The 71,859-nt window shown below is 45.0% G+C and overlaps 2 protein-coding genes across 3 annotated transcripts; one reads left to right on the top strand and one right to left on the bottom strand.

Moving 5' to 3' along the window:
• Window positions 1-6,798: 6,798 nt before the first annotated feature.
• On the bottom strand, window positions 6,799-16,743 carry ATP5F1A (ATP synthase F1 subunit alpha; the record flags this gene model as incomplete). Of its 2 annotated transcripts, none has more annotated exons than XM_080714448.1 (12): window positions 6,799-6,880; window positions 7,013-7,163; window positions 8,021-8,165; window positions 8,286-8,393; window positions 8,782-9,006; window positions 9,113-9,264; window positions 9,932-10,080; window positions 10,281-10,447; window positions 10,676-10,849; window positions 13,245-13,414; window positions 13,512-13,590; window positions 16,684-16,743. In XM_080714448.1, the coding sequence occupies 12 exons, from the start codon at window positions 16,741-16,743 to the stop codon at window positions 6,799-6,801; spliced, it is 1,662 nt and encodes a 553-aa protein (XP_080570574.1). The 2 variants fall into 2 exon arrangements, with proteins under 2 accessions (XP_080570574.1, XP_080570575.1); XM_080714449.1 differs by having other exon boundaries at window positions 10,742-10,849.
• A 3,748-nt stretch (window positions 16,744-20,491) lies between these two features.
• Window positions 20,492-35,127, top strand: HAUS1 (HAUS augmin like complex subunit 1; the record flags this gene model as incomplete). Its single annotated transcript, XM_080714275.1, has 9 exons — window positions 20,492-20,521; window positions 21,209-21,383; window positions 24,777-24,912; window positions 26,778-26,912; window positions 28,286-28,409; window positions 29,011-29,076; window positions 31,720-31,791; window positions 32,070-32,117; window positions 35,077-35,127. The coding sequence occupies 9 exons, from the start codon at window positions 20,492-20,494 to the stop codon at window positions 35,125-35,127; spliced, it is 837 nt and encodes a 278-aa protein (XP_080570401.1).
• Between the last annotated feature and the right edge of the window lie 36,732 nt (window positions 35,128-71,859).

Below are 71,859 nucleotides of genomic sequence, written 5' to 3'. Positions count from 1 at the left end.
ACAGAGCCTAATTCCCTACTCCTTAAGTGGGCTTTGAATAATGACTTCCTTCCAAAGAATCCAGAATGGAGGGGAGTAGGGAAAAGGTAAATTCACTGTGGAAAAGGTGGAGAAATACTACCTCAGATCGGTGGTGAGGGTTAACATCAAAGGGAAATCCATGTACAGAGTATGTGCACTTAACATCCTGTGGTGACCCCAGCACATTACCTCTGTGGTCTTCCGCCCCAAAACCCACAACCCCTGTTCAACCATGAGGACAATATCAAGTGAAATGGAAAGATATTCTATAGAACATCTAACCAGTACTTCTCGAAACTCTCTAGCACATCACAAATAAGGAAAGTTTGAGAAACTGCCACGGCCCAGAGGAGCCCAAACAGACATGATGGCTAAAGATTTCACAGTATCCTGGACCACCCTCTGGATGACCAGGCCATCCTCCGGTTTTGAGAAGGGATGGAGACGTCCTTCTGGATCTCTTAACCCCTGTTTCTGAACGATCGATCAGGAAAATGGGGACGCCTGTTTCCTGTTCTTCTTTTTCACCCGCAAACCAATTATGGGAAGTTGAACCTCTAAACTAGCAGAGGACTTATGCCCTGAGCACCTGTCTGGCCTTGATACAAGTTGGGTAATGGGTTGCGGTGGCCCAAGAACAGTTAAGAACTTTTATAAACGGTCTGGTAAATGGTCGGAAGTCTTTATGTCCAGGTTTTTTATCCCCCTGCATTTCCATCCCTCCAAATGCTCTCCCTCATCAGCTGTCATTTTGTGATGGCGCGTAGTCGCTGCCTGGTGATGTCACAGACGCCATCTTGGTCGCCATCTTATGACATTACACAGTTGCAACCATGTGACGTTATGCAGTTATCATCTTGGCCTGCGCCAGCCTGCACTTTTGCTGAGTCACAGGCACAGTCCACATTTTGTAGCAATATGTGGGTGCCAGAGTCTGACCAGGCTGGCTTGTAGGCGCTGCTTTCTGTGGACACTGATTTACAGGTTCTCTCCTCACTGCTCCGGTCACCATCCTATCCCAGGACAGCCTCCCACTCTAACCCACTCTGTTCCCCCTGCCTTCCTCCCTTAAGGAATCAACTCAGGAGGCTTTTCGAAAAAGTTAGAAAGGCTGAGGATGGTCCTCAAACCATCCTGAGATTTGGTTAACATGGCATTTAAAGTTTTAATTCCAGAGAGGAACAGACACTCCAACTTTGCCAAAAGGCAAAGTTCCTGGTAGCTGCCCTGGCGATGATGGCTCAGCCCTCTGGAGTGCCACCTAGGGGTGGAAGACAGCAATGATGACTACCTCCAGGAGCCTGCCTCAAGTGCGGCAAGGCCAAGCCCACCAATCAGACTGTGCCTGGTGTGTAGCCAGGAGGGCCACTGGAACAGTGCCCATGGAAAAGCGGTGAGCCCCAGGTGCCTCAACACAGGGGGAGCACCTTTCCAGACCAGGCCCTGCCGTTGGCCCTACTTGGCCTGACTGAAGACTGACAGCTCCTGACCCCTCAACCTCCACCCTCCTTGCCAGCCCAGGGTAACTCTCCAGGAAGCCAGTCTTCCTTTTGGTTGCCTGCTCAGTCCTTGCATCCTTTCAGGTCTTAGTTTTTCTTTTCCGATCTCGGTACAGGGGATTGATGGCAAACTCTCCTGCTCACGCACTACACGCCTTCTTTTACAGGACAAAATTGCTCTGCCTGAAGCTTAGGCAGAGTCTACAAAGGGCTCTGCTACAACAGCCTCATGACAAATTGTCTTGCACAGTTTTGGGGCCCACTAAGCTTCGTTTTTCTTGGCATAATTCTAATGTTTTTATTTTAGCAGATCCACTTGTTACATAGTATGATGCTCTCCCTCTCCAAATGCCAAAAAGCCATAAGTATTGAACTACCTAAAATCCGTTACTGATGCTCCTGACCCAATAGCATGCTTTCATTTGACCAAACTGACCCAAACCCACTCACTGCTCTCACAATAGCTCCTCAGCAGATAAAGTCTCCCGGAACACACATCACCAAGCTGTCCAGGGTAACCTCTGACTCACGCTGCAGCCATCCTCTCACCTGCCCACTTCCGGAGGACCCAACCTCTCCTGACCAAGGGCCCCCTGACAGCAGGAAGTAGCTTAAGACTTGGTCTCCGCCCATTATCACCAAAAGGCCAGGATGATAAGTTGGGTCCCTCCTCCACATGATCTCACAGCAGAACAGGAAGCAGAAGCCAGAAGCAGAGATATTGCGAGACTCCAGGTGCCTCGAGAATCCAAACATCGTGATGCTAGAGATGTCACGAGAGAATTGGCATGCCTATAAAACAGCGGTGCCTCCGATCTGCCACGTGACTCAGCCGGCCGATCAGGACTATGTACAACTCTCCAGACGTGTGTCCTGTTGGCCCCCCACCACCACGCCGGCTGACTCTCCGGAGGGTGCCGGGTCCGAATAAAACAACGGTCTCTGATAACTATGTTGGTGTTTTTGCCTTCCTCCTAAACCCCCTAACTCTATTTTCAACTATTCAGTTTGAACCCAGGAATATTCTACCACTGAGCTACACCCCTAGCCCTATTTTTATTCTTTTTATTTTTTTATTTTTGGTGGTACTGGGGTTCTTGGAAGCCCTTTTACCTCCGGGCTACACTCCCAGACCTATTTTATATTTTTATTTGGAAACAGGGTCTCTTAAGCCAGCGAGGCTGGCTCCGAACCAGCGGGATCCTCCTGTCTCCGCCTCCCAAGTGTGGGGATTACAAGCATGCGCCACCACGCCCGGCTTATTTTTATTCTTTATTTTGAAATAGGATCTCACTAAGTTATGGAGTGCCTCACTAAATACTTGAGGCTGGCTGAAAACCTGCAATCCTTCTGTCCCAAGTATTTGAGATTATAAGTGTGTGCCACCATGCCTGGATTAAAATGGTGGTTAAAGCCCTCTATAAACCGGGCATGGTGGCCCACGCTTGTGATCTCAACCTTAGAAGCATTGTAGGTTCCAGGACAGCTCAGCAAGTGGTAAAAACTCTCATCAGCCTAGTGAGGAGACCCTGTTTGAATATAAAAATTCAAAGATAGGGCTGGGGATATAGCTCAGAGGTAGAATGATTCTGGCCTCAATCTCCAGTACCAAAGACAACTTCAATAAACCCCCTAGCCGGGCGTGGTGGCGCACGCTTGTAATCCCCTTGGGAGGCTGAGACAGGAGCATCGTGCAGGTTCGAAGCCAGCTGAGGCTGGTTTAAGAGACCCTCTTTCCAAATAAAATATAAAATAGGCCTGGGAGTGTGGCCGGGAGGTAGAAGGCCCCTGGGTTCCATCTCAAAAAAAAACAAAAAACAACAACAAAAAAAAACCCTCTATAAGGCCCCAACATACCTGGCATTCAGAATGCATGGTACATGCATGGTACATGCAAGTGAAGTCACTATTTTATAAACTACTTTCCTATTTTCATTCCTTTGTGTATGTAGCCAGATTGTCCCCTGTTCCCCTTAACCTTTATTCTCTGCTTGTTAAAGCATAACCAAGTCATCCCAGTACCTGGGAGGCTCAGCTAGTAGGATCACAGTCAAGGCCAACCTCAGCAATTTAGAGACCATTCAAAATTTAAAAAAGCCTTGGGGTCATGCCCTAGAGGCTGACTGCCATTGTGTTCAATCCTCAGCACCAGAGGGGGGGAAAATTGACAGAAATATCTAAATAAAGATGACTTCTTTACTCCAGAAAAGGAACATCAGAATTTTACAAGTCATTGCCAGACAATGGTGACACACACTTGTAACCACATTATTTGGAAAGCCGAGATGGAGAATCAGGTTCGTTATCTAGGTATCAGCAGAGCGAAGGTCAGAAATGACTGTCTGCTATCTAGTGTAATCCACTGAAATTTGGGGGTCTTCCCCAGTACTGGGGATGGAACTGAGGGGCACTTAACATGGAGCTACGCCCCAGACCTTGTTTCTTGAGGCCTACATTGCCCGAGCTGGATCCTTCTATCCCAGCCTCCTGAGTAGTGGGGTTAGAGGTATATGCCACTGCACCAAACTGAAATTTGGTACTTAGTGACTGACGTTAGTACATTAAGGCCTCACTCCTTCCTGCCAAAGGTATTGGAGGGCATTTATGTACAATATATTATAACTTTCTGAAAGAGAGACCGGTGGTGTACCTTAAAGGCAGAGTGATCCTAAGTACAAAGAAAAAAAAGTTACTTTAGGACTGTGCTTTATAAACTTCCTAAATAAGACAAAAATACCATGAATACTGAACAATTTGATATTTAAAAACTACTGTTCATGAAAGGTTAAAGCGTAAGATATTAGCCAGGTGTGGGAAACCCAGCATTTGGGAGGCTGAGACAGGAAGATTGAGGTTCCTCGATAGCCTAGGTAACTTAGGGAGGCCTTTTGCAACTCAGTGAGACCGTTTCAAAATAAAGAATAAAAATAGTGCTGGGGGTGTAGCTCAGAGGTAGAATGCCCCTGCGATCCATCCCCAGTACTGAAAAAAAAAGTGTCTTCTTTTGTGGGGCACTAGAAATTGAACCTAGGGATGTTCTACCACTAAACTACATTCCCAGCCCTTGAGACAGGGTCTCATCAAGTTGCCCAAAGTGGCCTCAAACTTATGTTCCTCCTGTCTCAGCCTCCAGAGTAGCTGACCACAACCAGCTCTTTTCCTATTTGTAGTCACTGGTATCTTTCGTGTGTGATCATTTTTTATACTGCACCGAGCACTTTCTATTTCCTTGAGCATTTCAGTTGTCTTGTCCTGCCTACAGGACATTTTTTATGCAGACACATCTTTTCAGTCAAGGTCAATCAGGCTCTTCTCCATCAACTTGACATATACATTCAATTGTCTACTTATTTCTATTTAATCAACCATAACAGGGTTTTTCTGGTACTGGGGTTTACATCAGGGAATACTACCTGAGATACAATGCCTCGCCTTCTTAGTTTAGCTTAGTTTTTTTTTTTTTGGTGGTAATGGAGATAGAACAGGGGCCTTCTACCTCTGGACTACACTCCCGGACTATTTTATATTTTATTTGGAAACTAGGTCTGGCTAAGTTGCTGAGAGCTTAAGTAGCTGAGGCTGGCTTTCAACCTATGCAATCCTCCTGTCTCAGCCTCCCAAGTGCAGGGATTACAAGTGTGTGCCACCACGCCTGGCCACTTTTTTAGTTTTTGTGTGGTGATATTGGGGGTCATTCTAGCTCAGTTACATGCTCAGCCCTATTTTATTATCGTAAACAGGGTCCCACCCAGATACAGGGGACCTCACTAAATTGCTGAGGTTGACTGTGAACCTGTAATCCTGTTTCAGCTTCCCAAATACTAAGCATCCCATCCGCACACCTGGCTTACCCTCGCAGTTCAAAGCAATGTCTCACTAAATTGCTGAAGCTGGCCTCAAACCTGTAATCATCTGTCTCTTATAAGATTTGTGATTACAGGCATGTGTCACCATGCCCAACTGCAAAGCATTTTAGAATAAGAGTTGAGCCTTAAAAATCTAGCCCTGGTTATATCAATACTCAAGTAAAATGGGTAAAGCAGCATGTTTACACTGGAGATGGTGACACACACCAATAATTCTAGCTAATCAGGAGGCAGAAGGATTCCAAATTGGGAAACCAAGAGCCAGGCTTGGTGGAGCAGATTTGTAATCCCTGTACCTGGGAGGCTGAGACGGGAAAATTGCAGGTTCAAAGCTAGCCTTGACAATTTATAGAGAGGCCTTCTGCAACTTAGTGAGACTGTTTCCAAATAAGAAATAAAATCAGGCTGAGAGTTGAGTTCAGAGGTAGAATGCCTCTGGGTTTAATCACATGCAAAATTAATAAAAAATAAAAATACCCAGGCGTGGTGGTGCATGCTTGTAATCCCCGCGCTTAGGAGGCAGAGACAGGAGGATCGCGCAGGTTCGAAGCCAGCCTTGCTAGCTTAAGAGGCCCTGTTTCCAAACAAAAAAATATAAAATAGGTCTGGGAGTATAGCCTGGAGGTAAAAGGGTTTCCAGGAACCCCAGTACCACCAAAAAATAAATAAATAAAAACAAATAAATAAATAAAATAAGTAAGCTGAGAGCCGGGCATGGTGACACACACTTGTAATCCCAGTATCCGGGAGGCGAAGACAGGAGGATCTGTTTGCGGACAGCCTCAGCTACTTAGTGAGGTGCTTTGCAACTCAGGGAGACCCCGTTACAAAATAAAGAACTTTAAAAAAAAATACATCGGGCTTGGGGGGGGGGGCATAGCTCGGAGGTAGAATGCCCCTGGGTTTCATCCCCAGTACCACAAACAAGCCAGGTGTGGTGGCGCATATTTTTAATTCCCCTACTTGGGAGGTTGAGATAGGAGGACCACGCAGGTTCGAAGACAGCCTCAGTTACTTAGTGAGGCTCTCAGCAACTTAGACCCTGTTTCCAAATAAAATATAAAAATGGGTCTGGGAATGTGCCCCTGAGGTAGAAGACCCCTGGGTTCCATCCCCAGTACCACCAAAAAGACAAAAAATAAATAAGTAAATAAAAATTAATTAAGAAAGGCTAGGAACATGGCTCAGTGGTGGAACACTCCTGGGATTCAATCCCAGCATGAAGCAAAACCCAAAAAGGGACACATTTAAATAACACAACCCACAGAAAATGATCACACAGTATGAGACTTTTATTTTTGACGTGATTTCTGTACATCAGGAGTATGAGAGTAATCCTTTTACAAATGGAACCAATTTTACTAGAAGAAATGATGACAAAACCTAACCAGTATTTGATGTGAGCCCACAGTTTATGCTTCAAATCCAGCCAAGAAGTTTGTTACAATCTCTTTCAGCTTGGCATCTGACTGTTCTGAGATCTTTCCATCAGTCCTGTTTGGAAATAATAGCAAATCATCAGTTCCGACCTGGACCAAAAAAACAAATCTGACTACAGAATTGAAAAAAATGTCTTGACATCTTAATTTAACTGTTCACAAAAGAGGCCATCAATTGCATTCATACCTGATACTGCCCAAAAGGGCTTGGTGCTGGCTGATAACATGAGACAAGAAAGCACTCTCAAACTTTGTGATCTTGCTGGGCTCCAGCTTATCAAGATACCCCCTTACACCAGCATAGATAACAGCCACTTGTTCCTCAATAGCCATGGGGGCTGAAAATAAACAGAAGATCAAGTCAATGGCACCTTCCAATTATTACCACAACCCAGGCGTCACTTATTCTCACATTCCCAGTGACCTCTAACTACACTGAGCATTCCCCCCACCATCCTCTCCCCAGGAAATGGGAGCAGAATGCTTGAATAGAACCCATAAGCACTAGATATAATCTGGCAGTGTTTATACTTTTTTGGGTATAATTTGCTGAGATTTATGGCAGGGTAAAAACATACTAACATTCTTTTCTCTTGCAGTGGTGGGGGTAGAACCTAGGATTTCACACGTTAGGCGAGCATTCTACCACTGAACCACAGCCAGCTGGTAACACTATTTTTTTTTATTTTTTTGGTGGTTCTGGGGATGGAACCCAGGAGCCTTCTACCTCCAGGCTATACTCCCAGACCTATTTTATATTTTATTTGGAAACAGGGTCTCTTAAGCCAGCTAAGGCTGGCTTCGAACCTGTGCGATCCTCCTGTCTCAGCCTCCCAAGCGCAGGGATTACAAGCGTGCGCCACCACGCCCGGCCTGGTAACACTTTTAAATCAGCCAAATTCCATACTCATGTAAGTAAAGGGAGTAGGGAAATCTATTAAGTCCAAATTCCTGAAGGGAAGGTTATTTAATATTATATATACTTACTAAATAAGTCTTCCTGGTTATTAAACTCACAGCATTTACATTCAAATAGCAACAATGACTACAATTTAGTTAAGCAAAACAAGCATTAACTAAACTCAAAAGGGAGTATCTCTGCTAAAATATCCTATAATACGTGATGGTTCTGTAGGCCTGGAAGACCCTAATAGGCAATAGGAACGTGACCTAACAGGGGAGAAGAAAACCTCACCATACTGTCCTTGCTTCAGCAGCTCGGTCAGCCGCACACCACGACTCAGGAGCTGTTGAGTGGCGGCATCGAGATCAGAACCAAACTGGGCAAAAGCAGCAACCTCACGATACTGAGCCAACTCCAGCTTCATGGTACCTGCCACCTGAAATACACAAATCATTGGCACCAGAACTCAATGACATAGAGCACCATACAAAGAGTTGATATACTTTTAAGATTTTAAAAATCTCCCTCTTCCCCTGACAAAGTAACACAAAATTACCTGCTTCATAGCCCTGGTTTGGGCAGCAGATCCGACACGGGACACAGACAAACCAACATTAATGGCAGGGCGGATACCTTTATAGAACAATTCTGTTTCCAAGAAGATCTATAAAGCAAAAATATAATACATGCTTAAGGTCTAAAGTAAGAAGTCACCATTTCCTATTTTAATTCATGGTAACACCAAGAAACTAAAACCCACAACTGAGGAAGAATGCTAAAATAGTGGAGTTCCTCCTATTTTTGACAACTCAAATTGGCTTCCATGCCCTACTGCTGAATTAGGAGAAGCAAGTAGCAAGACTTTTACCAACCTAGTGAGACCCTGTTTCAAAATTAAAACAGGGCTGGGGGTGTAGCTTGGAGGTAGAATGGCCCTGGGTTCAATCTCCAGTAAGTAATAAAAAGGCACTTAACAAGTCAGTTCACCACTAGTCTCAACCAATGCCTTGAAATTACTCAAACCTATTTATACTTAATAACTCCAATAATACCTGTCCGTCGGTGATGGAAATAACATTCGTTGGAATGTAAGCAGACACATCACCAGCCTGTGTTTCAATGACTGGTAAAGCAGTCAAGGAGCCACCACCAAAAGAATCATTCATTTTGGCAGCTCTCTCCAGGAGGCGGGAGTGTAGGTAGAACACATCACCAGGATAGGCCTCACGACCAGGGGGCCGGCGGAGCAACAGAGACATCTGACGGTAAGCAACAGCCTGTGAGACAGAGGAGGGCTATGAGATTCACCTACTAAACAGAAACTATCTGTTACCTTCCACTATAATACAAATATAGAAGGGTTAAAAAAATATTTCCTTTGACCTGTTTGGATAAGTCGTCATAGATGATCAAAGCATGTTTGCCATTATCTCTAAAATACTCTCCCATAGAACAGCCAGAGTAAGGAGCCAGGTACTGAAGTGGGGCAGCATCAGAAGCAGTAGCTGATACCACAATGGTATACTTCATGGCATCTGAGGAGAAAAACGTTTACATTTTACAGGATTATCAAGTGACTTTATCAATCCACCTACTTTTATAGTAATAGGGATTGAACCCAGGGTCTTGTGCATATAGAGCATTGAGCTACAAACCCAGCCCAGTTGTGATTTTAAATTAGAACCTACTACAATAAAAATTACCCAAGTGGCAAAAAGATTTACTACTAAAAATCAATGGAAAGGGCAGGCATGGTGGCACATCCCTATAATCCCAATACTCACAAGGCTGAAATAGGAGGATCGCAGGCTTGAGGCAAGCCCAGTAACTTGCCTCAGTTAATTAAGGCCCTCTCCAAGTTAGTGAGACCTTATTTTAAAATACAGAATAAAAAATAGGACTGGGTGTGTAGCTCAGAGGTAGAATGCACCTGGATTCCACCCCCAGAACTGCAAAGGGTGCAGGGGTGGGGGAGCTCGGAAGGTAGAATGCCCCCAGGTTCAATACCTAGTATCAAAAAATAAGTATAAAAATAAAATAGGGCTGGGGATGTTGTTAGTTCCATAAATAAATAAATAAATAAATAAATAAATAAAGAAAGAAAGAAAGAAAGAAAGAGAGAGAGAGAGAAAGAAAGAAAGGTAGAGGCTGTTCTAAAATTAGAAGCAGTAACACTTAAGAGCAATAGGATTTCTTTAGTACCTGCATCTGTAAGTCTCTTCACCAACTGGGCAACAGTGGATCGCTTTTGACCAATAGCAACATAGATACAGTATAGTTTCTTCTTTTCATCAGTTCCATCATTGAAACGCTTCTGGTTAATGATTGTGTCAATAGCAATTGACGTTTTCCTTTAAAAAGAGGATTAGTAAGCATGTTACTTCACTTCAAAGGATTTCCCAACTAAAATTTTACTACGACTACTAATCTTCATATCACATTCTACTATCCTTACTACAGCCAAGGCTTTTACCATTCCAAAATGAAAACATAATCTTTGCTTAAGGCAAATTTTAGTTGGAACTTTCAAAATGCTTGAGTCTTTATTTACCCAGTCTGTCTGTCACCAATAATCAGTTCACGTTGACCGCGACCAATTGGCACCAAGCTATCCACAGCCTTAATGCCAGTCTGCATTGGTTCCCGCACAGAGATTCGAGGAATAATCCCGGGGGCTTTCAGACCCACTCGCCTACGGATCTTGGAACCAATTGGACCCTATAAAACACAATAAGCCATTAGTCCTAGTTACTCAGGAAGATAAGGTAGAAAGACTGTTTGAACCCAGGAGTTGGATATCAGTCTAGGTAACAGATAACAAGACCCCATCTCAAAGATCAAGAACAAAAAACATTACATAATTTTTTAAATTAAAAGGATCCCTCAGGAGAGGCAGTTTTTTGTTTGTGAGAAGATGCACCCACATCTAAAAAACATTAAACTCACCTTTCCATCAATGGCATTACCAAGGGCATCTACTACACGACCCAACAGCTCTTCGCCAACTGGAACATCCACAATGGCTCCTGTCCTCTTCACAACATCTCCTTCCTTAATTAGTTTATCATTCCCAAACACGACAACACCAACATTGTCTGGTTCCAAGTTCAGAGACATACCCTACACAAAAGACACAACCGAATGCCAATGAAGTTAGGGGGCTCTCCTCCCAATACCCCAATACCAGATGATATGCAAATAGCCAGGGAAGGGGAAATTCTTTTCATTTGTTTTCCTCAAGTATTTTTCCAACAACCAACTTTCTTTTCTTTCTTTGTGGTACTGGGGATCAAACCCAGCAACATTCTACCTGTGAGCTACACCCCTAGCGCTATTTTTTATTCTTTATTTTGAAACAGGGTCTCAGTAAATTGCAGAGGGCCTCACAGGTTGCTGAGGCTGGCCGCAAACCTGCCATCTTCCTGTCTCGGCCTCCCAAGTACTGGGGTTACAAGTGTGCTCCACCATATCCAGCTAACCAACTTTCTTCAGTTGACTTTAAAAATAGCAACATGTTCCTCTGAGTAACCTTAAATAACACTTTGATAAGCCTAACATGCTTGTCTTGAAAGAAATGAAAAAAGCAAAGAAACTGAACAGGTTAGGTTTTTTTCCAATTCATTTCCTTTGGCAATGGCACTTTTATTTTTGTAGAACCGGGGATGGAACCCAGGGGCATTCTACCTTCGCTATACTCCCTGCCCTATTTTTTATTATTTATTCTGTCTTTTTGTGTGTGTGTGTGTGTGTGTGTGTGGTACTGGGGGTGGAACCCAGGGTCTTTTCTATCTCTGGACTATACTCCCAGATCTATTTTATATTTTATTTGGAAATAGGGTCTCACTAAGTTGCTGAGAGCCTCACTAAATAGCTGAGGCTGGCTTCAAACCTGTGCGATCCTCCTGTCTCATGCTCCCAAGCACTGGGATTACAAGTGTGCGCCACCACACCCAGCTTTATTCTTTATTTTTTTGAAACAAGGTCTCACTGAGTTGCAGAGGGCTTCACTAAGTAGCTGAGGCTGGCTGCAAACCTCCTGTCTCAGCCTCCCAAATGCTGGGATTACAAGCATGTGCCACAATGTCCAGCTAGCAATGGATTTTGAGGCAGGTGATCAATATGAAACATTGAAAAGTGACCACAGTCGAATGGAAATATTAAGACATTTGATTAAGACATAAATCAGTCTTTTTAAAAAAATCTGTGAGGTCTATAAATGAACACCATAGAATACTATTTCAACAAAAACTCTGATGTTCAATATAGCCACATGGGGCTATTTAAATTAAATGAATATTTAAAAATCAAAATTCAGCTCCTTCATCACACTAGCCACATTTTACATGATGCTCAATAAATAAATAGTGACAGAAATAGAATATTTCCACCAGTGCAGAGAAGTTCTACTGAACAGTACTATACTCAACACTGCATCTTGTGGTACTAGGGGTTGAACCTAGGGACATTCAACCTCTGATCTATTTTCCCAACCCTATTTTATTTTGCTTTGAAAAAGAATCTCACAAGGTTGCTGAAAAGTTTTGCTACTTGCTGAAGCTGTCCTTGATTCTACCACAGCCTCCCTGGGATTACAGACATGTGTCCTCACACCTGCTTCCAACACTGGGTCTCAAAATGCTAAAAGCAGTCTGGGGATGCATTTCAGTAGTAGTACACTTGACTAGTGGGCACAGGCCCTGGATGTGATCCCCAACACTGCAAAACAAAAGCCAAAATCCAATTTCACCTTTCGAAGGCATATATACTAAAGAGAAGTGTTAATAACTTTACACAAGATCATCTCTTCTCTTATTTGTGCGCTTCGTAGATAGTCCTACTGCTCCAGTACACTCAATTATCCCTGCTTTCCCCACAGCCTAAAACTCCTACAATTTGTATTTCTCATTCTACTAGCCATCTAGGCTCCATTTAATACAAAGCAGACTTGGACCATCAGAGCCTGACAGCTACATCGCTAACTCACCTTTCAATACAAAGTCACCGATCAACTTTCCATCAGAAATTAATTCAGGTAAAATTATCAAATGCTTTTGCAAAAGATGGCCTTGAGCTGGGTGTGGTTGGCGCATGCTTGTAATCCCAGTATTTGGGAGGCTGAGACAGGAGGATGGCGGTTCACAGACAGCCTTAGCTACTCAGTGAGACCCTGTTTCAAAATAAAGAATAAAAAAATAGCGCTGGGGGTGTAGCTCACTGGTATAATGCCCCTGGGTTTAATTCCCAACACCACCAAAAAGTAAATGTGATCTTAACTAGAAAAGAACAAGCTTGAACCTCTTATGATTCACATTAAAGTTTACAAATTTTTTTACTTTGAGGCCAGTAGCTACAACTTAGTTTTCTAAGTTATTCTCTTTGCAATCTATAATTACAGTGAGAAATAAACCAGAGGCAAACTGAGCCTTACAAGTTTTCATATCTGACACAATCGTGTAACAAATGAATAACTGAAGACACCAATCCTAGAACCTGAATATCTCATTTTAAAATTTACCTTCAAGCCTGAAGAAAATTCTACCATTTCTTCTGCTTGAACATTCCTCAGTCCATGCACTCTGGCAATACCATCACCAATACTTAAGACACGCCCAGTCTCTTCAAGGTCAACAGAGGTGTCAGCTCCAAGAATTCGCTCTTCAAGAATCGAAGACATCTCAGCAGTGCCTGAGAGAATGCATTGTTATAGTAGTTTGATAGTAGTTATTTAGTCATGTAATCTTTGTAACTTTTAATCTTCATTTTATGTAAAATAATGACTTACCAATCTTCTGAAGATGGGTGTTAGAGGAATGGAGGTTCCTTGCAGCAATGAAGGATGATCCCAAAGCATTTTTGGAGACCTAAAGCAAGAAGACTGTTAAAAGCTTGATTAAAAAAAAAAGTCTTTGTAGCCGGGCGTGGCAGCGCACACTTGTAATCCCCACGCTTGGGAGGCGAAGACAGGAGGATCATGCAGTTTGAAGCCAGCCTCACTGGCTTAAGAGACCCCGCCCCCCCCAATATATATATATATATACACACATAATAAATAGGTCTGGGAGTGTAGCCCGGAGGTAGAAGGGTTCCATCCCCCCAAAAAAAGTCTTTGTAAAATGACAAGCTTAAACAAATACAGGCTTATCTGGATCAAATTACTGGTGAAGCCAGGCATGGTGGCATGCTTGTAATCCCAGCATTTGGAAGGCTGAGACAGGAGAACCTGGGTTCACAGACAGCCTCAGCTACTTAGTGAGGTCCTCCACAACTTAGTGAGACCCTGTTTTAAAATAAAGAATAAAAACAGGGCTGAAATGTAGCTCAGAGGTAGAATGACCCTGGCTTCAATCCCTATTACCACAGGAGGGAAAAGGGGGGGGGGGGGGAGGCAATCTAGGAGCAGGGCACAAGTCTATAACCGCAGCACACTTGGGAAGCTGGACTAGGAGGCCTGAAGGTTCCTAGACAGCTTCAGCTAAACTTAGTACTGGCCCCTGCAACTTAGTGACACCCTGTTTCAAAATAAAAAATAAAACAGGGCTGGAGGTGTAGCTCAGAGGCAGAATGGCTCTGGGTTCAATCCCAGTACCACCAAAAAAAAAAAAAAAAAAAAGAAAGAAAAAAAAAGGCAGTCTATGCCAATATAGTAGTAGGAAGAAAGTAATTGTGGGGGAGTGGAGGAAAAGTATGGGAACATATATGTATGTGAATGAACCATTATGAAGCTCATATATAATTACAGTGTACAATTATAATGCACCAATAGAAAATTTACAAAAGTAAAAGTCGAATGAGCTAAAATTTAAAAAAAAAAAGCCAGTCTATTTTAAAAACTTTAGTACACCTATAATCCCAATACTTGGGATGCTGAGACAATTTATTGCAGGTTCAAGGCAGCCTCAGCAATTTAAGTGAGGCTCTCAACAACTTGGTGAGACATTGTTTCCAAATTAAAAAATAAAATAGGGATGAGAGTGTAGCTAGCAGGTAAAATGTCCCAGTTCAACCCCTAGCACATACCCCCCCCAAAGTATGTGTATCTTTTCTTTTAAAGGCATCTAAAGGCCAGACACAGTGGTGCACACCTGTAATGCCAGTACTTGGGAGGCTGAGACAGGAGGATAGCAGGTTCGCAGCCAGCCTCAATAACTTAATGAGACTCTGCAATTTAGGGAGCCTGTTTTCAAATAAAAATTTTTTAAAAATAGGGCTGGAGGTGTAGCTTTCAGAGGTAGTATGCTTCTGGGTTCAGCCCCCAGTACCACCATCACCCCCCCCAAAATTTAAATAAAGGCATCTAAGAGCTGGGTGTAGTGGCACAGGCTTATAATCCTAGTAGTTGGGAGGCTGAGACTGTAGGATCACAGATCCAAGGTCAGTCTCAGCAATTTAGTGAGGTTTGAAGCAAGCTACCGAGACCCTGTTTCCAAGTAAGAAATAATTCGGTCTGGGGGTGTAGCTCAGAGGTAAAAAGCATCTGGGTCCAATTCTAGTATGCCAAAAAATAAATAAATAAATAAAAAGGCATCTAAGTATCATTATTTTAAACTTCTATTTCAATTGAGTTATGGAAAGTCTCAAAATGCTTTGTATCTGGAAACAGTGTTGCAGCCTGTAATCTCAGCTACCTGAAAGGCTGTGGCAGGACATATGTCAAGTTGGAGGCCAGCCTCAGTAATTCAGCAACACTACCTCCAAAATGAAAGAGCTGGGGAGGTAACTGCAGTAAAGAGCCCCTGGGTTCCCAGCACCCAAGGGGTTAAAAAAAAATCTTGCATCCTAAGGGATAAATCTGAATATATTTCCATTCTAAAAGAAAAAAAGGCAAATAAAACTGAATTAGCAAATAAATGCTAAAGTTAGGTTAGAAACTAAGAGGTTTTTAACTGGACTTTTTGACTGGAACAACTCAAAATCCCACAGCAACCTGGAACCAAGATCCCTCTATCTCCTTTACAGTTTGTACTGTGATGATTAATCATTTAGTATTCTGAAGCTATTACCTTCTATGGGAGCCAGATGAAAATATTTTAAAAATACTTTTTTGCTAACAGAAAACCAAGATGCTACCAGCAGTTGTGTTAGGGCAGCATAATGGCCAGTATACTTATCTTTCAAACTCAGATTATTTTAAAGACAACAGTAAAAGGAAATGTAAATGTGTTCACATATACTCTTAGGCTTTAAGGGAGATAGGTAAAGAATGGCAATCAATGACCTTTTCCAACCTTACATTCTACTTTATTCAAAATCTCAGTCGCTGTCTTAACAATTTCTCAAGACATCAAGTGGACAACCTAAGGATGAAATCTTTAAACATGTCAAAGAGCCACAAAGCAAAATTTGTCAGATCCAGACAATCTAGAAACTAGTTTCACTGCTGTGATAGTATCGGCCACACAAAATGCTTCTTTGCACCTGTCCTGGGTGGGCACCATCGTCTTCAGTAAGCAACACTAATAAGTGACCTAAGAAAATATTCAAAACACCACCTTTCCTTTGCTCAGAATTAACCTCCGAGCAGAGGCAAAATGCGGTGTCGCTGACCTTCATACAATGTCGGGCAGGGAACTGTCTGCAGTCCCCTGACCTTCGGTTGTGCGAGATCCGGACTATAAAACCGAAACGAGCCTCAAAGCAGGCCTCGAAGAACTAGCGCCCCAAGCCCTGACCTTCACCCAAGGCCCCTCCTCCGACGGCTCTCAGCCCAAGTCGGGAATCCTTGAGGCCCCGTTCCGGACACCAAGGTCACTGCCTCCCCTGCACCATTCTGCACTATTCCGCTCGGATGACGAGCAAAAGGGCCCCTCTGCAGCCCACGGGCCCGGCCGAGCAGCCACGGGTGCAAGATGGCGGAGCGTGCGACAGCCCCTCACCCTCCCTGCAGCGCTCCGAGCCGGTGCACCGCCATCCGCAGCAGCCCCGCGAGCGTCCTCCCTCCCGCCCGCGGCGCTCACCAGCCCGGCCCGCCGAGGGAGGGCGCGGGCCACGGCCGCGGCGACGCGCACGGACAGCATCTTGGCAGCTTCTCTCCAGGAGCCTCCTGTGCAGCCGCAGCCTCGGGACTGACTGGGACAAAATGGCCGAGCGGCGAGGAAGGTCAAGGCAGCCAGCCCGCCTGACCCGGAAGTCCCGCCCCCGCCCCACCGGATGCGAATCCACCTTGGCGCGGAGGGGGGGAGTGGTTTAATATTTAAGTATCTTTTTAAAGTTCGAACCTTAAAGTGCATGGTTAACCGTGTGTCGGAGTCGGCCCCGGCATTCGTGATACATTTATGATGGTCTTAACAGTCGACCTTGTGGTTGCCCCGGGAGACCACGTGAGTGGCGGGACCGGCCCGGAAGTGAATGGTGTGGGCGTCGCCCGGACGCGGCCGGCTGGACCGTGGAGGGCACCTGCGGTGTCTCTGGTGTCCAGCCGCGAAGGTGCAGCGACCGTGACCGACAGTCAGACCCCCGAGCGGCCACCTGCCCGGCGTCTCCCACCTAGCCGGCGAATCCGCAGGTGTCCATCCTCACCCAGACGCTGAGGCGGGGGCAGAGTTTTTAGCAAACCTGGACCATTCTACGGTATTTGATGTGCACTCAGGTTACGATTCCATCGAAAAGAATCCTTTTGAATTAGAAAAATATATATATTTAAAAATCCTAACAGTTAAGTCGGGCGTAGTGGCGCACGCTTGTAATCCCAGCATTCGGGAGGCTGAGACCGGAGGATTGCGGTTCGTGGACAGCCTCAGCTACTTAGTGAGGTCCTGTTTCAAAATAAAGAATAAAAAGTAGTGCAGGGAGGCCGGGCGTGGTGGCGCAGGCTTGTAATCCCTGCCTGGGATGCTGAGGCAGGAGGATCACGCAAGTTCGAAGCCAGCCGCAGCTGGTTTAAGAGACCCTGTTTCCAAATAAAATATAAAATAGATCTGGGAGGGTAGCCCGGAGGTAGAAGGCCCTGGGTTCCATCCCCAGTACCACCAAAAAAAAAAAAAAAAAAGTGCAGGGAGTGTAGCTCGGAGGTCGAATGCCCCTGAGTTCCATCCCCAGACACCCCCCCCCCCCCGCAAATAAAATCCTAACAGTTACACTGGGCGTAGTGGTGATTGCTTGTAATCTCAGTACTTGGGAGGCTGAGACAGGAGGATTGCAGGTTTCATGGCCAGCCTCAGCGACTTTGTGTGGACCTCTGCAATTCAGTGACAACCTGTTTCAAAATAAATAAAACAATAAATATAGGCTGGGGGGGGGGGGCTCAGAATGCCCCTGTGTTCAATCTCTAGTAACACACACACACACACACACACACACACACACACACACACACATAAAAAAAAATTAAAAGGGCTGTGGGTATAGTTCAAAGGTAAAATGTTCTTGAATATAATCCTCAGGATACCAAAGAGTAGTAATACTAATAATTTATGATAATAATAAATTAAAATTGAAAAATTAACCATTACAGGGAGTTTGAGTGGTTGGCAGTCCTACTGACAGTGGTCCAGACACATAAATCTCATTTCTAGACCTGATTAGGGCTCCAGTTCTTCTTCTGCCAGCAACTGGTTTTATGACATTGGGAATTTCACTTCTTTTGCAGTAAAATAGAAATGATTAAACACATACACTTTATACAGCTAACCTATAAAACTGAGGAGAGACTTCCCTTCCTCTGTAGAATTTTTTACAATACTGAAATTTTTGTGATAGATCCAGAACGTTTTTGTGATGCTGTGTATTATGTGATAGCAGAGACAAAGATTGTCTTCGCTTCTAACTGTTCTTAGAGGCGTAATTCAGCTCCATCCACCAAATCCTGGCTTACACCCAAGGTGTTAATTTGGATAAGACTATAAATAACCTGGGCTAAAAAGGTCGTCCCCTGAAATAAGGATTGCAAAAGCATGGCCAGCAATCCCTTTCTCTAATACTCTACTTTCTTTTTAAGGTGAGCCATAGGTAAATATGGCAGTCCTCCTCCTTGCAATCAGACAGGTAGGGATAGACTAATAATAAGAAAAAATATATATGGCTTGTAAAAACAACACAAATTCAGGGATATTTTTCTAAAATTCATAGAAAAGTGGAGAAAGGGTATAAAGAATTGTTTTTCAATAGCCACTGGCTGCACCAACTTATCTGAAATTTAGTTACTGATCAGAGATGTATCAAAAAGAACAAGGGAGCTGGGTTTGGTGGCTCATGCTTGTAATCCTAGCATTTGGGAGACTGAGACAGGAGGATCACAGCTCAAGGACAGCCTCAGTTACTTAGGCCCTCCACAACTTAGCCCTCCACTATTTCAAAATAAAGAATAAAAAATAGGGCAGGGTGTGTACCTCAGAGGTCGAATGCCGCTGGGTTCCAAAACCAGACCAGTCCCCCCCCAAAAAAAAATAGAGTAAGAGATGGTATTGGGTAGGTAGTAAAAATCCTTTGAAAAAAAAAGATTTAGTCACTTTAGCCGGGCGTGGTGGTGCACGCTTGTAATCCCAGCATTTGGGAGGCTGAGACTGGAGGATCGCAGTTCACGGACAGCCTCAGCTACTTAGTGAGGTCCTCTGCAGCTCAGTGAGAATAAAGAATAAAAAATAGGGCAGGGAGTGAAGCTCTGTGGCCGAATGCCCCTAGGTTCCATCCCCAGACCCGCAAAAAAAAAAAAAAAAAAAAAAAAAAAAATATATATATATATATATATATATATATATATGTATATAACTTAGGAGAAAGATATTTGGTAATAAGCCTGATCCACAATTTCATATTAAATTACATATCACAGAAGGCTGAGAATTTGGTCCTTTATCTGCTCTTCCTAGTAACAGAATACTATGGCAGATTGCTAGAAGCAGCACGGAAGCTGAATCTCTCAATTGCATCCAGAACACAATCAGGTTCTAGCTCCAGTACGTAATCTTGGTTATCATTTAACCCATAAGCGTGGTTGTCTTCCTTTCTTCTTTCCTTCCTTCCTTCCTTCCTTCCTTCCTTCCTCCTCCTCCTCCTCTTCTTTCTTTCTTTCTTTCTTTCTTTCTTTCTTTCTTTCTTTTTTTGGTACTGGGGATTGAACCTAAGTGAACTCCCAGCCCTTTTTATTTGTATTTATTTATTTTCCTTTTGAAACAGGATCTTGCTAAGTTGCTGAACCTGGCCTCAAAGCTGCAATCCTCCTCTCTCATCTTCTCAAATACTGGGATTACAAGTGTGCACCACCATGCCCAGCATGAGTGTTTTATTTATTTATTTATTTATTTATTTATTTATTTATTTATTTATTGTACTGGGGATGGAACCCAGGGGCATTCTACATCCAAGCTACACCCCCAGCCTTATTTTTTATTCTTTATTTTGAAACCGGGTCTCACTGAGTTGCAAAGGACCTCACTAAGTAGTTGAGGCTGTCCTTGATCCGCGATCCTACAGTCTCAGCCTCCCAAGTACCGGGATTACAAGCGTGCGCCACGCCCGGCCTCATGTTATTTTTTTTTTTTTAGACAAGTTAATTCAAGCAAGAAATAAAAAATATAAAAAAGAAAAATAGCCTTTTCTCAGCTCTCCCTCTCGTTCTAGAGATTATACCACAGAAAGCCGAGAGGTGGCAAGGACGGAGCCTTGATAAACCTTGCCCAAGATCTCTGCACCTGGAATCGAAATTAAAAACACAACTCCCAGAAACCCCGGCGGCGGGGCGGGGCCAACGGCGTGTGGGCGTGGCCTCGGAGGGAGCGGGGCGTTTCTCCCGCGTGGAGTTGGCGGGAAGTGACAGGATCCTCGGCGATGGAGGCGCAAGAGGAGAAAGAAGCGCAGGTGATGGGGCGGGAGCGCGGCTTTGGGTTTCCTGGAGCCACATCTTTGACACCTTGGTGTCACCGACGGGTCTTCTGCGCGCACGGCGTCCACTTTTTCTCCAGGAGTCCTCCCGATCTGCGAGCACTCCTCTGCTAAGGCCCGGTGGAGAGGGCGTTTCCTTTCCTTCCCTGGTTTCCCCCTCGGAGCAGACCTGAGTGGGATTTGTGAATCCAAACTGATCTTACAGCTAAGCCTGTTCATTGCTGTTTCCAACTAGAATTTTCATACCTGCGCTGCAGCCTGACTCTGGAAACCTGTCGCTGTAAGGGTTATGATGTGTTTGGGACAACTCTTTTTTTAAACTGGACTATGCTTTTGCATCCGTGTATTAAGGTTTAAGATTTTCCAAGTTTGGCAATTTTAAAAATTTTCTTGCCCATAACCCTTTTGCAACATTGGGAGAGTGGATCCTTCTCTGATAGTTTTGACTTTTGTACTATTGTTCGTTGTGCTTGCTCTTTTTAAAATTTCCTGTCATCTAGTTATCTTCCTGAAGTGTCTCCCTGAAGACAAGTTAGGATGGGAAGTAGGATTTCTGAATAGTCTTAGAAAGCATTTAGTTGCTTCTGCGCGCTTCTTTGTCCTATTCTCAATGTGCTATAACAACAAACAAGACATAATATTTGTCTTCCTTTTTATGTTTAGGTTGCTGCGTGGTTGAAAAAAATATTTGGAGATCATCCCATTCCACAGTATGAGGTGAACTCACGAACCACAGAGATTTTATATCACCTTTTAGAACGCAACAGGGTCCGGGACAGGGACGTCTGCCTGGTAATAGAGGACTTGAAACAGAAAGCGAGAGAGTATGAATCAGAAGGTGAGCTTAAACCTGGAGTTTTGAATGAGATAATAGGGGTAACCAAACTGTATAACATTAAAGTATGTATGATTAGTGTAAACTACTTATTTTCCAGATTTGTCTTATACTTTCTTATCATAATAACTTTCCAAATCATAAACTTCATTATAGTAAATATTATTTGCCAGGCATGGTGGCATATGCCTGTAATCTAAGTATTTGAGTTACTGAGACAGGAATGGTGAATTCCAGGTAAGTTGCTGCAAGCCTCAGCAACTTAGCCAAACCTTCTTTCAGAATAAAAAGGGCTGGGGGTGTAGCTCAGAGGTAGAATGCCCCTGGGTTCAATTTCCAGTACCAAGGGAAAAGAAAATATATTGACACTCTCATAGTAAAACAGTATGCCCTAAAAGAAACAAAGAAAAGGAGCCGGGCGTGGTGGCGCACGCTTGTAATCCCCGCACTTGGGAGGCAGAGACAGGAGGATCGCGCAGGTTTGAAGCCAGCCGCGCGCGCTGGCTTAGGAGACCCTGTTTCCAAATAAAAATATAAAAATAGGTCTGGGAGTGTAGCCCAGAGGTAGAAGGGCTTCCAGGAACCCCAGTACCAAAAAAAAAAAAAAAAAAGAAAAGAAAAAGGAAAAGACAGGCCACAGAATGGGAGAAAATATTTGCTAATCACATATATAATAAGGGATTAATATCTATATAACATATAAGGAACTTTTATGACTCAGAAAGACAAGTGCATACTTGTTGGGGTATAAGTTGCCATTAGCAAGATTCTCAGCAACCTAGTGAGACTCTGTTTCCAAGCCAAAAAAAGTACAGGGGTGTAGTTCAGAGGTTGGGAGTGTGTTCACCTCTGGGTTCAATCCTCAGTACAACACACACATATACACACACTGACATACGCATACACAAGACATAATAACATTTGAGAAGATGTGAAGAGATTGGAACCCTTGTTTAATTCTGGTGAAATGTAAAATCATAGAGTCATTTTGGAAAGCATTCTGACAGTTCCTCCTATGGTTAAAAATAAAATTACCTTCTGGCCAGCCATTCCACTTCAAAGGTGTATAACAAGACATATAAAAATGTCTGTTCATGCTGGGCGTGGTGGCGCACGCTTGTAATCCCCACGCTTGGGAGGCTCAGACAGGAGGATCACACAGGTTTGAAGCCAGCCTCAGGTACTTAGACCCTGTTTCCAAATAAAATATAAAAAATAGGTCTGGGAGTTTAGCCCGGAGGTAGAAAGCCTCTGGGTTCCACCCTTAGTACCACCACCAAAATAAATAAATAAATAAATAAATAAATAAATAAATAAAAATGTTCATATCAGCAAGTCAACATGAATGTTTATAGCACCAGTTTTCACAATAGCCAAAAGATGAAAACAAATGTCTATTGATGGATGAATGGATGAATAAAATGTGATATATCCATACAACAGAATAAGGGATCTACACAATAAAATACTATTTATTCACAAAAAGGAATGAAGCACTGACACAGACTACAGCATGGATGAACCTTGAAACCATTCTGCTAGTGAAAAGGCAGTCACAAGGAACCGCGTATTGTACGATTCCATTTGTATGAAATGTCCTAGGCAAATGAATGGGAACATAAAGTGGTTGCTAGGGCTTCGCGGGTTGGGAGATTTAGAGTGATGACTAGTGAGATGGAGTGTGATTATTTCTGGGGGTATAACAATATTCTAAACTAAGCTGGGTGTGGTGGTGGCACACATCTGGAATCCTAGTACTTGGGAGGCTGAAACAGGAGGATCACAGGCTCAAGGCCAGCTTCAGCAAATTAGTGAAACCCTGTTTCAAAATAAAAAGGGCAGAGTGTATCTCAGAGGTAAAATACACCTGGGTTCAATCCCTAGCACCAAAAAAAAAGTTCTAAAATAGATTTTTTTATAGATATAAAAATCAGTATATGACAAGCCATTGAATTGTATACTTTAGATAAGTTGATTGTTTGATATAAGTTATTTTAATAATAAAGATAGTAGGCCGGGCATGGCGGCGCCCTCTTGTAATCCCACTACTTGGGAAGCTGAAGCTGAGACGGAGGATCGAAGGTTCGTGGCCAGCCTTGGCTACTTAGTGAGGCCCTCTGCAACTTAGTGAGACTCTATTTTTTTTTTTTTTTTTTTTTGATGGTACTGGGTTTGTGGAAACCCTTCTACCTCTGGGCTACACTCCCAGACCTATTTTATATTTTATTTGGAAACAGGGTCTCTCTCTCTTTTTTTTTTTTTTTTTTTTTTTGGTGATACTGGGGGTGGAACCCAGAGGCTTTCTACCTCCGGGCTATACTCCCAGACCCATATTATATTTTATTTGGAAACAGGGTCTCACTAAGTTGCTGAGAGCCTCACTAAGTAGCAGAGGCTGGCTTTGAACCTGTGTGATCCTCCTGTCTCAGCCTCCCAAGCGCGGGGATTACAAGCGTGCACCACCACACCTGGCGGAAACAGGGTCTCTTAAACCAGCAAGGCTGGCTTTGAACCTGCGCAATCCTCCTGTCTCCACCTCCCAAGCATGGGGATTACAAGCGTGCGCCACCACGCCCGGCGATGAGACTCTGTTTTAAAATAAAGAATATTTGAGCTGGGTGTGGTGGTGCACGCTTGTAATCCCCACACTTGGGAGGATGAGACAGGAGGATCACGCAGGTTCGAAGCCAGCCTCAGCTACTTAGTGAGGCTCTCAGCAACTTAGTGAGACCCTGTTTCCAAATTAAAAAAAAAAAAAGGGTCTGGGAGTATAGCCCAGAGGTAGAAAGCCTCTGGGTTCCACCTCTAGTACCTCCAAATAAATAAATTAAATAAAAATAAAATAAAATAAAATAAAGAATATTTGGGAGGCTGAGTCAGGAGGATTGTGGTTTGCAGACAGTCTCAGCTACTACTTGCTGAGGCATTTTGCAACTCAGTGAGACCCTGTTTCAAAATAAAGAATAAAAAATAGGGCTGAGGGTGTAGCTCGGAGGTAGAATGCCTCTGGGTTCCATTCCCAGTACTGTTAAAAAAAAAAAAAAAAAAGAAAAAGAAAATAAAGAATAAATAGGGTTGGGGGAGGTGAAGCTCAGAGGTAGAATGCCTCTGGTTTAATCCCCAGCACTGCCGAAAGAAAGAAAAAGAAAGAAAGGAAGAAAAAAAGAAAGAAAGGAAGGAAGGAAGGATAAAAAATAAGGCTGGGGGTGTAGCTTGGTAGCTTGGAGGTAGATGTCTCTGGGTTCCATCCCCAGGGCTGGGGGTGTAGCTCAGAGGTACAATGTCCCTGGGTTCAATCCCCAGTACTGCATAAATAAATAAATACATTACAAGTTTAAAAACAAAGAAACAAAAGGTAAATCTCTCAGTCACCAAGATGTTATTTTCTCTTTTCAGCCAAGCATCTTCAAGACCTTCTCATGGAGAGCGTGAATTTCTCCCCTGCCAGTCTGTCTAGCACTGGTTCCCGGTATCTCAGTGCTTTGGTTGACAGTGCTGTGGCCCTCGAAACAAAGGACACCTCACTAGCAAGGTGATCCTTGTAAGAGTTTTGGTATCCGTCGTCATATATACTATAAGGTTTTGATCTAAGGACTTTCTGTTTCTGGTTCTTGGGATAGTTCTATATAGAAAATTAATAAGTACAAAAGCTGTGGATTTTAATTAACCTCTTAATTCAAATGAACTTGGTTTTGGTTAATTTTCTCCCAGGATTAGGATGTGAAGGTTAGGTCTCTTGTACATTTGGGAAAAGATTAGGTATCACTTCATTGTTCAGTAAGAAAAGCAGTAGGCCAAACGATCTCATCGGGCTTTTGATCATGCCCCTACCCTATGAGTAGAGTAGGTTAGGGACCTCTATTCTTTTTTTTTTTTTTTTTTGTGTGGTACTGGGGTTCCTGGAAACCCTTCTCCGGGCTACACTCCCAGACCTATTTTATAATTTTTATTTGGAAGCAGGGTCTCTTAAGCCAGCGCGGCTGGCTTCGAACCTGCGCGATCCTCCTGTCTCCGCCTCCCAAGCGCGGGGATTACAAGTGTGCGCCACCACGCCCGGCGTGACCTCTATTCTTTGTGACCAATATTACCTCTATAATGACAGTAGCCCTAGAAGGAAACTGAGGCTCAGGAGGAATGGGTTAAATGACACCTTCAAACCTGTCAATGACAGAGTTGAGATTCTAGCCCAATCTGGCTCCTGTGTCTATATTGCTGTCACTAATGGTCCTGTCTCAGGACTACCACTGCAACTTGTCATGATCAGAGAACTGGACAGCTCTTCTGCTTAATTGCCAACATGAGGGCTTGGGATTTATATATATATGCTCAAAGAATAGTGTTTTTTTGTTTTTTTGGTTCTGGGAGTTGAATCCAGGAGCATTCTATCGCCAAGCTACACTCCAGCCCTATTTTATTATTATTGTTTTTATTTTGAAACAGGGTCTCACAAGTTGCAGAGGGCTTTGCCAAGTTGCTGTGGCTGGCCTCACACCTGTCATCCTCCTATCTCAGCCTCCCAAGAACGGGGATTACAGGCATATGCCACCATGCATGGCTCAAAGAGTAGCATTTGTAGGTTGTATGGCAGTAGCAATGTAGAATTAAGTCAATTTAGCATACAACAAATGCCAAATGTAGGCTAGGTGAATAAACACTGGAAAAGCAGAGACGAATAGGAATAGTAACAGCCTTCAAAGACAGTCTCTGCCCACAGTCATATGAGAAAGGCAGGCCAGGTGTAGTGGTAGTTACTTGTAAACTCAACAGCTCCTTGGCAGGCTGAGGTAGGGAATTGAAAGTTCAAGGCTTTGGTGTTTATTTATAGTACTAGAGATTTAGCCAAGGGGCATTCTGCCTCTAATCTACACCTCCAGCCCTACTTTAATTTTGTTAATTTTGAAACAAGGTTTTGCTAAATTGCAAAGGTCCTTGCTAAGTTGCTGAGGCTGGCTGCAAACCTGAGATCCTCCTGTCTCAGCGCCCCCAAGGATTATAGATGTGTGCTACTACTCCTGGCTTAAAATAAAAAAATTAAAAAATTGTTTAAAAAGCCAGGAATGTAGCTCAGTGGTAGAGTTCTATGCATAAACTCCTGGGTTTAATATCCAGTGTAACAGCTGCATCTTACAAGAATGTACACACTGTGGCTAGGGAGAACAGATGAAGAGAGAGTGAATTCAGAATGGAAGTAAATATCTGAATTTTGAAGGATAACTGGAACTTTAATTGCTAAAGGAGGACATTCTAGGTGATAGAAACAGCATGTAAAAATACATAAAGGTATAAGAGAGTATGTTCATATAAGAATTTGTGTAGAGATAAGATCATTTTTTAGGAATGACAAATAATTATAAGTAATGTCCTTCATTCATGTACATAACCAGATTCTTCTTTTAGTTTTATCCCTGCAGTGAATGATTTGACCTCTGATCTTTTTCGGACCAAATCCAAGAATGAAGAGATGAAACTTGAATTGGAAAAACTTGAAAAAAATCTAACTGCAACTTTAGTATTAGAAAAATGTCTACGATTGTAAGTAATTCAGTTGAAAGTAGGGATTACAAAGGTGGTAACAGGACATTTTATCAGACTCGTTTTGGCAGTAGGTATGATTATAAAAAATACATTAGAAAATAGGGTCCATACTAGGCTGTTCCTTTGTTTTCTAAAAATGTGCAAGAGCATGTATGTAGTATGTATGTATGTATGTATGTATGTATTTTGTGGTACTGGGAATTGAACCAGGGGCATTCTGCCTTTGAGCTGCACTCCCAGTTCTATTTTATTTTTTATTTATTTCTCTGTGTGTGTGTGTGTGTGTGTGTGTGTGTGTGTGTGTTTACTAGAGGTTGAGCCCAGCAGCATTCTACCTCTGAGCTCCACCCCCAGCCCTATATTATTTTTTATTTGGAAACAGGGTCTCACTAAGTTGCAGAGGGCCTCACTAACTTTTTGAAGCTGGCTTCAAACCTGTAATCCTCCTGTCTCAGCCTCCCAAGTACTGGGATTACAGGTATTTGCCACCACGCCCAGCTTTATTTTTTAATTTGAAATGGGGTCTCATTAAGTTGCTAGGGTTCTTGCTAAGTTGCTGAGGCTAGCCTTGAAGCTACGATCTTGTTGTCTCAGCCTCCCAAGAACTGGGATTACATATGTGCACCATCGCACCCAGTTGGCATAGATTAATCTTACAACTATTTTGTATTCCTTGAGAAAATTCCAGATGGCAAAATGGAGGGGAAGATGACCTGGAAGAATGTATGGTAGTGTAGGACATAAAATCTATGATAGCACTAAGCATGGTGGTACACACTTGTAATCTCAGCATTTGGGAGACTGAGACAGGAGGATCATGGTTTGTGGACAGCCTCATTTGCTTAGTCAGGCCCTTTGCAACTCAGTGACACCCTGTTTCAAAATAAAGGATGAAAAATAGGGCTGGGGGTGTAGCTCGAAGGTAGAATGCCCCTGGATTCCATCCCCAGTACCGCTAAATAAATAAATAAATAAATATCAAAATTTATTGTAGAGAATCCAACAAGTAGGTTCTCTACTCTTGCCTAGGACCATGTTGAATACCAAAAGTAGTGGAGTTTCTTTTTTATAATCATTTCACTGAGGAAGAGAAGAAGAATTTTGGGTGTGTATGTGATACTCTGGATTGAACCCAGGGGCATCTACCTTCGAGCTACACCCCCAGCCCTTTTTATATTTATTTATTTATTTATTTATTTATTTATTTATTTATTTATTGAAACAGGTTCTGGCTAGATTACCAGGAGTCTCACTATATGGCTGAGTCTGGCTTTGAACCTGTGATCCTTCGATCTCAGCTTCCCAAGTACTGGGAATACAGGCATGCCCCACCACACCTGGCTGACAAAATGCTTTTAATTTCACTAAAGAGATCTCAAGAAGGCAGAGCTGCATCTGTCTACAGAAAGGGCCAAAGTTGACAATCGTCTTCAGAACATGGACTTCCTAAAAGCAAAGTCAGAGGAGTTCAGATGTGGAATCAGAGCTGCAGAGGTGAGTATGGAGGACTGACTGCAGCCAGCTCCTTTGGACCTTCCTCCTCACAGCCAGGCAGTATTGTTAGTCCCTTGTATGGATGAGGGACTACAGGAAGACAGACAACTTGCCAGGCTTACATAACTGCTTCGCAGCAGATCCAGATCCAAGGTCAGGCGTTCAGGCTCTGAAGTTCAGGCCCTGAAGCTGTGTGAACAGGTTACCACAAGGATGAGTGTAGAGAGATTCAAGTATAGCCCAGTGTGGTGGCGTATGCCTGTAATCCCAAGTACTTGGGAGACTGAGACAGGAGGATCACCAGTTGGTAGTCAGCCTCAGCAACTTACAGCGAGGCCCTCTGCAACTTAGTGGCACCCTGTTTTCAATTTAAAAAAATATAAAATAGGGCTGAGGGTATAGCTCAGTGGTAAAATGCCCCGGGTTCAATCCCCAGTACCACAAAAAAGATTCATATATAATGTAAAAGAACTTAGATACAGGTATAATTTTGCACGGCTATGATTTGTAGCACCTCTTTGCTGTATTATATGTTGAACCTATTTCATGGAGGTCACTTTGAAAATAATGTTCTAACCAAAGCCCTTCCTTGTAATTGTAGGAGCAACTGTCCGCTAGAGGCATGGATGCTTCTCTGTCTCATCAGTCACTAATCGCACTGTCAGAGGTGAGCTTCGTGGTCTCAGCCCATTTCCTGTGCTATAACAGACACTCCAGACGGGGTATTTAAACAAAGTTTATTTGATTCATGCCTCCCAAGGATCAGGAGTGCAGGATCTGGGGCCACATCTGGTAAGGGCCTTCTGCTCTGTCATAAGATGGCAGAGGGCTTAATTTTTTAACTCAAAATTCCAGTATTCTAAAGAATTAATCCAACTCATACAGAAATGAATTCTCAAAATTGAATGCACAATGAGTCACATAATCTTTTGTAATCTGCACAGCACCATCCTGTATATTGGTTTCTTTTATGCTGCTAAAATCAGGTATATTGTGAACTGTAGATTTGTTCAGTAACAAAGATATGCTGGGATTACAGGTGTGTGCCACCACGCATGGCTGGCTTTTTTTTTTTTTTTTTTCTTAGTACTGGGGATGGAACCCAGGGGCATTCTACCTCCAAACTACAACCCCATACTTCTTTTTTATTCTTTATTTTGAAACAGGGTCTCACTGAGTTGTAAAGGGCCTCACTAAGTAGCTGAGGCTGTCCGCAAAACACAATCCTCTTGTCTCAGCCTCTCAAATGCTGGGATTACAAGTATGCGCCATCATGCCCAGCTTTTTTTTTTGCGGGTCTGGGGCTAGAACCCCCAGGGACATTTGACCTCCGAGCTACACCCCCTGCCCCCCCTTTTTTTTTATTCTTTATTTTGAAACCAGTTCTCACTGAGTTGCAGAAAGCCTCACTAAGTAGCTGAGGCTATCAGTGAACGGCAATCCTCCAGTCTCAGCCTCCGGAATGCTGGGATTACAAGCATGCGGCACCACGCCTGACTTTTTTTTTTTTTTTTTAAGACACTATTGCTCTGTTGCCCAGGCTGCTTTTGAACTTCTGGGTTCAAGTGATTCCCCTGCCTCAGAGTCCTGAGTAACTGTAATTATAGATGTGTGGCACCAAACCTAGATCATAGCACTGTTTATTTATTTATTTTGCAGTTCTGGGGGTTAACCCCAGGTGCTTATGCCAGTATGTCTGGTTCTATGGAATCTAAAGTTCACAATTTATAAATGTGTATTTGAGGCTCTAGTTGTTTCTCTGCATTCCTCTCCCCCGCCCCCCCCGAGGGGAGTACTGGGAATTGAATCCAGTGTCATTCTACCTCGAAACTACAACCCCAGACTTTTTTTATTTTTTATTTTGAAACAGGGTCTCTCTAAATTACTGAGGCTGGCCTCAAACCTGTGATTGTCCTGTCTCGGCCTCCCACATATAGGGATTACAGGCATGTGCCACCATGGCTTTTTTTTTTTTTTTTTTTTTTTGGCTGTACTGGGGATGAAACCCAGAGGCATTCTGCCTCCAAGCTATGCCCCCAGCCCGATTTTTTATTTTTTATTTTGAAACAGGGTCTCATGAAGTTGCAGAGGGCCTCACTAAGTAGCTGAGGCTGGCTTCAAGCCTGCTCAGTCCTCCTGTCTCAGCCTCCCAAGTGCTGGGATTACAAGGGTGCATCACCACAGCCAGCTGTACATTCCTTGGCTTTTACATTCCTCTTAATCACATACTTTTGTGTTTCTAGACAGCAAACTTTAGTCCTATTCTAATAAATGGAAACAGAACTCCTACTTTAAGCTTTTTTCTGTGTGTATGGTACTGGAGGTGGAACCCAGGGGCATTCTAACTCTGAGCATCTTATAAGCATTGGTTACACTGGAAGTAAGTTTATCTATTTGAAGCTCTCTGATAACTTATTTTAAATATTTTTGAGCTGAGTGTGGTAACACACACTTGTAATCCTAGTATTTGGAAGACTGAGACAGGAGGTTTCTGTCCAACCTCAGCAATTTATCAAGACTCTGCAACTTAGTGAGTCCCTATTTCAAAATAAAATAGGACTGGGGGTATAGCTTAGAGGTAGGAAGCCCTTGGGTTCAGTCCCCAGTACCATATACACATAAACACAAAATGGGGGCCGGGGGTGTGGCTCAGTGGTAGACCACTTACCTAGCATGGCTCAAGGCCCTGGGGTAAGCAATAAACTTAGTTCCACATGAGAAAATAAATAAGTACAATATCCTGTATTATTCAGTGAAATATTCTAATGTTAATGCTATATTGTCTTATTTATTTATTTATTTATTTATTTATTTATTTATTTATTTATTTTGCGGTACTGGGGATTGAACCCAGGGACATTCTACTTTCGAGCTACACCCCCAGCCCTACTTTTTATTCTTTATTTTTTTGAAATAGGTGCTCACTAAGTTGTGGAGGGCCTCACTAAGTAACTGAGGTTAGCCACAAATCTGTGATTTTCCTGTCTCAGCCTCCCAAGAACTGGGACTACAAAGGTGTGCCACCACGCCCTGCTTGTTCTATTTAAAAAATGGGTAGTATTGCTGGATGTGGTGGCCCACCTCTGTAATCCTTTCTACTAGGGAGGGTGAGGCAGTAGGATCACAAGTTCAAAGGCAGCCTGGGCAAAAAGATTATACCTTAAAATAAGAAATAAAAAGTGTTGGGGATATAGCCCACTGGTAGAATACCCCTGGGTCCTATCCCTAGTATTATAAGAATGAATGAATGATTATAAAGAAACAACTAGAAACGGGCATATCTCTGTGACTGTGTTTTTTTTACTTCCAGAAACTGGCAGAACTAAAACGACAGAATGCACCTTTGAAGAAAAAATTGGAATCCTATTTAGATTTAATGCCGGTAACTCTGTGCGTGCGTGCGTGCGTGCGTGCGTGCGTGTGTGTGTGAAGTTATTTTCGCCAGTATCATTAAATGATTATGAAAATAGTGGATTTATGTTTAATGATTTAAAGTCTAGTGAATTTCAGTATTGTATGTATATTGGGTATTCCCCTGTAGTGTTTTGGGTGTTTTTTTGTTTTGTTTTTTTTACCTTTTAAAGGGATTGTGATGTGTTTTCCCCCCTTTGAGTCTGAATTGAAGAACTATAATTTTCCTTATTTTGTTTTTTCTTAAAGAATCCATCTCTTGCTCAAGTGAAAATTGAAGAAGCAAAGAGAGAATTAGTAAGTTTCCATTTTTTCTTCAGATTTTTAAAAAGATATATGTGTTTCTATAAAGCCACTCTGTGTCTCCCCCTCCTTTTCTCCTCCGAGGTAGGCTACAGTCCCAGAGTTGCCCTCTGTCACTGGACCATTGCCAGGCATCTTTTAATACTTTATTGGCATGAGTGTAGGTTTTTTGTTTTTTGTTTTGGTGCTATAGATTGAACCCACGGGCATTTCTCCCTCCAAGCTACACCCCAGCTCTTTTTGTTTTTTATTTTGAAACAGGGTCTCGCTAAGTTGCTGAGGCTGGCCCCAAACCTGAGATCCTCCTGTTCTAGCCTCCCAAGTACTGGGATTATAGGTGTGCACCAGCAAACCTGGCTATGAGTGTATATCTTGGGCACTAAAAAATACATAGTGGCCTTTTATGTCTTGTAAGGTTTTATGTAGGTTTTCCTAGGGGAAAAGAGGGGTTGAAAGATTCAGAATATTCTGGGCAAAAAGAATTAGCAAGCCAGGCATGGTGGCACACACCTGCAATTCCATACTTCAGCAGCTGAGGTAGGAGGATTACAGGTTTGAGGTTAGCCTCAACGAGTTATCAAGACGCTCAGTAACTGTGAGACCTTGTTTCAAAATAAAAAATAGCCAGGCATGGTGGCACACACTTGTAATTCTAGTACTTGGGAGGCTGAGACAGGAGGATCAAAGGTTTGCGGCCAGCCTCAGCTACTTAGGTGAGGCCTTGCACAACTTAGTAAGACTCTGTTTCAAAATAAAAAATAAAAAATAAAAAAATAATAGGGCTGGGTGTAGCCCAAAGGTAGAATGCCCTTGGGTTCAATCTCCATTACTATAAGTAAATTAATAAATTAATAAATAAATAAGGCTTGGGATATAACTCAGAAGTAGAATGCCCTGAGTTCAACTCCCAGTACCAAAAAAAATTAGCAAGCTGAGTGTGGTGGCACATGCTTGTAATCCCAGCACTTGGAAAACTGAGACAGGAGGATGGCACAGGTTCGAAGCCAGCCTCAGCTACTTAGTGAGACTCTCAGCAACTTAGTGAGACCCTGTTTCCAAATAAAATATAAAATAGTCTGAGAGTATAGTTCAAAGATAGAAAGCCCCTGGGTTGCACTCCCAGTACCACAAAAAAAAAAAAAAAAAAAAAAAAAAGAGCAAGCCAGCAGATACCTGTAATCTCAGTACTTCAGAGGCTAAGATAGGAGGATTGTAGTTTCGAGGCCAGTATCAGCAACTTAGCGAGACCCTGTTTCAAAATAAAAAGGACTGGGGGTGTATTTTGAAGGTAAAGCACCTCTGACTTCAGTCTCCAGTATTTACCCCTGAAAAAAAGAGAATTAGCAAAGGCAGGCTAAGGATGTGGCTCGGTGATAGAGTGCTTGCCTCGCATGCGCACAGCTCTTCAGTTTGATCTCCAGCACCATGAAAAGCAAAAGCGACGAGAGAAAAAAAAAAAAAAAAACAACCCACAAAATGCTTGGGGTAGAGCACAACTTCAGTCCCAACTACTCAGGAGACTGAGGGGGCACTAGTCACTTGAGTGCACACATTTGAGGCCAGCTTAGGGAGATCCCATCTCAAAAGAAAAAGAAAGAAAGAAAGAATTAGAAAAGGCGTACAGCTGGCGCACGGCCATGATCCCAGCCACACAGGAGGCTGAGACAGGAGAACAACAAGTTCAAGGTCAGCCTGGGCAGCTGAGCGAGGCCGTGCTTCAAAATGAGCTGAAATATGGACCACTCTTCCACATGCAGCAAGTGGCCAGCTGCTTAGAAATATGCAACCTAAGATATGTTTGGGAAAGGTAAATTGGTTTATGATAGAAAGGTTCCTAAATATAAAGAAAAAGCTGTAAGGAACCAGTAAACATTGTTATTTGTTTTCTTTCTTTCTTTATTATTATTATTATTATTATTATTTTTATTTTTATTTATTTTTTTTTTTTGCGGGTCTGGGGATGGAACCCAGGGGCATTTGACCTCCAAGCTACATCCCCTGCCCTATTTTTTTATTCTTTATTTTGAAACAGGGTCTCACTGAGTCACGGAGGCTGTCCTCGCTAAGTAGCTGAGGCTGTCCGCGAACCGCGATCCTCCAGTCTCAGCCTTCCGAATGCTGGGATTACAAGCGTGCGCCACCACACTCGGCTTGTTTCCTTTATTTTTTAAACCTGAGAAATGTGATCAAAGCTGAACCTTTCGATCAGGCCAGTGCTTTAGGAAAATTGTTCTGTAACCAGCGCATAAGGCAGATTGAAAAAAGGAGAAAGAAAATTGTAGGAGCCAGTGTGCCTATTTAGGCCAGAGGAGAAGCAGGAAGGACATCGGGGATGAGGATGGGAAGGAGGTTTTATGAGGGACATGAAATTACAGTCCTCAGGTGCGAGGGCCAGAAAAATCTATTAACGTTTCACGACATTGATTCGTTCTAAAGGTTTCTCCCTCCCTTCAAGTGTTTGTTAGAATCAATTAGGAGTCTGAAAACCTATTTTTTGGGGGGGAGATTGGAGGAGAAAGGAGAAGGGAAATGTAAAAGCAAAGGAATGTCTAAAAGCATATTTGATATAATGATATTTTCTAATTTTTCAGTTTTAATGTTTTTTGCTTCCCTTGTTTTTATTTTTATTTTTGTTTTTTATTTTATTTTATTTTTGCAGTACTGGGGATTGAACCCAGGGGCATTCTACCTCCATGCTACACTCCCAGCCCTATTTTTATTATTATTATTATTCTTTATTTTGAAACAGGGTCTTACTGAGTTGCAGAGGGCCTCACTAAGCAGCTGAGGCTGGCCGTGAACCTGCCTGCAGTCCTCCTGTCTCAGCCTCCCAAGAATTGGGATTACAAGCAGGCACCACCACACCTGGCTCTGCTTTCCTTACTTTAAATAACATCAGACGTTGTAGCATCTATATTATATCTTTATTTATAGCATTTCTTTCTTCCTTCAGGATACCATTGAAGCAGAACTTACCAAGAAATTAGACATGATAGATCTGTGACCAGAGCCAAGCAGCAGCCTTTCCCTAACGATGTACATTGAATAGGACTTGATAAAGATTCTTCCCTCTTGTCATTCCTTCATCCTGTAATTTCTGTGTTCTTAGAAGAAGTAATCATCTCCATGTTGATAAGAAAGATACAATGGTTCCTGATTGTACTTTGTATTTTTGTACCCAAATACAGTTTCATATTAAAAAAATATTCTTTTTTCTTTCTTTTCTTTTTTCTTTTTTTTTTTTTTGGCAGTACTGAGAATGGAACCCAGGGCGTTCTACCTCTGAGCTACACCCCCAGCCCTGTTTTTATTCTTTATTTTGAAACAGGGTCTCACTGAGTTGCAAGGGGCCTCATAAAGTAGCTGAGGCTGTCCGCGAACCACGATCCTCCAGTCTCAGCCTCCCAAATGCTGGGATTACAAGCTTGCGCCACCACGCCCAGCTAACCACAAACACTTAAGAAAAAAAGTTACTTAACTGGGCATAGTGGCACATACTTGTAATCCCAGTACTTAGGAAGAGAGACAGGAGGATTGCAGGTTCCAGCACATCCTGGACAACAAGGTGATGAGACTCTTAGCCACTGAACAAGACCTGTTTTGAAATAAGAAATACAATAGGACCATGGGTATGCCTCTGGATTCAAATCCCAGTACCACAAAAAGAAAAAAGCCAGGCATGGTGGCACACACCTATAATCCCAGTACTTGGCAGGCAGAGACAGGAGGATGCAGGTTCAAGGCCAGCCTCGGCAATCTAGCAAGACCCTGTTTCAAATCAGAGGAAAAAACATTTTAAAGAATGCATAGTTTAGCTGGACATGGTGGTGCAGGCCTGTCATCCCAGTGCTTAGGAGGCTGAGACAGTATAATCGCAGGTAAGGGGCTGCTTCAGCAACTTAATAAGACCCTGTTTGAAAATAAAACATAAGGCAGGCATGGTGGTGCATGCTTGTAATCCCAGCATTTGGAAGGCTGAGACAGGAGGAATGCAGTTCGCAGACAGCCTTGGCTACTATGTAATGAGGCCCTTTGCAACTCAGTGAGACCCTGTTTCAAAATAAAGAATAAAAAATAGGGTTGGGGGACATGCTTGTAATCCTGGCATTTGGGAGGCTGAGACAGAAGGATTCAAGTTGGTGGACAGCCTCGGCTACTTAGTGAGGCCCTTTGCAACTCAGTGAGACCCTGTTTCAAAATAAAGAATAAAAAATAGGGCTGGGGGAGGTAGAATGCCCTTGATTTCCATCACCAGTACTGAAAAAAAAAAGAGGACATACAGTATGCTTTCACATTTTTATACAGTATATAATATTAAACCAATAGCTCTGAGGTAGAATGCCTCTGGGTTCCATCCCCAGTACTGCAAAATTAAATAAATAAATATATACATAAATACATAAAATAGGGCTGGGGTGTACCTCAGGGGTAGAACGCTCGAGTTCAACCCTCAGTACCACATTAAAGGGAGGGGTAACTAGGGATATAGCTTAATAATAGAGCCACCATGTTCAATTCACAGTAACACACACACACACACACACACCACTGACTTCTACTGTCACTGTTGAAAATTCACTGTCATCTAAATTATGTATTCCTTTTTTTCTTTTTTCTTTTTTTTTTTTTTTGATGATACTAGGGATTGAACTATATCCCCCAGCCCTATTGTATGTATGTATGTATGTATGTATGTATGTATGTATGTATCTTGTGGTACTAGTGATGGTCCCCATTGCTGGGATTGCAGGCATATGGCACCATGCCTGGTTTATATTTTTGTATGTTTATTTTATTTTATTTTTTGTAGTACTGGGGATGGAACCCAGGGGCATTCTACCTCCGAGCAATACCCTCAGCCTATTTTTTTATTCTTTATTTTGAAACAGGGTCTCACTAAATTGCAAAGGGCCTAAATAGCTGAGGCTGTCCACAAACCATGATCTTCTTGTCCCAGCCTTCCAAATGCTAGGATTTTAAGTGTGCACCACCATGCCTGGCTTATATTTTTATTTATTTATTTATTATTTATTTATTTATTTTGGTGGTACTGGGGTTCCTGAAAGCTGTCTACCTCCAGGCTACACTCCCAGACCTATTTTTATATTTTTATTTGGAAACAGGGTCTCTTAAGCCAGTGAGGCTGGCTTTGAACCTGCACGATCCTCCTGTCTCCACTTCCCAAGCGTGGGGATTACAAGCGTGTGTCACCATGCCTGGCTATATTTTTATTTTAAAACAGGGTCTCACTGAGTTGCAGAGGGCCTCTCTAAGCTGCTGAGTCTGGCCATGAACCTGAGATCCTCCTGTCTCAGCTGCCCAGATACTGGGATATCAGGCGTGTACCACCATGCCTGGCTTCCAGCCCTTTTTATTTTTTTATTTTCACATAGGTTCTCACCAAGGAAACAGAAGACTGGAACAGCACTGTTACCCAACAAGACCTAATAAACATGTATAGAAAATTCCTTTCGAGGCTGAGACAGGAGGATCACATAGGTTCAAAGCCAACCTCAGCTACTTAGGCTGTAGGCAATTTAGCAAGATCTTGTTTCCAAATAAAATATATAAAAGGTCTGGGAGTGTATCCTGGAAGTAGAAGGCCCCTGGGTTCCATCCCCAGTACCACAAAAAAAAAAAAAAAAGAGAGAGAGAGAGAGAAAGAAAGAAAGAAAGAAAGAAAGAAAGAAAGAAAGAAAATTCCTTTCTCTGTGACAACATACACATTTCTTCCTAGGTGCATATGGAATATTCTCTAGAATAGAATAGCCTATATTAAGCCTTAGAAGAAAACTCAACAAATAGAAAAAGATAGACATACCAGCCGGGCACGGTGGTGTATACCTATAATCCTAGTACTTAGGATGCTGGAACAATCACATTTCAAGGGCAGCCTCAGCGGTTTAGTGAGACCAACAATTTAGTGAGACCCTTGTTTGAAAAGAATTAAAATAGAAGCTCGGCAAGGTGATACACACCTGTAATCCCAGTACTTAGGAGGCTGAGACAGTGGGATACCAGGTTTAAGACCAGTCTCAGCAACTTAAGTGAGACTCAAGTTTTAAAATAATGAATAAAATAGGCCCTCTGCAACTTAGTGAGACCCTTTTTCAAAATGAAAACTAAAAACTAGAGTTGGGGGGTATAGATTGGAAGTAGAATGCCCCTGGGTTTAATCCCCAGTAACACACACACACACACACACACACACACACACACACACACACAGAATAAAGTAGGGTTGGGGATGTAGCTCAGAGGTAGAACATCCTTGGGTTCAATCCCAATATGACAAAAATAATAAAACAAAGTAGGCCTGGGGGGGTATAGCTAGGAGGTAGAGTGCCCCTGGATTCAATCCCCAATACTAAAAATAAGAAATGAATAAATAGAAATAACAAAAAGTAGCCAGGCATTATGGCAGATGCCTGTAATCCCAGTACTTATGAGGCTGATACAGGAGGATTGAAGGTTCAAAGCCAGCCTCAGCAATTTAGCAAAGCCCTCAGCAATTTTGCAAGACCATATTTCTTTTTCTTTCTTTCTTTTTCTTTTGCAGTACTGGGGATGTAACCCAGGTGCATTCTACCTCTGAGCTACACCCCCAGCCCTATTATTTATTTATTTATTTATTTATTCTAGTGAAAAGTGTTTATTTTGTTTTAATGGCTCTGAAGGTCCAAGGTCTAAGGGCCATGTATGGAGATGACCTTTTTTTTTTTTTTTTTTTTTTTTTTTTTTGGTGGTACTGGGGGTGGAACCCAGAGGCTTTCTACCTCCGGGCTATACTCCCAGACCCATTTTATATTTTATTTGGAAACAGGGTCTCACTAAGTAGCTGAGGCTGTCTTCGAACCTGCATGATCCTCCTGTCTCAGCCTCCCAAGCGCAGGGATTACAAGCGTGCGCCACCACGCCTGGCCTTGGAGATGACCTTTTTTTAAAAGAAATTTTATTAGTGCATTGTATTTATATGTCTCAATGGGATGCAAGATGGTGGAGACATACATGCACACATCACCCAATTAGCCCTTACCCAGTTCCCACCCCATTTCCTCTCCCTCCCTCCTTCTCATGTTTGGCTTAGTACATTGATAATGTTTGCTAAAGTACATCATGTGCATTTGAGAATTTCCCTCTTCCTCCCTCCCATCCCCTCAGTTAGGTCGCCTTATTTGCTCATCTCTAGAACCTTCTTCTTTGTCTAGAGTTCCTCCTATCACCCATTTTCTCCCTAGTTTTCACATATTAGGGAGAGCATCCAATTTCTTATTTTTTGTGACTGAATAATCTCACTTAGCATAATGTCCTCCAGTTCCATCCATTTCCCTGTAAATGACATAATTGTCTTTTTCTTTATGGCTGAGTAAAGTTCCTTTGTGTACCTATCCCACAGTTTTGTAATCCATTCATCTGTTGATGGACATCTTGGCTGGTTCCATAGTTTGGCTATGGTGAATTGTGCAGCTATGAACATAGATACGCATGCATTAGTTTAGTAGTTTGGTTTCTTTTCTTTTGGGTAGATACCCAGAAGTGGTATTGCTGGATGATATGGTAAGTTCGTTCCCATTCTTCCGAGGATCCTCCATACTATTTTCCAAAGTGGTTGCACTAATTTCCAATCCCACCAACAATGAATTAGAGTTCCCATTTCTCCACATCTTCACAAGCAACAAATTTGTTGTTGTTTGTGTTTTGAATGATTGCCATTCAAGTTGGAGTTAGGTGGAACCTCAGGATAGTTTTGATTTGCATCTCTGATTGCTAATGATGTTGAGCATTTTTCCATGCATTTATTGGCCATTTGAATTTCTTCGTGAAGTCTATTTACTTCACTTGCCCATTTTTGATTGGGGGGTTATTTGTTTTATTAGTACTGAATTTCTTGAATTCTCTGTATATTCTATTTTTTTTTTTTTTTTTTTGGTACTGGGGGTAGAACCCAGGGGCTTTTCTACCTCTGGGCTATACTCCCAGACCTACTTTATATTTTATTTAGAAACAGGGTCTCACTAAGTTGCTGAGAGCCTCACTAAGTAGCTGAGGCTGGTTTCAAACTTGTGTGATCCTCCTGTCTCAGCCTCTCAAGCGCTGGGATTACAAGTGTGCGTGACCGCCCAGTTGTCTGTATACTCTAGATATTAGTCCTCTATCAAAGGCGTAGGTGGCAAAATCTCCCATTCTGTTGGCTCTCAGCTGAGGTTCTTAATAGTTTCTTTTGCTATACAGAAACTCTTCGGTTTAATGCAATCCCACATATTGATTTTAGTTTCTTGTGCCTTTGGGGTCTTGTTGAGAAAGTTTTTACCTGTGCCTGTGTGCTGCAGTGTTAGACCTATGCCCTCTTCAAAGAGCCTTAAGGTCTCTGGTCTAATTTCCAAGTCTTTGATCCATCCTAAATTCTATTTTTTATTCTTTATTTTGAAACAGGGTCTCACTGAGTTGCAAAGGGCCTTGCTAAGTAGTAGCTGAGGCTAACTGCAAACCGTGATTCTCCTGTCTCAGCCTCCCAAATGCTGGGATTATAAGCGTGCACTGCCATGCCTGGCTTTGCAAGACCCTATTTCAAAATAAAAAACTTTAAAAAGAACTGGTGTGTATCTCAGGGGTAGTGTGCCACTGAATTTAACCCTAGTACCACACACACAAGAAAGGAAATACAAAAGTATTCCCTGCTGTGCACTACTCAATCATGTTGAGGGTGGGGGCATGAGAAAGAACCTCTGTTTTTTCTGTTTTTGTTTTTTTGCAGTTCTGGGGATTGAACCCAGGGGCATTCTACCTCCGCGCTACACCCCCAACCTTATTTTTTATCATCCTTTACTTTGAAACAGGGCCTCACTAAGTAGCTGAGGCTGGCCTCAAACCTGTGATCCTCCTTTCTCAGCCTTCCAAGCACTGGGATTAAAAGTGTGCACCAAGCCGGGCGTGGTGGCACACACTTGTAATCCCAGCATTCGGGAGGCTGAGACCTGGAGGATCGCGGTTCGCAGACAGCCTCAGCTACTTAGTGAGGCCCTCTGCAACTTAGTGAGACCCGGTTTCAAAATAAAGAATAAAAAATAGGGCAGGGGGTGTAGCTCGGAGGTCAAATGCCCCTGGGTTCCATCCCCAGACCCAAAAAAAAAAAAAAAGTGTGCACCACCACATCCAGCTTGTTTTTTGGGCTTTTTGTTTTTCTTTTGTGTTTCCATTTCTGACCCCTGGACAGCATGCCTGACTGTCAAGAATCACCCTTGATCCCTAAATACATTCACAGCTGTCTCCTAAGAACAGAGACAGCCACAGATGAGCAGAGTGAAATGATCAAGTTCAGGACATTTTAGCCGGGCCTGGTGGTGCACACCTGTCATCCCAGGGCCTAGGAGGCTGAGACAGGAGGATCGGCTTCGAGGACAGCCTCAGCAAGTAGTGAGACTCTCATCAACCTAGTGAGACACTGTTTAAAAATAAAGTATGGCAGGGGGTGTGGCTTGAAGATAGAATGTCCCTGGGTTCAATCCCCAGTACCAAAAATTTTTTCCCCAGAATATTTAAGATTGATGAAATATCATTACCTGACATATAACCCATACTCAGATTTTTCCAATTGTCATGTTGATACATTTTACAACTATTTTCCTAATCTGGGAGCATTTTCTGGGTGCAGTTGTGTCTGAAGCCAGCTTTGGACACTTATTATAACCATATTCCCTTTACTGTTTCATTAGGCCCCATTACTACATCTACCAAACTTTCCCAAATTCAGATGTCTGAACTAGTGAGGGGCACAAACCTAGGATTCAGTGCACACTCCAGCCCAAGCCCTGAGGGGTTGCTCTTCTTTGTCCCAAGATCCTGTCCCTAAAAGGGGCATCTTGGTCGACACATTTGCCCTTGTCAATGCTAAATTAAGAATTCTGACCTGGGCAAGGGCTCCAGTTACCAGCAGAATGGAATTAGCGGTGACACCTTCTGCTTCTTGGGAAGCAACCAACACTGGATCTTGGGCACGAAATGCAGCATGAATGAGACGATGTGCCACGTGAAAATGTATCTGATGCTATTTTAGAGAGGACCCAGGATTGTGTGTGGATGTCCTTGGAGTGTGTTTGGTTGCCGAGGGAACTTTTTCTTGTCATAGGAGCACGTGACAGATGGCTCACCCCAGGCTGGCGGTGGCCCTGTGCCTGGTCTGCTGATGTTATGGGCTGGACAAGACACCGCCCGGAAAGGCCAATGTGCCAGCTCTGTTTAGTCCCCTGATGCACGGTGTCCTTTTGATCTTTGTACAGCTTCCTCTCACGTTGTGCAGGTGTATATTTTTAGGCTCATCTTGCAGCGCCCAGCTCCCACGTTTACAGTTTTTAAATTCTGCAGCAGCTGTGGGCTGGCAGCCTGCCTCCACAGTGCTGGGAGGGAGAATTGCTCTCTCCCCCTCCTCAGGATCCAGATTCTCTGCAGTGTGTGCAGACACTGCGCATGGATGTCGGTCCTTATGCTACCTGCCAATGTGACCTTAAAGACATCATGCAGACTCTCAGGCAGCAAGTGGACATCATGGCGGCTCTACACTCAGTACCCAGTAACAACTAACACACACACACACACACACACGCGCGCGCGCGCGCACATTTGCACAAAATTAGACTGGGGATGCCTAAGTTCTTCAAATGTAAAAAAACAGTCAAATAAACAAAACTTCCTTTAAAAATAGCAATGTGGAGTAAGACGCTGGGTTCTGGGCGGGGGTCGCGTGCGGCGCACAAAAGCCGGGGCCCGGGTCGCGGGACCCTGGGCCCTGGGCCAAACTGCGCGTAGCACGCCAGACCCCTGGAGAAACCGGGCCCAGTAAGACGCTGGGTTCTGGGTGGGGGTCGCGGGCGGGGCACGCCAGATGGGGCCCGGGTCGAGGGACTCTGGGCCCCAGGCCGAACTGCGCGTAGCCCGCCAGACCCCTGGAGAAACCAGGCCCAGTAAGACGCTGGGTTCTGGGCGGGGGTCAAGCGCAGGGCACGCCAGCTGGGGCCCGGGTTGCAGGACTCTGGGTCCCGGGCTGAACTGCGAGTAGCACGCCAGACCCCTGGAGAAACCAGGCCCAGTAAGATGCTGGGTTCTGGGCAGGGGTCGCGCGCGGGGCACGCCAGCTGGGACCCGGGTCGCGGGACTCTGGGCCCCGGGCTGAACTGCGAGTAGCACGCCAGACCCCTGGAGAAACCGGGCCCAGAACAGAAAAAGATAAAGAAAAATATCGGAGAGGAGGTAAGAAAGCCGTTATGGATGCCAGGACACTGGAGATGCAGACAAAACTTATCTAAATGCACTGGAACTTATGGAAAAATTCGCCGTGAAAGAGGACTGCTATTTCTCTATATTGTTAAGAATCTCAGATATCACATATAAGGAGAGAGTTTAGCGGAGACCAAGGAGAAATGCGGTGTTGAAAGAGTTCTCCGCGATGGTGGTGGAGACTTGTATTCAGGAGAAGCAGAAACCGGATCTTACCAACTTTATTTTTTTGGAGAAATTACACCAAATGTCGAATGCTACTATCACGCATGCTTAGGAACACTGGACAACATTCAGAGTGGAAAAAGAGCCTGGGAAGGATTTGAAACGGTGGAGGCAGTGGCAATGCCAGTGGCCAATATTCGGGGGAGGCAGAGATCTGATACATTACAACTGGAACCTTTGAAATAATAACCACGGAGACAGTGATCGGAACCTGCTGAGGGGTTAGGCGGGCGCCGGGGCCAGTGGCCGACATCGGAGCTTGCTGTGAGGCAAGGCCACTACTGAGGCCTCCGTGGCCGGGATTGGAACCTGCAGAGGGGTTAGACCGATGCTGGGGCCAGCGAGGCCGGCATTGGAGCCTGCCATGAGGCAAGGCTTGTGCTAGGGCCTCTGAGGTCAGGTCCGGAACTTGCTGAGGGGTTAGGCCGGTGCTGGGATCAGCGAGGCCGGCATTGGAGCCTGCCTTGAGGCAAGGCCAGTGTTGGGGCCCCCGAGGACGGGACCGGAGCCTTCTGAGGGGTTAGGCCGGTGCTGGGACCAGCGAGGCTGGCATCAGAGCCTGCCATGAGGTAAGGACGGTACTGGGGCCTCCGAGGCCAGGATAAGAGCCTGCCGAGGGGTTAGGCCGGTGCTGGGGCCGGTGAGGCTGGCATCGGAGCCTGCCTTGAGGCATGACCAGTGCTGGGGCCTCCGAGGCCGGGATCGGAGCCTGCCGAGGGGTTAGGCCGGTGCTGGGGCCAGTGAGGCTGGCATCGGAGCCTGCCTTGAGGCAAGGCCGGTACTGGGGCCTCCGAGGCCAGGATAAGAGCCTGCCGAGGGGTTAGGCCGGTGCTGGGGCCAGTGAGGCCGGCATCGGAGCCTGCCTTGAGGCAAGGCCGGTACTGGGGCCTCCGAGGCCAGGATAAGAGCCTGCCGAGGGGTTAGTCCAGTGCTGGGACCAGTGAGGCTGGCATTGGAGCCTGCCGTGAGGCAAGGCCGGTACTGTGGCCCCCGAGGCCAGGATAAGAGGCTGCTGAGGGGTTAGGCCGGTGCTGGGGCCAGCAAGGCCGGCATCGGAGCCTGCCTTGAGGCAAGACCGGTACTGGGGCCTCGAGGCCAGGATAAGAGCCTGCCGAGGGGTTAGGCCGGTGCTGGGGCCAGCGAGGCGGGCATCGGAGCCTGCCTTGAGGCAAGGCCGGTACTGGGGCCTCCGAGGCCAGGATAAGAGCCTGCCGAGGGGTTAGGCCGTGCTGGGGCCAGTGAGGCCGGCATCGGAGCCTGCCGTGAGGCATGACCAGTGCTGGGGCCTCTGAGGCCGGGATCGGAGCCTGCCGAGGGGTTAGGCCGGTGCTGGGGCCAGCAAGGCCGGCATCGGAGCCTGCCGTGAGGCAAGGCCGGTACTGGGGCCTCCGAGGCCAGGATAAGAGCCTGCCGAGGGGTTAGGCCGGTGCTGGGGCCAGTGAGGCCGGCATCGGAGCCTGCCTTGAGGCAAGACCAGTACTGGGGCCTCGAGGCCAGGATAAGAGCCTGCCGAGGGGTTAGGCCGGTGCTGGGGCCAGCGAGGCCGGCATCGGAGCCTGCCTTGAGGCAAGGCCGGTACTGGGGCCTCCGAGGCTAGGATAAGAGCCTGCCGAGGGGTTAGGCCGGTGCTGGGGCCAGCGAGGCGGGCATCGGAGCCTGCCTTGAGGCAAGGCCGGTACTGGGGCCTCCGAGGCCAGGATAAGAGCCTGCCGAGGGGTTAGGCCGGTGCTGGGGCCAGTGAGGCCGGCATTGGTGCCTGCCGTGAGGCATGACCAGTGCTGGGGCCTCCGAGGCCGGGATCAGAGCCTGCCGAGGGGTTAGGCCGGTGCTGGGGCCAGCAAGGCCGGCATCGGAGCCTGCCTTGATGCATGACCAGTGCTGGGGCCTCCAAATCCGGGATCGGAGCCTGCCAAGGGGTTAGGCTGGTGCTGGGGCCAGCGAGGCCGGCATCGGAGCCTGCCTTGAGGCAAGGCCGGTACTGGGGCCTCTGAGGCCAGGATAAGAGCCTGCCGAGGGGTTAGTCCGGTGCTGGGGCCAGCGAGGCTGGCATCGGAGCCTGCCGTGAGGCATGACCAGTGCTGGGGCCTCCGAGGCCGGTATCGGAGCCTGCCGAGGGGTTAGGCCGGTGCTGGCGCCAGTGAGGGCGGCATCGGAGCTTGCCGTGAGGCAAGGCCGGTACTGGGGCCTCCGAGGCCAGGATATGAGCCTGCCGAGGGGTTAGTCCGGTGCTGGGGCCAGTGAGGCCGGCATCGGAGCCTGCCTTGAGGCATGACCAGTGCTGGGGCCTCCGAGGCCGGGATCGGAGTCTGCCGAGGAGTTAGGCTGGTGCTGGGGCCAACGAGGCTGGCATTGGAGCCTGCCATGAGGCTAGGCCGGTGCTGGGGCCTCCGAGGCCGGGATTGGAATCCTACCAAGGGGTTAGACCGGTGCAGGGGCCAATGGCCAGCATCGGAGCCTGGCGTGAGGCAAGTTCACTCCTGTGGCCTCCAAGGCCGGGACCAAAGCCAGCTTAGGGGTTAGACCGGTTCAGGGGCCAGCGAGACCAGAATCGGGGCCTCCCATGAGGCAAGGCCGCTGCTTGAGCCAGCGAGGTCTGGATCAGTCCACTGAGTAGCCAGACCACTACTGGGACCATCAAGAGTGGGATTGGTACTTGCAACGCAGCATGCACAGAGAAATATCGCAGAAAATATAAATCAGACGCTTCTCTTAATCAGCAATAACTAGGAGGAAAAGGGCAACAGGAAGAGGTTGAGCTATAGAAAGGGCCCTATAGTGAAGCAACTAATGTGACCAATCAGAGGGTATGTAATACTGGAGGACAGAGCCTCTTTAAAACGCAGGAGGTACATAAACAAATGTATCAAAGTAATTCACCAAAGAAGTGTGGGATGGAGGGAAGGGGAGGGAATGGGATGGGGGCTGGAGGAGGTCTAATTGGATGATGTGTGCTTGTATATCCTCTCAAGTCTTGTACTCCAATGTGATTGATATATGACTACAATGCACCAATTTAAAAAATAAATTAATTTAAAAAAATAAAAAAATAAAATTGATACATATTTTAATAAATAAAAATAAAAAATAAAAATAGCAATGTGGGTCTGGGCAAAGTGGCATACAACTTCAATTTCAGTGACTCGGGAGGCTGAGGCAGGAGGCTTGCAGGTTCATGACAAGCCTGGGCAACTTAGCCAGACCCTGTCTTAAGACAATATACTAAAAAGGTCTGTGGGTGTAGCTCAGTGGTACAGCACTTGCTTTGCATGTGGGAGGCCCCAGGATACAATCCCTAGTACCCTAAAAAGTAAGTTAAACTAAGTACTAAGAATACATTACAGGTATGTACCACCACGCTCAGCTCCCCATATACTTTATTATTTATTTATTTATTTATTTATTTATTTATTTATTTATTTATTTTGTGGTGCTGGGGATGGAACCCAGAGGCTTTCTACCTTTGGGCTATACTCCCAGACCTATTTTGTATTTTATTTGGAAACAGGGTCTCACTAAGTTGCTGAGAGCCTCACTAAGTAGCTGAGGCTGGCTTCGAACCTGCACAATCCTCCTGTCTCAGCCTCCTAAGAACTGGGATTACAAGCGTGCGCCACCACACCCGGCTACTTTATTTTATTATTTTATTTTACTTTATTTTATTTTGCTTTATTTCACTTTTGGTGTTACCTGGGGGGTTTGAGCCCAGGAGTCTTATGCCTCTGAGCCATCCCCTGAGCCCTACTGTATTTATTTATTACTTATTTATCTATTGCAGTATTGGGGATGGAACCCAGGGGCATTCTACCTCTGAGCGACACTCCCAGCCCTATTTTTTATTCTTTATTTTGAAACAGGGTCTCACTGAGTTGCAAAGGGTCTCACTAAGTGTCTGAGGCTGTCTGCGAACCACAATCCTCCTCTCTCAGCCTCCCAAATGCTGGGATTACAAGTGTGTGCCACCACGCCCGGCTTATTTTTTATTTTGAAGCAGGATCTCACTTGCTGAGGCTGGCCTCAAACTTGCAATCCTCCCATTTCAACCTCCCAAGTACTGGGATTATAGGTGTGTGCCGGCCATGCTGGCTCCTATATACTTTAAATTATCTCTATATTATGTATAAAATCTTATATGATATAAATGCTATGTAAATACTTATTATGCTGTATTTTGGGGGAGCAATGAGAAGAGGAGAAGGCTGTACATGTCCAGTACAGATGCAGTTTTCCCCCCAGATGTGTGTGTGTGTGTGTGTGTGTGTGTGTGTGTGTGTTTGATATCAGGGATAGGACCCAGGGACATTCTACCTACAAGCTATATCCCCAGCCCTATTTTTTATTCTTTATTTTGAAACAAGGTCTCCCTAAGTTGCAAGGGCCTCACAGAGTAGCCCAGGCTGGCTGCAAACAGGCAATCCTGTCTCAGCCTCCAAAGTACTGGAATTAAAGGCGCGCCTCACCACGCCAAGTTTTCCCCAAATATTTTCAACCTGTGTTTGGATGTGCAGATGTGAACCTCCAGATATAGAGGAACCACTGAACATTCTAATACATGTAATTCAGTATCCATATATGCATTTAGGACTAAAATTGCTGGTGTATGTTTAGAAATTTCTACCAAAGTCAGGTGTGGTAGTGCATTCCTGTCATCCCAGTACTTGGAAGACCGAGGCAAGAGGATTGCAGGTTCAAGGACAGCCTTAGCAAGTAACGAGACTTTCATCAACCTAGTGAGACCCTGTTTCAAAACAAAAAATAACCGGCTATGGTGGTGCATTCTTGTAATCCCAATACTTGGGAAACTGAGACAGGAGGATCGCACAGGTTCGAAGCCAGCCTCAGCTACTTAGTGAGGCTCTCAGCAACTTCATGAGACCCTGTTTCCAAATAAAATATAAAATAGATTAGGGGCATAGCCTAGAGGTAGAGGTTCCATCCCCAGGACCATAAATAAATAAATAAATAAATAAATAAATAAATAAATAAATAAATAAATGTTGCCCAAATTGAGCCAGATGTGGTAGCATATGTTTGTAATCCCAGTACTTGGGAGGCTGAGACAGGAGGATCGCAGGTTCATGGCCAGCTTCAGCAATTTAATGAGGCCGTCCTCAATTTAGTGAGATCCTGTTTCAAAAATAAAAAATAAAATGGGGCTAGGGGTATAGCCCAGAGGTAGAATGTCTCTGGGTTCAATCCCTAGTACCACCCACACAGACACACACACACACACACACACACACACACACACACACACACACACATTGCCCAAGCTGGCCTTGAGATTTGGCAGTCCTCAATGAGCCTCCTGGCACACACCCATAATCCCAATATTTGGTAGGCTGAAACTGCAGAATTGCAGGTTTGGGCCTGGCCTCCACAATTGAGTGCGCTCCCCAGCAATTTAGCGAGATCCTGTTTCAAAATAAAAAATTTGAAGCCGGGCATGGTGGTGCATGCTTGTAATCTCAGCATTTGTGAGGCTGAGACAGGAGGATCAGGATTCTCAGACAGCTTCAGCTAATATTTAGTGAGGCCCTTTGTAACTCAGTGAGACCCTGTTTCAAAATAAAGAATAAAAAACAGGGCTAGGGGTGTAGCTCGGAGGTAGAATGCCCCTGGGTTCTATCCCTCCACCAGTACCACAAGAAAAAAAAAAATTGAAAAACAGCTGGGTGTGTAGCTCAATGGTGGAATGCTCCTGGGTTCAATCCCCAGTACCCCCCCCAAAGGAAATTTGTCAATCCTAAATTTCCACGTAGCTGAGATTAAAAGTGTGTGGCACTACACCTGGTTTAAAGAAAAGTCTTCCCACTCCAGATCTCAAGCAACTCAGTACCCTAAACCAGCAATCCTTAATCAAATGGTATGCAATCACTCCTCATGGGCCTACACAATTTTAGCCACCAGGGGGCAGTCATATCTCTAAAATACTTTCAAAGTGGATGGAAATAGGACAAACCCAGTTCTTAAAAGTCTATCCCTGGGGATTTGGAGCCCAAGTCAAATCTTATAGAGGGACTCACTCCAACAGGGGCAGAGCCCAGCACCCAAGCCACTCTCCTACCTCAGGCTTGGCACTGTGCTAATTTATCATGAATCTGGTCTCCCGAGCACAGGCCAAGATAATGAATGAAACCTGATGTGGGCCATGGTGAACTCAGTCAGAGTCTCCCAAACCAAACACTTCCAAGGAAGGTAACTACACAGGAACCCCTGGAGGGGGCCTAGGCACCCACACACCCACCGCTGGTCAAGTACTCAACTCACCAAAGAGTCGGTCAGGGAGCATCACAATCTACTCAATAACCAGCTCTGCCCTTGGGCTGGGGAGAAATAGACTTGCTGTAGCCGCAAAGAGGAAACTAGCTTGCAGAACACTATGAGAAAGCAAGACAGACAGCCTGGCAGTATCTGGTCAGGTTGCCCCTTCCCAGCATTCCAAGGGAAGCCTGCCAACAGGTGCCCAAGACCCAGGTCCTCCACACACACCGGGAAGCCCTCACACTTGTGGTCCTGCCAGCTAAGAAGCTCTTCCTGTTCCATTTGCTCCCTAGCCTGCTGTTCTGGTCATTATTGTTGTTGTTATTTAGTCGGTTGGTTGGTTGGTTGGTTGGTTGGTTGGTTGGTTGGTTGGTTGGTTTTTACCACATTCCCTCCACAACTCAGAGCTTGAGCAGCTTTGGGAAAAATGTAAGCAAGAGCCAGGTATGGTGGTGCACACCTGTGACCTCAGCATTCAGAGGCTGAGATGGGAGGATCACTAGAGCCCCGCAGCTTGAGACCAGTCTGATCAACATAGTAAAACCCTGTCTCAAAAAAGAAAGAAAATCCAGCTGTGGTGGTGCATGCCTGTAATCCCAGTACTTGAGAGGCTGATGTAGGAGGATTACAGGTTTGAGGACAGCCTCAGCAAATTAGCAAGACTATCAGCCACCTAGCAGGAACTTGTTTCAAAATTAAAAATTAAAAAAAGGCGGGCATGTGCTGGCGTGTAGCTCAGTGGTAGAGCACCCCTAAGTTCAATCCTTGATAACACAGAAAGAAAAGGAAAAAAGGGGGATAAAAGAAAAAGAAAACAAGAGAGACTCAGACTCTAGGCAGGCACCTCCCCCTCCACACCAGTGATTCCAGAGCCTACTTGAAGGAGAAGGACAGAGGGGGAGCCGCTATAAGGAGGAGAATGCTTACTGTCTCAGAACGCTTCTCCCTCCACAGTGCTGTGAGGTTACAGACCCCGGCCCAAGCCTGGAATGTGCTAAGCACTCAGTGAACGTCGGTCATTACAGGCTCACAATTCCTCACTGGAATTTCCAAAGCTCCCGAAGCTTGAGAAACCCAAAGATTTTTCATAACTCATTTTGCAAGCCGGGCGTGGTGGCACGTGCCCATAATCCCAATACCTAGGAGGCTGAGACAGGAGGATCGCCAGCCTCAGCTACTTAGTGAGGCTCTCTGCAACTTAGTGGACCCTGTTCAAATAAAGAATAAAAGATAGGGCTGAGGGTGTAGTTTGGAGGTAGAATGCTCCTGGGTTAAATACTTAGGTCTGCAAATAAAAATAAATTAATTAATTAAATAATAAATTTAGCAAAACCTGATCTGACCTGGATTCATTTGGCAGCAGAGCCTCACCTGAGCCACCCATTTGATCAACTCCAGAATCTAAAGGTGTGTAATGTGTGGGGTTCAGTGTCCCACAACTGTGGTCTAAGTACTTGGGAAGCTGAGACAGAAGGACACAGGTTCAAGGACAGCCTCAGCAACTTAGTGAGGACCTCGGCAACTTAATGAGACCCTGTTTCCAAATAAAAATAAAATAGGGCTGGGGTATAGTTTAGAAGTAGAATGCTCCTGGGTTCAGTCCCCAGGACCACACACACAACGCGCGGTCTCTCTCTCTCTCTCTCTCTCTCTCTCTCTCTCTCTCTCTCTCTCTCTTTTTCTCCCCCTCTCTCCCCCTCTCTCTCACCTAGCAGGAGCTGTGACACATGCTTGTAATCCCAGCTTCTCAGGAGGCTGAGGCAGAGGATCAAAATTTCCAGACCAGCATGGGCAGCTTAGCCAGACCCCATCTCAAAATAAAATAAAAGGGAGCCAAGTGTGGTGGCGCACGCTGCTAACCCCAGTACTTGGGAGGAAGAGACAGGACACACAGGTTCAAGCAAATAATGAGACTCTCATCAACCTAGGGAGGACCCTGTTTCAAACTAAAAATAAAATAGGGCTGGGGGTGTCCCCAGTACCACAAAAATAAATAAATTAATTTTAAAAAGCTGAGATGTAGCCGGGCGTGGTGGCGCACGCTTGTAATCCCTGCGCTTGGGAGGCGGAGACAGGAGGATTGCGCAGGTTCGAAGCCAGCCGCACTGGTTTAAGAGACTCTGTTTCAAACAAACAAAATATATATATATATGGTCTGGGAGTGTAACCTGGAGACAGAAGGGCTTCCAGGAACCCCAGTACCACTAAAAAAATAAAAAATAAAATAAACAAATAAATAAATAAAAAGCTGTGATGTAGCAAGCAGAACTGGGCCTAACATGTGCACGTCCCTGGGTTTGATTCCTTAGCACTTCCTCCCAAAATGATTCCTCTTGGTGGGCCTACTTTAATCATATCAAAGCCATTATATATATTTTAGCACTTAAAAATAGCTTTTATGTTTATACTTTTATTAGTACATTATAATTATATATCATAGCAAGATTCAAAGAGATACATTCAGACACGCACACAATACTTGATATATATATCCCACCCAGCTCCCCCTTCTCCCTCCCCATCCATGTTAGTGAAATTGGAGTGAACCCTTCATATATGGACATAACATTATTTCAATTGGGGATTGAACCCAGGAATATTCTACCCTGAGCTACACCCCCGGCTTTTTATTATTTATTATTATTATTATTATTATTATTATTATTGTTATTATTGGTGCATTGTAATCATAACTTTTAATGCGTGAAAGATGGTAGAGGCATACATACGCACATCACTCTTTTAGCCCTTTCTCCCCCCCATTTCCAGATTTTCTTTTCTTTCTTTCTTTCTTTCTTTCTTTCTTTCTTTCTTTCATTCATTCTTTCTTTTTTTTGTGGTACTGGGTGGTGGAACCCAGGGGCATTCTACCTCCAAGCTATACCCGCAGCTCTATTTTGTTTTTAATCTTTTTGTTTGTTTGTTTTGGTGGTACTAGAGTGGAACCCAGGGGCTTTTCTACCTCCAGGGTATACTCCCAGACCTATTTTGTACTTTCTTTTTTTATTATTTTTTTATTTTTATTTTTTTGGTGGAACCCAGAGGCTTTCTACCTCCAGGCTATACTCCCGGACCTTTTTTAATATTTTATTTGGAAACAGGGTCTCACTAGGTTGCTGAAAGCCTCACTAAGTAGCTGAGGCTGGCTTCGAACCTGTGCGATCCTCCTGTCTCAGCCTCCCAAGGGCGGGGATTACAAGCGTGGGCCACCACGCCCGGCCTATTTTGTACTTTCTTTGGACCTTGAGAGCTTGTTTGGAGGTTCTAGCAGGGGAGCACAGCTACTCGTATACCCTTGACCGAAGACCAGTCCTCCTCTATTCGGGGAAGGTCGTCCTCTTCGACTGAGCGCACAGCTTCAGGAAGGACGAACATGGAGCGGTGAGGGAGGAAGGGGATACCCCCACCCCAGCCAGCCAGATCAGCCCTGGCCATCAATGGGGTGACATGTCGCAGCCAGACGGTCTCGCTAAGTAGCTGAGGCTGGCTTTGAATCTGTGTGCTCCTGTATTAACGTCCCAAGAGCTGGGATAACAAGCGTGCGCCACCACGCCCAGCTAGTCTTTTTATTTTTTGAAACAGGGTGTCACTGAGTTGCAAAGGGCCTTGCTAAGAGGCTGAGGCTGTCCACGAACCGCGATCCTCCAGTCTTCGCCTCCTGAATGCTGGGATTACAAGTGTGTGCCACCACGCCTGGTGCTAGCTTTTTATTTTCTATTTTGAAACAAGATCCTTGCTAAATTGTGGAGTCTACCTACTGGAGTAGATCTTCCTTTCTCAGCCTCCTAAGTACTGGGATTAGCAGGCTGTCCCTGGGTGAGAGGCTATTAGTTGTTGGCTTTGAAGAAGCCGCCATGCTGGGAGAAGACCTGTTGGAGGCACTTGGCAAGGACCTGTGTGTGGACAGCCTTGTTCTAACAGTGAGAATGTCCAGCTGACCACCAGCAAGAAAACAGGACCTCAGCCCACCAGCTGCAAAAAAATTAATTCTGCCAGCAGCTGAGGGAGTGTGGGAGGAGACCTACCCCGCTTGAGCCTCAACTCTGAGGAGTCTGCAGCCCCAGCAGACATCTTGGCTGCAGCCTGGTAATACCCGGAGCAGAATCAGACTCTACAGTCTCAAAACCCACTTAAGTGCGTGTTGGTCTTGTTTTTTTGCAGTGCTGAGGCTCGAACCCAGGCCCTTGCGCATGCTAAGCCAGCACTGTTCCACTGAGCCACACTGCAGCCCTGTGGGTGCTGCTTTAATCTGCTAAATAGTGATAATTTTTATGCAGCTTGAAAAACTAGTGCCTTCGGGTGTCCCTTAACCTCCCCGGGCCCCAGTTGCTCATCTGTACCTTGGGGAGACAGCTGGACTAGGTCATGCCTAGGAGCCTTTCACACTCTAGCTTTGGAGACTCGACATAGAGGCAGATGCTGAATGCTGGGGAAGAGAGACTGGTTCCCCCACCTGGGGTGAGAGATGGGGTGGGGTGCTATGGGTGCCAAGCAGCTGTGCTGTTGGGGTGGCTGATGCACAGATAGAGAAAATGCAGACAGCTGAGGGCTCCCCCTGAGTCCCCCGTGACCCATTTGCCAGGCTGGACGCTGCCCACAGCTGGCACCAGTCCTGGCTGCAGAGGTGATCAGCTTTCAAGAGCAGGACGAACAGGCATTCTCTGTTCCCAGCTTGTAAGGACAGCTGCCCCCTCTCTGTTACTTTAGGAGAGACGGGAGCGTTCCCTCTCAGCAGTCTTCGTCTCCAAGGCATCTGAAGCTCTTAGGCTTGTGACCTCTAGAGCTGACCTGGGGACCTCATGGGAAGCCGAATCTGGAGGGCATCAGGTTTCCTGCCAGCTCTTGGCAAACTTCAGAAGCAACGAGGTTGTTCTGTGTTTGCCCACTCAGCCAATCTGCCACATCTCCCTGATTTTCACATCTCCTGCCATCTTTCCCCGGGGTCCCAGACGCCCAAATGCACCCGAGAGGTGGAGCGGCGACCCTCTGCCCTCCCTCCCCCAGTCCTTTCTCACTCACAGCTGACGTTCTCATCTGACTGGCTGAAGGGATTGTCCCTTATTAAATTCCTAGGGGGATGATCTCATTAAGCCTTGTTATGGGTCACTTCTATTTCAGGGAGAATAAATTTACTGCAATCTGGGGGAGGGGGGACGGGGAGGTGGTAGAGGAAGCCTCAAAGTGGGGGAGTCTCTGGTTGAGTGAGGAGCTGGGCTCTGGTTGGAAGGAGGAGGCTGGGGTTCTTACAGGAGGGGAGCTGATAAGGATGAAGACCAGGGCCCTGGAGGGGGAGGGGCACAAACCCAGTGGCAGCTGCGGCCTGATCCACTGAGATAGCCTGCAGGCTGCCTCCCGGGCCTCTGTCCCCAACCCTGCCCAGACACATGAGTCCAGACCAGTGCGAAATGATAAGGGCCGAGGCCAGGCTGGGACCACAGCGATGGAAAAGGAGGAGATACAAGAGAACCTGGAAACAAATTCGATACGGGGATGAAGGAGAGGAAGAGGCAAGATGACCTTTAAAGATCCCTGGACAATGGAGAGAGGTGCCACCATACTAGCCAGGCAGAGGGCTCAGATCCGGGCCAAGTTTATTGCTCTGTTGTTTTAAGAATTTGCCTTTGCTCATTGCTAAAAAAGCATTTCTTGTCTCCAGCCTTCTAGCTCTTTAGCCATTCATTTATTTATACATACATTCAACTCAGAGGAATTAAGCCTTACTGTGAATCAGACCCTGTGCTGGACACAACAATGCTAATATAAAAAGTACGCTTCTCAGGCCAAACACCTTGAGTGCACACAGAGCAGTTAGATGCTCCCAGAATCTCTTCAAGCCAGATGTGGCAGGCCACATCTGTGATCTCAGAGTTCTTGCTCAGCCCATGTGAGGCCCTAGGATCAATCCCCCCCCCCCCTTTTTGGTGCTAGGGATTGAACCCAGGGTCATTCTACCTCTGAGCTATACCCCCAGCCCTATTTTATTTTATTTTATTTTATTTTATTTTATTTTATTTTATTTTATTTTGAAACAGGGTCTCGCTAGGTTGATGAGAGTCTCACTACTTGCTGAGGTTGTCCTCGAACCTGCAATGGTCCTGTCTCAGCCCCCTAGTTGTCCTGTCTCTGCAATGGTCCTGTAATTACAGGCCTGTGCCGCCACACCTGGCTTAGCTCCCTCTTTCAAACAGGTGTGCCAATTTTCAGGCTAGCTGTTACAGAGAAAATAATACAAAGATCAGGAAAGCTTCATGTTGACAACCTTAAAGTCAAAAAAGAATTTGTGACCACTAATTGTGTGGCCCTTTGCTGGTCTCTTGACTCTTTAGACCTGGATTTCATTAACTATAAAGGAGTGAGTAAGCCAGGCATGGTGATGCACGCCTGTAATCCCAGTACTTGAGAGGCTGAGACAGAAGCACTGTGGGTTCGAAGGCAGCCTCAGCAACTAGTGAGACTCTCATCAACCTAGTGAGACCCTGTTTCAAAACAAAAATAAAATAAAATAGATCTGGAACTGTATCTCAGAGGTAGAATGCCCCGGGTCCAATCTTCAGTAACACACACACACACACACACACACACACACAAACACACACACACACAACAACAACAACAACAACAATAACAAAAACAACAACAACAACAATGGAATGAATAGGCTTAGGTGATTTCCAAAAACCCATCTGTTTTTTTTTTTTTCTACTTCTTTTTGCGGTACTGGGGCTTTGTATATGTTAGGTAAGCACTCTAACACTGAGCCTCCACCCCCCCCCCTTCTCTCTTTATTTATTTATTTATTTATTATTTTTTTTTTTTTTTTGTGTGTGTGTGTGTGTGTGTGTATGTGGTGCTGGGGATTGAACGCAGGACCATTATACCTTTGAGCTACACTCCCAGCCCTATTTTATTTTTTATTTTGAAACAGGCTCACTAAGTTGCTGACAGCCTTATTAAGTTGCTGAGGCTGGCTTCAAATCTGTGATCCTCCAGTCTCAGCCTCTCAAGTTCTAGGATTACAGGCATGGGCCATCAAGACAAGTTTTTTTTTTTTTCTTTTTCCTTGTTTTTTTTTTTTTTTTTTTTAATTCTTGTGAGTCTGAGGATGGAACCCAGGGGCATTTGACCTCTGAGCTACACCCCCACCCTATTTTTTATTCTTTATTTTGAAACAGGATCTCACTAAGTTGCAGAGGGCCTCGCTAAGTAGCTGAGGCTGTCTCAGCCTCCTGAATGCTGGGATTACAAGCGTGCGCCACCATGCTCGGCTTTTTTTGTTGTTCTTTGTTTCTTAGACACGGTTTCATTAAGTTTCTGTAGCTGACCTCAAACTTAAGATCCTCGTGTCTCAGCCTCCCGAGTAGCTGGGATTATAGGTGTGTGTTACCATTTCTTTATATCCTCTTATTTTGTGGATGTAAAAGTGTCTTGAAAAGTTAGGTTCAGGGCTGGGGGTGGAGCTCAGCAGAAGAGCAAGTTTTTAACAAGCACAGGGCTCTGGGTTTGATCGCAAACACCCTCTACCCCCCACCCCAAAAAAGAGTCTGATTTCTACACAAATGCGGGCTATTTATTTCAGGAAAGAGCAGCAGTGTGAGTTCCCACGGAGTGGATGTGGGTTGTGGCGTGGAATCCGTTTCTGACTCCTTGTACTTCCCAGTGGACAGGACTCTCCCTGAGCCACATTCCTGGAGTCTCTGGCCTGTCTCTTTTGGGACAAAGAGTGATGGCTCTTCTGACTAGAAAGCTGCGGGGGGGGGGGGGCATGCTCAGCGAAGGCCCACTGGGTGCTCTGGGAGACTCTGGGGAGCTGCGTATGCTCTGGTGCTCTCCAGGCAAAACCCCTGCCTTTGGGGGGAGCGCTGAGCTTGTCCAGCAGTCTGTCTCCCTTAAGGAGGACAGGGCAAGAGGTCCATGGGGACTGCACATCTGAGGCTTGTCCTCCAATGGAGTTTCATCAGTCAGACAGTTGATATTTTAAGTATACACTCCTTCCTTCCTTCCTTCCTTCCTTCCTTCCTTCCTTCCTTCCTTCTCCTCCTTCTTCTTCCTTCCTTCCCTTCTCCTTCCTTCCTTCCTTCCTTCCTTCCTTCCTTCCTTCCTTCCTTCCTTCCTTCCTTCCTTCCTTCCTTTCTTTCTCTTGTACTAGGGATTGAACCCAGTGGCATTTTAACTCTAAGCTACACCCTCAACCCATTTTTTAATGTTTATTTTTAATTTTTATTTTTTTGGTGGTACTAGGGATGGAACCCAGAGGCTTTCTATCTCTGGGCTCTACTGGGCTCTACTCCCAGACCTATTTTATATTTTATTTGAAAACAGGGTCTCACTAAGTTGCTGAGAGCCTCACTCAGCAGCTGAGGCTGGCTTTGAACCTGCGTGATCCTCCTGTTTCAGCCTCTCAAGCGCTGGGATTACAAGTGTGTGCTACCACGCCCGGCTTAGTCTTTTTATTTTATTTTTTTTTTTGAAACAGAGACTCACTGAGTTGCTAGGGCCTGGCTGAGAACCATGATCCTGAAGTCTCAGCCTCCCGAATGCTGAGATTACAAGCGTGCACCACCACACCCGGCTTTTATTTTTATTTTGAAACAGGGTGTCAATAAGTTCCTGAGTGTCTCACTAAGTTACTGAGGGTGGTCTTGAACCTGTGATCCCCCCATCTTAGCCTCCCAAGTACTGAGATTACAGGTATGCTCCACCACACTAAGCCTGCTTAAGTGTTCACCTATTTTCTGTCTTAGTTGCCAATTGGTTGCAAACTTGAGGAGAGGAAGAAAGAGGATTATGTACCACATACCTTCCACCCCAGCAAGAAGAAATACGAGCAATCACAGTTCATGTTACAAACAAAAACAAAAACAAAAAACCTTCCTTGGGATTTCTTTCTTTTATTATTTTTTTTTAATTCCTCTCTCAGCCAGGCATGGTAGCCCATGCTTGTAATCCCAGTACTTGGGAGGCTGAGAGAGGAGTATCACAGGTTCCCAGCCAGCCTCAGAAAGTTAGTGAGACTCTTCAAAACTTAGTGAGACCCTATTTCAAAGTAAAGAATAAAACTCGGAGGTAGAATGGCCCTGGGTTCAAGCTCCAGTACTGCAAAATAAATAAATAAATAAATAAATAAATAAATAAATAAATAAATAAATAAATTCCTCCTTTAACCACTCCCAAATGCATGTCACCTCCAGGCACATGCAGTTCCTGGATGGTCTGTCCTCTCATTGCCCCGTGACCCCTTCCTGGTACGCTCTGCCTCTTCTCTTTGCTGCCAAGTTCTCTTCATTCTTGGGGTTCTGGCTCAGGGCTCTCCTCCCAGGTGAGTCCTTCCCAAGGGGCCCCGGGGCCGAGGTGGCAGCTTCCCGGCCTCAGGTGTGAGGATTCCGGGTGCATTTTTCTCTCATGTCATCATACAGTCCTAATGTTAGGTGACCTCATGTGTCTTCCCCGTGAGGATAGGCAGGTGGAGCCCTGCACCGGAAGGCTTCCCTCTGGATGTCTGCGTCTCCGTGCCTAGCACGGTGCTTGGCTCCAAAGCAAGTGCTGCTGCACTGGGTAGGTAGCAGGATGACACTTTGACACACCAATTTGTGTTTCTTTGGTATTCTGCCCTATCCCTTCTCTTTCTTTCCTTCCTTCCTTCTTCCTTCCTTTTTTTTTTTTTTTTTTTTTTTTTTTTTTTTTTTTTTTGGTATGTGTGTTACTGGGGATTGAACCAGATGCATTCTACCTCTGAGATACACACCCAGCCCCTTTTTTAATTCTTTTTTTTTTTTGTGTGTGTGTGGGTATGGGGATGGAACCCAGGGGCATTTGACCTCTGAGCTACACCCCCTGCCCTATTTTTATTCTTTATTTTTTGAAACGGGGTCTCACTAAGTTGCAGAGGGCCTCACTAAGTAGCTGAGGCTGTCTGCGAACCACGATCCTCTGGTCTCAGCCTCCTGAATGCTGGGATTACAAGCGTGGGCCACTATGCCCAGCTTATTCTTTATTTTGAAACATGGTCTCACTAAGTTATGGAATGACTCACTAAGTAGCTGAGGCTGTCTGTGAACCACAATCCTACAGTCTCAGCCTCCCAAATGCTGGGATTACATGCGCGCGCCACCACACCCGGCTCCCTTTTTTTATCCTTTATTCTTTCTTTCTTTATTTTTGTGGTACTGGGGATGGAACCCAGGGGCATTCTAACTCTGAGCTATACCCCCAGCCTTATTTTTTATTCTTTATTTTGAAACAGGGTCTCACTGAGTTGCAAAGGGCCTCACTAAGTAGCTGAGGCTGTCCTCAGAACTGCCATCCTCCTGTCTCAGCCTCCCAAATGCTGGGATTACAAGCGTGCGCCACTATGCCCGGCTTTTATTTTTTATTTTGAAACAGGGTCTCACTAAGTTTCAGAGGACCTCACTAAGTAGCTGAGGCTGGCGGTGAACCTGTGATCCTGCTGTCTCAGCCTCCCATGTACTGGGATTACAAGTGTGTGCCATCACGCCCGGCTACCCCTTCTATTTCAAGTAGACTGCCAGGCAAGTAATTTCAGTGTCAGGGATTTGGGCTTGGTGCAAAGCAAAAGGAACCGAAGGCCAATGACTCTTTTTTTGTTCTTTTCTTTTCTTTTCTTTTTTCTTCCTTTTTTTTTGTAGTGTGTGGCCCTGGGAGTTGAATCCAGGATCATTCACTCCTGAGCTATACCCCCAGCCTTATTTTATTTTATTTTTTCACTTTGAAACAAGGTCTTGCTAAATTGCTGAAAGCCTTGCCAAGTTGCTGAGGCTGGCCTTGAACCTGTGATCGTCCTGTCTTAGCCTTCCAAGTACTGGGGTTACAGACATGCACCACCATGCCTACCATCTCTTTTTTTTTTTAATCTTTTGAAAAGGAAATATAGGGCTGAGGCTATAGCTCAATGATAGAGCACTTGCCTAGCATGCCTGAGACCCTGGGTTCCATGTCCATCAACACACACGTGTGCACCCGCACAGACACAAAGGGAAAAAAAGCTCTAAACTGGGTCTCATGTGTGTCTGTTGGGTGGGAAAGGACAAAGAGGGACAATGACTCCTGAGAGAGAAACCATCCATGTTGAGGGTGGCCAGTCTAGCTTTGTGGACTCAGAGGCCTGTGGGGCCACCAGCCTTGGCAAAGATTACTGCTCTCCACACACGGTATGAAATCAGGGCCCAGAGACAATGCACCGCGGGGGTTGCCAAGGTCAGAATCTTCATGAATGGAGGACCAAAGCCCTTCTAACTTTCGGGGTACCCAAATGAGCCATCAGCAATGAATGAGATGGACTTTCCTACCAAGCGGGGACTTTAGAGCAGAAATTACAGCAAATTCACTGGGAGTGTAACTCAGTGGTAGAGCACTTGCCTAGCATGTGTGAGGCCCTGGGTTTGATTCTTAGGTAGATAGACAGACAGACAGATTTCTAGGAAATAAAGAAAGTGGTGTTGTTTGCATGTTTCAGTTGGAGGATAAGATTCTTATTCACTACAAATGAATTCTGGCCAGGTGTGTGTGGTGGTGCACACTTGTAATCCCAGCATTTGGGAGGCTGAGACAGGAGGATCTCAGTTCGAGTACAGCCTCAGCTACTACTTAGTGAGACCCTTTGAAACTCAGTGAGACTCTGTCTCAAAATAAAAAATAAAAGCCATCTGGGCATGGTGGCGCACGCTTGTAATCCCCGCTCCTGGGAGGCTGAGATAGGAGGATTGCGCAGGTTCGAAGCCAGCCTCAGCTGATTTAAGAGACCCTGTTTCCACATAAAACATAAAATAGGTATGGGAATGTAGCCCGGAGGTAGAAGGCCCCTGACCCTGAGTTTCGTCCCCAGTACCACCAAAAAGAAAAGAAAAGAAAAAAAAGAATAAAAGCCGGACATGGTGGTGGTGCACGCTTGTAATCCCAGTACTTGAGGAGGCAGAGACAGGAGGATTGTGCAGGTTTGAAGCCAGCGTCAGCTACTTAGTGAGGCTCTCAGTAACTTAGTGAGACCTTGTTTACAAATAAAATAGAAAATAAGTCTGGGAGTGTAGCACGAAGGTAGGAAGCCTCTGGGTTCCATCCTCAGTACCACAAAAAAATTAAATAAATAAAGGATAAAAATAGGGCTGGGGGGTATAGCTCAGAGGTAGAATGCCCCTGGGCTCCATCCCCAGTACCAATAAAATAAAATAAAATAAAATAAAATAAAAATAAAACAAATGAATTCTGAATCCTTGTTTAGTTCCTGAAATGTCAGTCTTCCTCTCCTTCTTGTACTCCAATTTTACCAGGTCTTAAACTGGCCCAGAATTTCGCATTCCCTCCCCTTTTCCCTGGAATGTGCTGTTTGGAGTATTTATCATTCTGAAGGTTTGTCCTCATACCAGCCTGGGGCAGGCCTGGCACATGGGGAGGGGAGAAGGTTCATTGGATCATGCTTCCTTTCAGAAACTAAAGGCCCCAGAAAGTAAAGTTCTTCTATTTTCAATACCTCTGAGAAGGTAGTGAGTGTGTGTGTGGGAGGTACTCATGTCCAGTTGTACCCCTAGGGGCTTGGAGAAGCCCAGCACAGGAATAAGCCAGGCAGGTCTGTTCAGAACAGGAAGGATACCTCCAGACCACCAGCCAGCCCAAGGCCACCTGCAGGGGATGTGGGGAGACGGGGAAGAACATGGAGCCCATGGCTCACTAGGGCTTGAGGAACCATGAGCATCTATGTTCTCTCTCTCTCTCTCTCTCTCTCTCTCTCTCTCTCTCTCTCTCTCTCTCTCTCTCATCCCCACCCCTGTCCACCCTAGTATTTGGGATTGAACCTACAGGCATTCTACACCCAAGCCACATTCCCAGCCCCATTTTAATTTTTTTATCTTATCGGATACAGGGTCTCACTAAGCTGCAGAAGGCCTTGCTAAGTAGCTGAGGCTGTCCAAAAACCTGCGCTCCTCCTGTCTTAACTTTCCAAGTAATGGGATTACAGGTGTGCACCACCATTCCCATCTTGTCTCTTTAGCCCTAATCTTGCTCTCCTCTGCCACCATGTAAGGACCGAAGCTCCCAGGAAACTACGTGGAAAAGGAATCTGCACTTCTTCCTCCGTGGTCTTCCTAGGGACAAACAGTCTGTCCCTAAGTAGACTGAGGGACTGAGATGTGGAATCTACTTTGAGAGAATGAGGCCAGAGGTGCAGAGAGGGAAAAGCAGAGTGGGACCTAGAGGAGGATGACAAGTAAGGTGTGGTGGTGCACACCTGTAATCCCAGTACTTGGGAGGCTGAAAAGGAGGATGGCAGGTTCAAGACCAGCCTTGACAATTAGCAAGATTCTTAGCAACCTAGTGGGACCGTGTTTCAACACAAGAACCAAAAATGTTGGAAAGCCAGGTGTGGTGGTGCACCCCTGTAATCTTAGTATTTGGGATGCTGAGACAGGAGGATTGCAGATTCAAAGACAGCCTCAGCAAGTAGCGTGACACTCATCAACCTATCAAAACCCTATTTCAAAAATAAAAATAAGCCAGGCATGGTGGCGCACACTTGTAATCCCAGCATTTGGGAGGCCGAGATAGGAGGATCACACTTCATGGACAGCCTCAGCTACTTAGGCCCTCCACAACTTAGTGAAACCCTGTTTCAAAATAAATAATAAAAAAATGGGGCTGGGAGTGTAGCTCGGATGTAGAATGCCCCTGGGTTCAATCTCCAGTATCAAATAAATAAATAGCCAGGCATGGTGGTGTACACTTGTAATCCCAGCATTTGGGAGGCTGAGACAGAAGGATTGTGGTTCTAGGACAGCCTCAGCATCTTAGTGAGGCCCTTGCAACTCAGTGAGACCCTTTTTCAGAATAAATAATAAAAAATAGAGCTGGTGGTATAGCTTGGAGGTAGAATGCCCCTGGGTTCCATCCCCAGTATCACAAAATACATACATACATACATACATACATACATACATACAGCAGTACAGCAGCCGGGCATGGTGTCACACGCTTGTAATCTCAGCGCTTGGGAGACTGAGACAGGAGGATCACAGAGGTTCGAAGCCAGCCTCAGCTACTTAGTGAGGCTCTCAGCAACTTAGTGAGACCCTGTTTCCAATTAAAATATAAAATAGGGAGTATAGCTCGGAGGTAGAAAGCCTCTGGGTTACACCCCCAGTACCACAAAAACAAGTAAACAAACAAACAAAAAATAAATAGATAAAAATAAATAAATAAATAAATAAGGTTGGGGATGCAGCTCAGAGGCAGAAGACCCTGCTTCAATCCCCAGTAATCCCCCATTTCTCTCTCTCTCTCTCTCTGTCTCTTACACACACACACACACACACACACACACACACACACACACACACACCACAGATAGCTGTCAGTTTGGGTTCCCAGAAGCTGAATTGAGGTAAAAGCGTGCTCACTGTGTCACTGTCTTGTGTCACCGTGTCCTCCACCACTGCCCCGGGCAGGCGGGCAGTCAGGGATGCTTAGACTCGATAATGACTGCAGCTCCCCCACGCCCTTGTAGCCCAGGGACATCCTCTGTCAGGCCTCCCAGAAGACAAGCTGTCTTCTTGGCATTCCTGGCCCAGAATTCACCTCTCCCAAGGGGTGGGTGTGAAGGACCACAATTACATCAGAGGGTCGGGACCCCCCAGAACAAAAGGACTCCTGTAATCCTGTGCCGTGGACTCTCTAGTCTGGGTTATGGTCATCCCAGCTCCTGACAACCCTCATGGTTTGGGGGACTTGAGGGGGTGGGATCTTAAAACTGCTGAGGAAATCTTGGGAAAACCAAGAGAAGGCCATCAGGGGAAACTTTTTGGATATTTTCTGAAAAGGCCCAGAACAACATTTCATATTTGGATTGTATCTACACTGTGTGTGTGTGTGTGTGTGTGTGTGTGTGTGTGTGTGTGTGTGTGTGTGTTGGTGGTGGTGGTGGTGGGGACTGAACCCAGAGTCATTCTGCCTCAGAGCTACATACCCAGCCTTTTTTATTTTTTATTTGAAAACAGGGTCTCTCTAAATTGTAGGAGCCTCACTAACCTGCTGGGGCTGGCCATGAACCTTTAATCTTCCTGTCTCAGCTTCCCAAGTACTGGGATTACAAGTGTGTGCCACTATACCTGACTGTATTGACACTCTATTTATTTATTTATTTATTTATTTATTTATTTATTTATTTATGGTGGTACTGGGGTTCCTGGAAACCCTTCTACTTCCGGGCTACACTCCCAGACCTATTTTTATATTTTTATTTGGAAACAGGGTCTCTTAAGCCAGCGAGGCTGGCTTCAAACCTGCGCGATCCTCCTGTCTCCGCCTCCCAAGCGCAGGGATTACAAGCATGCGCCACCACGCCCGGCCGTATTGACACTTTAAACCTAGTCTTATCCAATCATAGTGAGTACTGTTTCCCCACAGAGCAATCTTTTTCCTTCTCTGGATTATTATAACACCAATAAGATATAGCACAGACTTAGTAGTTTTTATTGATTTTTTTTCTTGTTTGGTTTTGATATTCTTGTCTTCTTAGATTAAATTCTAGAGCTTCTTTCTATTTCTCAGGTTCCTAGGAATTGGTATTTTTTTTTTAAGTGGGTCTGGGGATGGAACCCAGGGGCATTTGACCTCCGAGCTACACCCCCTGCCCTATTTTTTATTCTTTATTTTGAAACCGGGTCTCACTGAGTTGCAGAGGGCCTCACTAAGTAGCTGAGGCTGTCCGCGAACCGCAATCCTCCAGGTCTCAGCCTTCCGAATGCTGGGATTACAAGCATGCACCACTACGCCCGGCCTAGGAATTGATATTTCCCAGGTCTGAAAAATAGTTGGGTTTTTGGAATGGAATGAATGCCGCGATGCACGAGTGGTAGACGTCTAGGCCGTCAGAATGTTATGATTTGAGGATTCTATAAAACCTGCATCAACAAAAATATCTACCTCTCCCTAGATGACCTGTCTTGATGACATTTCTACCTTATAGGTCACTCTTTGACAAATTCTAAAGAATCCAGGTGTGGTTGTACACGCCTATAACCACAGTTCATAGTTCTTGAAAGGCTGAGACAGGATCACAGGTTTAAGGCCAATTTAGCAAGATCCTGTTTCCAAATTATTAAAAAAAATAAGTCCTGGGGGTGTTAGAATGCCCTTAGGTTCAATCCCAAGTACAACAACAAAAACTTCTGGAGAAGTGTTTTTATTAGTTGGACAGAAGTATTCTGTTCCTTGGAAGGGGTAATATATTAGTCATCTATCATTCTTGCAAGAACTAGTTCCCATAATTAATTGTTGTTAAGACATAAAGGCTGGAAGCCTTAGAGATTGAGTAAAGTTTACCTGAACTGCCTATACAATATATTTTCAGATTAGGTAAAACAAAGGAGATACATTGTAAGAAACTTTATAACGTTCCAAACAATATCTAAACAGAGGAGACAAATGTCAATCTGAAGATCCTCCAGAGAACCAGACCACCATAAACATCTTGTTACTGGTGACCCAGAACTCAGTTCACCAGGCTGATTTCCTTCCCATATACCTTCCCATGCCCATTCCTTGCAACCCCCAGCCTCCTAGAGTAATGGGGATTGAACCCAGCCAGGGGTGCTCTACCAGAGTCCATCCCTCCCACTTCCTCTTTAAATTTTGAGACAGGGTCTCCCTAAATTTCCCAGACTGGCCTTGAATTTATGATCCTCATGCCTGAGCTTCCCAAGTGCCTAGAATTACAAGAATGTGCCACTACTGTGCCTAGACACAAAGTTAGCTTTAAAACAAGAACCTGAGACCCTAAAGCACTTCTCACTCTTGAGATATCCTGAAATCTGCCTGAGAATGCATAGTTCCACCTTTCACTTTGGGGTGTGTGTGTGTGTGTGTGTGTGTGTGTGTGTGTGTATGTGTGATGCTGGAGATTGAACCCAGGAACATTCTACCTCTGAGCTACACCCTCAGTCCTATTTTATTTTTTATTTTATTTTTTATTTTTTATTTGCTAAGTTACTGAACGCTTCACTACATAGCTGAACTGGCCTTGAACCTGCAATCCTCTTGTCTCAGCCTCCCAAGAACTGAGATTACAGGTGTGCGCTGCCACGCTCAGCTTCCTTTATGTTTTAATACCACTGGGAGAGGAAAAGTGGTAACTGAGTCACCTTTGGTGTCTTGGGTGATGCTAATAGTGACTGCTAACTAAAAGGTGAAGAACCATGTCTATAATCCCACATATTTATGAGGCCGGGGCAGGAGTTGCCCAAGACTATCCTGGGCAACTTATTGAAATCCTGTCTCAAAATAATAAAAGGGCTGGAGATGCGACTAAGTGGTAGAATACTTGCTTAGCTTACATGAGGCCCCGGGTTCCCCTGCAAAATGGATGAATGGATGAATGATGAAGACTGTGATAAATCTGATTAGAGACTTGGCCTGGGACTGGTCTTGCTTAACGTTGTACCTTTAGTTCAAACCAAATACAACATGCATGTAAAGTCAAAGTTTTAGAAACTTGTGTGCTGTTTTACTGGTACCATTCTCTCACACCAACTGGGTGTCCAACAACCCAAGTTAGTTCTGACACTGTCTACCAAGTATAGGGCAAATTCCTCAGCTTAAGGACTGAGTCCCAAGAGACTGCCCCCACTTCCGACACCAGCCATAAGCAGGAGCCCCAGGTTACTCACACTTTATGTCCTGTAAAATGAAAATCTGAATTTCCATAACTTCCCACTGAAATTTGATGATCTGCTAGTACAACTAACAAACTCAGGAAAGCACTTAACTTACAGCCACCAGTTTATTATATTTTTATTTATTTACTTATTTTTAGGGTGCTGGGAATCAAAGCCAGGACCTCACCCAAGTAGGCAAGCATTCTCTGCTACGGAGCTATATCATCAGCCTTATCAGTTTATCACAGAGGATACAACTCAGGAACCAGGATGGAAGAGATATACAGGACAAGGAGGATGGTCATGGCTTGGAGAATCCATGCCCTCTCCATACACGCCATCTCCCAGCCAACTGGAAGCTCCCCAGACTCTAGCATTTTGGGGAGTGTACGGAGGTTTCATAACACAAGCCTGCCTGGTTAAATCACTGGCCTGCAGCACTGATTGAATTCAATCTCCGGCCCCTCTCCCTTCCCCAAGGTTGAGGTTGGAGTTTGGGGGAGGAGGTAGAGGGCAGGGCTGAAAGTTCCCACCTTCTAATCCTGGGCTTTTCAAGGGAGAAGGGTTGATTCTGTGAAAGGTCCAGAAGAGTGCTCAGTAGGGGAGAGAAGGGACTACATCTCATTATTGGGGAGGGGGTTTGGCGTATGCAACAGAAAAAAAATTAGCATATAATAGTCAGAGGCATAGATTTATTTAGGAAAACAAAAAATATACATTTGAAGGGGAATGCAGGCTATCCTCAGAATGAGAGACATATTTTGGGGGCTCATGGTTCTTCTTTTAAAGGATGGGTAGGACAAGAACATGAGGATGACCAAAGTTGGTGATTACAGCTGGTTTATGGTGTTCTGCTCAGCTACCGGAACCTCAGGCTGATGATGATCATGGTCTCCATCATCTTGTGAAAATATAATTAAAAATTTTCTATGCCGGGCGTGGTGGTGCACGCTTGTAATTCCCGCGCTTGGGAGGCTGAGACAGGAGGATCACATGGGTTCGAAGCCAGCCTCAGCTACTTAGTGAGGCTCTCAGCAACTTAGTGAGACCCTGTTTCCAAATAAAAAACAAATATATATATATTTGTCTGGGAGTATAGGCCGGAAGTAGAAAGCCTTTGGGTTCCACCCCCAGTACCACAGGGGGGGGGGGGAATTTTTTTTCTATCAAAAGATTAGCTTAAAGCAACTCCATTTTGTAAAACCACCATGTTGTAACCTTGTCTAAGTTCCTGTTTCTTTGTAAGTTTCCATTTCCTAAAAACAACAAATGTCAACCCCTCCCCTGGCATTCTGTTCTAGAGGAATTAGCCAATCGAGTAAGACTGTGAAACCACGTTCCCACCAATCGGAGTACAGTGCAGAAATCTGTTAGGGCTAAAAATTGGGCGGACTTCCCACTCAGTGCGCTCGCTTACCAGACTTTTGTTGGCTGCGCAGGCTTTGCAGGAGTGAAATCGCCTTGCCCAACTATCTTCCAGGATGTGTCTTTTCTTATGACATCATGAAAATTTATTTCTAACAATCTGCTCAATAGTGAAGCTGGGAAGTCGTCTAAATTATGGGTTTCTCAAGATTTCATGTCGGTTTTCTTAACAATGCACTGGAAAATTATTGCTTTTTGAAGGTTAACTTGAAGATGTATCGATTTCCCAGGAATTTGGGAGAGACAGGCCCCGGAGAAAGAACTGATTTGGGGAGTAAAAACACTTCTTTTTTCTATCTTACCTCAAGGGTAGGCTCTCTGATGATTACCCCTCATTCTGAAACTTTCCAGTTACCTCTAAGAGTCTCCTCATTAGCATCAACTCTAGTATGGCTGGAAGGGGTTTCTTTTTATTTATTTATTTTTGTAGTACTGGAGATTGAGTCCAGGGGCATTTGACCGCTGTACTACATTCCAGCCCTATTTATTTTAAATTTTGAAACAGGGTCTCACTAAGTTGTGGAGGACCTCATTAAATTGCTGAGGCTGGCCGTGAGCCTGCGATCCTCCTTTCTCAGCCTCCCAAGTACTGGGATTACAGGCATGCGCCACCACACCTGACTTCTAATCTTAAATACCATACCTTTCAGAGCTGGAAAGCAGGAGATGGAGACTTGACTATCTCAAGAGTATTAAGAGGGCTCTTAAGGCTATAGGAGTCAAGCCTTTTCTTCCTCAATAAGGTGTGTCTTGTGGCTACCCATGTGGAAGCTCCCCAGGGCTGGAGCTTCCCCCTCAGACACATACACAGTTTCTAGTATTTTTCTTTTTCTTTCTTTCTTTCTTTCTTTCTTTCTTTCTTTCTTTCTTTCTTTCTTTCTTTCTTTCTTTCTTTCTTATTTATTTATTGTGGTACTGGGGATGGGACCCAGGGACATTCTACCTCCGAGCTACACCTCCAGTCCTATTTTTATTCTTTATTTTGAAACAGGGTCTCACTGAGTTGCAAAGGGCTTCACTAAGTAGCTGAGGCTGTTCGTGAACCGCGATCCTCCTGTCTCAGCCATCCAAATGCTGGGATTACAAGCGTGAGCCACCACGCCCGGCTCCGGTTATTTCCTTTCTTTCTCCTTCTGTAGTCTTCAGTTCTTTCTTTTCTCTGAGCTCCCACTTGCCTCCTGGAACCATCAGCTCACTGTTCTGCTCCTTCCTTTCCAAGTTGTCTGTGGGATCAGAGAGGGTCTGGTTTCTTCTTCTCGGGTTCAATCCCCAATACTGGGAAGAAAACAAAGCAAGAAGTCTAGGTAAGAACATCACAACATCACATGTTGCGTCCCTGTTAGTGTTTAAAAAGAAAAGTCCAAAGCCAGGTGTGGTGGCCCACGCTTGTAATCCCAGCATTTGGGAGGCTGACACAGGAGGATCGTGGTTCTAGGACAGCCTCAGCTACTTAGGCCCTTTGCAACTCAGTGAGACCCTGTTTCAAAATAAAGAATAAAGAGCGGGGCGTGGTGGCGCACGCTTGTAATCCCAGCATTTGGGAGGCTGAGACCGGAGGATCGCGGTTTGCGGACAGTCTCGGCTATCCTTTTCTTTGCTGGCTCCTCTGCTATCCAGACACAGACAGCTTAGCCTTTTAGTTGTCCTTCAACTATCCCAGGGGCCGCAGGCATGATGGCATATGCCCATAATCCAAATATTTGCGAGGCTGAGACAGAAGGATTGCAGGTTCGAGGACAGTCTCAGCAATGTAGAGAGACACCCAGCAATCTATTAAGACCTGTTTTAAAACAAAAGGGCTGGAGGTGTAGCTCAGAGGTCGAATGCCCCTGGGTTCAATCTCCAGCGGCCCAAAAATATATCTCAGGGCCTTTTTCTCCCTCCCCAAGACCAGCTGCTCTGCATACTTGTCCCTCAATCTTGAGCATTTATTGAGTGTCTGCCAGGCATCAAGGGGCTGAGCAAGAATGGCAGATAGCCTGTGCTCTGCCCTCAGGGCACTGCCCTTCTTCCTCTTTTTTAACCACATTCAGCGGGTGGCTCCTGCCCATCCCAGAAGCTCTTACTACCTGCACCTCCCACCTCCCATGCCCTTGGCACCTGGCACACTCAACTTACTTGTTTTGTTTTGTTTTGTTTTTGGTACTGGGGATGGAACCCGGGAGCATTCTATGTCCGAGCTACACTTCTAGCTCTGTTTTTTATTCTTTATTTTGAGACAGGGTCTCATTGAGTTGCAAAGGGCCTCACTAAGTAGCTGAGGCTGTCCGTGAACTCCAATCCTCCTGTCTCAGCCTCCTAAATGCTGGGATTACAAGTGTGTGCCACCATGCCTGGCAACTTACTTGTTTTGACTGACTGACTTCTTTCCTTCCTTCCTTCCTTCCTTCCTTCCTTCCTTCCTTCCTTCCTTCCTCCCTTCCTTCCCAGGATCATCCTACCTCTGAGTCAAACCCTTAGCCCTTTTTATTTCAAAACAGGGTCTCACTAAGTTGCCGAAGGCCTGCCTGGGTTGCTCATGCTGCTCTTGAACCTGTGAGCCTCCTGTTTCAGACTCCTAAGTATTGGGATCACAAGCATGCACCACCATGCTTGGCACCCCCAACTCTTTTTAGTATGTATGTATGTATGTATGTATGTATCTATCTATCTATCTATCTATCTATCTATCTGTATATATGTATTTTATATATATATATATATATATATATATATATATATATATAATTTTTTTTTGCGGTCCTGGAGATGGAACCCAGGGGCATTCTACCTTCAAGCTACACCCTCAGCCTTACTTTTAAGTCTTTTAATTTTATTTTTTTGAAACAGGGCCTCACTGAATTACGAAGGGCTTTGCTAAATAGCTGAGGCTGTCCGCGAACCACGATCCTCCGGTC

This window comes from Muscardinus avellanarius, assembly GCF_963383645.1.
Source record: "Muscardinus avellanarius genome assembly, chromosome: 17".
NCBI classification, from domain to species: domain Eukaryota; kingdom Metazoa; phylum Chordata; class Mammalia; order Rodentia; family Gliridae; genus Muscardinus; species Muscardinus avellanarius.
The sequence above is the reverse complement of the archived record's forward strand: the minus strand, read 5'-3'. Positions and strand labels throughout refer to the sequence as shown.